The following is a 72,089-nucleotide window of genomic DNA, read 5'->3' on the forward strand; positions in this document are numbered from 1 at the left end:
GCTGGAGGCTGCAGAGATGCTGGAGGGTGCAGAGATGCTGGAGGCTGCAGAGACGATTGAGGCTGCAGAGATACTGAAGGGTGCAGAGACGATGGAGGCTGCAGGGACGATGGAGGGTGAAGAGATGATGAAGGCTGCAGAAATGCTGGAGGCTGCAGAGACGATGGATGGCTACAGAGACAATGGAGGCTGCAGAGACGATGGAGGCTGCAGAGTCTTTGGAGGCTGCAGAGACGATGGAGGCTGCAAAGACAATGGAGGCTGCAGAGATGATGGAGGCTACAGAGACACTGGAGGTTACAGAGACAATGGAGGGTGCAGAGATGTTCGAGGATGCAGAGATGCTGGATGGTGAAGAGACGATGGAGGCTGCCGAGACGATGGAGGCTGCAGAGATGCTGGAGGCTGCAGAGATGATGGACACTGCAGAGACGATGGAGGTTGCAGAGACGATAGAGGATGCAGAGATGCTAGAGGGTGAAGAGACAGTGGAGGCTGCAGAGATGATTGAGGCTGCAGAGACACTGGAGGCTGCAAAGACAATGGAGGCTGCAAAGATGATGGAGGCTACAGAGACTCTGGAGGCTGCAGAGGTGATGGAGGGTACAGAGACGATGGAGGCTGCAGAGACAATGGAGGCTGCAAAGATGATGGAGGCTACAGAAACACTGGAGGCTGCAGAGGCGATGGAGGGTACAGAGACCATGGAGGTTACTGAACCTCTGAAGGCTGAAGAGAAGCTGGAGGGTGCAGAGACGATGGACGCTGCATAGATGCTGGATGCTGCAGAGACGATGGCTACAGAGACGATGGAGAGTGTAGAGACAATGGAGGTGCAGAAATGCTGGAGGCTAAAGAGACAAGAGGGTGAGAGAGACTGGAGGCTTCAGAGACGATGCAGGGTGCAGAGACGATTGAGCATACAGAGACTATGGAGGGTGCAGAGATGATAGAGGCTGCAGAGACAACGGAGGTTACATAACCACTGAAGGCTGCGGAGACGATGGAGGCTGCAGAGACAATGGAGGCTGCAGAGAGGCTGGGGGGTGCAGAGACGGTGGAAAATACAGAGAGGCTGGGGGGTGCAGAGAGACTGGAGGGTACAGGGATGATGGTGGGTGCAGAGATGCTCGAGGCTTCAGAGACAATGGAGGGTGCAGAGACGATGGAGGCTGCAGAGATGATAGAGGTTGCAGAGATGCTGGAGTCTGGAAAGATGATGGAGGCTGCAGAGATGATGGAGGCTACAGAACCGCTGAATGCTGAAGAGACGCTGGAGGGTGCAGAGACGATGGAGGCTGCAGAGACGATGGAGGCTACTGAACCGCTGAGTGCTGAAGAGAAGCTGAAGGATGCAGAGACGATGGAGGCTGTAGAGATGATGGAGTCTATAGAGACGGTGGAGGGTGCAGAGAGGCTTGAGGTTGCAGAGACGGTGGTGGGTGCAGAGAATATAGGGTTAGGCTGAGGGTTAGGGATAATACAGAGATACAATGCCTAAAATTACTGGTGGACAATTTGTACATTTTACAAGATCTGCAACATATATTTGAACTGACAAATACCTCCATTTTTACCAGCTGACTTCTCATGTGTCTGCATATGTGTCACAACACATGCACACTCACCACTTTGCTGCTGAACTGGCATTTGTAGTTTAGGCCTTCGGAAATGGTTTTTTGTGAGATGCCTTCAGTACAAACTGTTGTATGAAGCTAGAAGCAAATAAATAAGTACGATTTTTATTTTTATACACATCAATATTTAATCAAAAACACTTTACAACACTTTCCCAAAAAAATCATGTCATGGACATACTTTTGGTTAGCTGATTAAGTTCTCTATTCAGGCTAAAGTGCACCTGTTAAGTGTGACACAACTAGCACTTTTATCATTCAGGGGACTATGCACTTCAGTCACCTCAGCAACGAAGAACAGACTGCACAACTTCAACCTAACTGATGAAACTAAATCCATGAAATCACCTGTGCTGATGGACAAGACCTCCAGAATACTGGTATGGCACCTTCATGTCAACATCCAACTGGTAATCACAAATAAGAATCTGGTATTTTTCAGAATGCAATGATATATCGGACTAGGCCAGGGATCGGGAGCTATGTGTCATGGAGAGTCTGCAGTTTTCATTCCAGCCAAAACTAAAGCAAAGCAGCTCTGTCCATCATATAAGTTGGAATATGTATATATTTTTATTTTCATTAAATTAATGGTTGAATAGGGTTAACATCTGAGACAGACACACACGTGCACCTGTTCCAATGATTAGTCCGTGTTTGATTAAACGAGAAATCCTTAGTTTCACCGTTTTTGCTGGCTACGTGACATTACGGCAACACCCAGCTTTATAAAATGCAACGTTATGTGCTTGGGAAAGTGCTTTTGAAAAACACCTGAAGGAAAGGTAAAATATGTGTTACTACTATATGAAAAATGATTTACACTTCAATTCAAAGCAGTTACCTCGGGAGATTTCCTTACCGTTGTCACCACACAATCTGCTATATGGCCAACGACATCTTGTTTTGACATCTTCTACACGTTATGCCCTTCCCTTGCAGTCCGCAGACCAACCCTTCTCGCTGCAGAGTGTAGGGAGCACTGAGGACACCTGGTGGCCAGGTAATGAACTGCAGAGTTTAGGGCGCACCTCCTGCAGTGGCGTAGGGCAGGTCCCCAAGTGCCATGGCACCAGCACCCAATGACGTCAATTCTGGCACGTGTTGCCTCTCGCTTGCGGCAAGCATAAACCAGGCTCACCAATATAGTAAATTAGTTCCTATTCGAAATAATCCGATATTTACAACACACACACAGCCTAAAGACATTTCAATCTCCCATGTGAATATACAATGTTTCTTTATAGTGTGTATGTGTGTTTGGTTTGTGGAGTGTGTAAGGTAGAATAAAAAAATACAAGAAACATCTGTGGAACACACACTGTCCACACACACACACACACACACACACACACACACACACACACACACACACACACACACACACACACACACACACACACACACATAGCCTAAAGACATTTCAATCTCCCATGTGAAAATACAGTGTTTCTTTATAGTGTGTATGTGTGTTTGGTTCGTGGAGTGTGTAAGATAGAATAAAAAAATACAAGAAACATCTGTGGAACACACATTGTGCACATACACAAACACACACTGTGCACATACACTGTGCACATAGGCACGCCATGCGCATACACCCATGCATTCCACTAACTGCACACACAAACACAAACACACACACACACACAAACACACACACACACACAAAGACACACACATGCAAACACACATACCATGCACACACACATGCACAGTGGACACTCTCAGCATGCTCTAATTATCACACAGAAAGAAGCTAAATATGGTTCATTAATAATTTACTCATTTACTGGAAACAGTCAGAGGTCACAGCAGGAAAGTGTGTGTGTGTGTGTGTGTGTGTGTGTGTGTGTGTGTGTGTGTGTGTGTGTGTGTGTGTGTGTGTCTGTGTTTCTAAAATGACTCAAACAACTCAGAGTAAAGACAGAACTCTGTAGCATTTAAAAATAAAGCGACGTGTGATACAATAGTGAGTTGTTGTCATGGCAACATTTTAACATTAGAAAGTGTATATACACCAAAATATATTTAAATAAATGTAAAAAAAAAAAGTTAAAAAAAACGAAAAAAAATCACCTTTTTTCTCCGTTTTTATCTGTTTTTTGATTCTGATGTGAAAGACATGAGCTCTCCCTGCTGGACAAGAGAGGAACTACCTGTTGGTCTCTGTCTCTTCTCCTCCACTCTCCCTCTCCTCCTGCTCCTGTATGTCTGTCCATCTATCTGTCTATCTATCTGTCTGTCTGTCTGTCTGTCTGTCCGTCCACATATTCATGATCGGAGTCTGAAGTTTGTTGTGTCGTTTGATGTAAATGGCAGAGCATCTGCAGGTGGACACGTTTCGGACGTGATCTTTAACAGTGGCCTTCATGTCAGGAGTAATCAGTGAAGATTATGTCAAAGCAGCTGGAACCAGCAGGAAGCTGTGGCATCACAGCTTCAGACGCTGCCATGCAAGTTGCAATTTTTCCATCCAAGTCGCCGCAGCAGTTCCTTTAATCAGGTGATCGGAAAAAACAATTCTTGTTGAGACTCGGTAACTTGAAGAGTGAAGCCGTGAAAAAAGGAAAAAAGAATGTGATATGGCAACAAATGTCATACTATACTGTAAAAACATGTCATACGATACTATGTTAAAAAATATCACACTATTCATTGTCATACTATACAATGTCAAAAAAGTCATACTCTGCTATCTCAAAATGTCGAACAATACCATGTCAAAAAATGTAAAGAGAAGTGATACTAGACTGTCATATAGTTTCTTACTTTACTATGTCAAAATTTTAAATAAAACTGATACTATATGTAAAAACGTATGATACTATACAATGTGACAAATAATCTCTTGAACTTGAACTTGAACTTGAACTTGAATGTCTAGAAGTGTCATACTATACTACTGTATGTCAAAAATGTCAACAAATGTCACACAATATATTTAAAAAAATTGTGAAAATATACTGCTTCAAACAATGTCCTACTTCACTATGTCAAAAATTTCAAAATGTGATGATATACCACGTCAGAAAATGTACTACTACACTATCTCAAAAAATGTCCCACCATAGCAAGTCAAATAGTGAAATGCTATACTATGTCAAAAAATTCCACTTATACTGTCAAACAGTGTTGTACTTTACTATGTCAAAATATTCAAAAAATGTGATACTACTGTCAAAAAGTTTGAAACTATACTAGGTCTAAAATGTCACATTATGCTATGTCTAAAATGTCATGATATACTAGGTCAAAAAAATCCTACTCTACTATGTCAAATAGAATCAAGCCAAACTATGTCAAAAATGTTAAACTATACAATGTCAAAAATATTTAAATAAAAGTGGTACTATACTTTCTTTAATAGTATCTTACTTTACTGTGTTAAAAATTGAAAAAAATATGATACTATATGAAAAAAATGTGATATAATACAATGTCTAGAAGTGACATACTATACGTCATGTCAAAAATGTCATACTACAGTCTATACTATGTAAAAGCAGTCATTATACCATGTCAACAATGTCAACTACACAATATCATACTATATTACGTCAAAGAATGTGAAACTATGTCGAAAAATGTCATACTATACAATGTACGTTTTTTTTATAAAGTCATAATATATTGTGTCAAATAGTGTTCTACTTTACTATGTCAAAAATAAAAAAAATGTGATACTATCCAATGTCAAGAAGTGTCATACTATACTGTCCAAAATGTCCGAAATGTCATACTATATATACTTTATACCATGTCAAAAATGTGATACTATACAATGAAATAAAATGCCACAAAAATTGTCATAATATACTATGTAAAAAGATTGTAGCAGGGATAGGATGTCACAAAATGTCATGTATCCTATGTTGGCAAATGTCATACTAAACATTCATAACATGTCCTACTATAGTATTTCAAAAAGTGTCAAACTATACTGTGTAAACAAATGTTGGATGTCATACAATGTCATACTATACTATCTGATATAGTGTCATATTACGGTGTCTAAATTGTAAAATGTTTCTAAAATCTCCAGGAGCCGCCAAATAAGTCAAAAAAGCTTTCTGGAAGGAAAATGCGATTTCTCCAGATTCATGTTCCTTTGTGATTTTTTTTTATCTAATCTTTAAACATATTTTCAAAACCGAATTAGATTTTTAAATAGTAGATAAATGTTTAAACGTTGAGTTAATTATTCTTGTTCGATTACATGGGGGAAACACAGTTCACTTACTGAGGCGCTGAACAGCGCGAATGCTGATTGATCGTTTCCTTTAAAGCAACCGTCCAGGTCAAGATCATCCCTTCATATTTCATGTGATGTGAAGTCACAATGTGAAACTGTTTTGATAGAGTTCCACCTTTACATCTTACTAGTTTTGCCGTACCTGGATACATTGTTGTGTCGGTGGCGTAAGCCGCTAGAAAGAAACAAACATGAACGAGAAGGCTACAGTTTCACTTGTCTGGGAAAACTTTCATCTCTGTGTTGTTATGGATTACAAGATGCAGGTGGCGGAAGCTCTAAATCATATTGCGTCCCTTAATCTGCCCAGTGCGATAGCTCGAAGTCAGTGTAAACAGCATGTACTGGACTTCATTTTCCGCGATGCTGAATCTGAAATAAGCATTATCCCGGACTTGGAGAACATTTCAAACAGCAGATTTCAACCTTAATTTGATGATAAAACAGAATATTTTTAAGAACCACTGGAGGAGACGATATACCCGTTGTTGTTACAACGGAAGAAGTTTATGACGTGATGAAGTCCGTTGAGGTTGGTGATGCAGATTATAAACAAGTAGAAATGGACAAGATTCTCAAGTTTACCTGCAAATGCAGCCAGGGGCGAAAAGAAAATAATTCAAGATTCAAGAGGTTTATTAAATGGCAGGCTTGACCAGGAATCATGTACAAAGAAACTGGATCCTGACTTTATCTACAGATCACGGTACAAAAAAAGGTCATACTATACTATACTATGACCTATGTCAATTAATGTCATACGATAATGTTAAATAGTGTTATACTATACAATGTCAAAAAGTCCAAAAATGTCATAATACACTGTCATACTATACTAGATCAGAAATATCATACTATACTATGTCAAAAAGTGTCAAATGATGTCAAACTACACTTTGTCATACTATACTAGATCAGCAATGTCATACTATAAAATGTCCAAAAATGTCATACTATATGCAAAAAAGTGTCAAACAATGTCATACTATGAAATTTTACGATAACATTTTGGAAAACTGTCATACTACACAATGTCAAAACATGTCATACTATACTGTCAACAATGTAAAAAAAAGTTATACTGTATATACTTAATCAAAGTATCAAACTAAACTATTTCAAAAACATGTCATACTATATGATGTCAAAAACTCCCAAAAATGTCAAACTATACTATGACAAACTCTACTAGGTCAAATGGCATACTACACTACGTAAAAGAGTGTCATACAATACTATGTCAAAAATGTCAAACGTATACTCTACTATGTCAAGAAGGTTCAAACAATGTCATATGTTATTATGTAGAAAATGGCACACTTTACTATTTCAATTAATGTCGTACAATACTATGTCAAATAGTGTTATACTATACTATGTCAAAAAGTCCAAAAATGTCATAATACACTGTAATTAGAGCTGGTGGTCTAGTAATGTAAAGGTTGCTGGTTGGATCCCAGGCTCCTCCTGCTAGCATGCTGTAGTGTCCTTGAGCAAGACACTTAACCCCTCATTGCTCCTGATGGCTGCGTCCGTCGGTCTTTGAACAATTGTAAGTCGCTTTGGATAAAAGCATCTACTAAATGTAATGAAATGTAAATGACATTCAATACAATGTGAGAAACTGTGGAGCTACAGATAGAGCAACAGGACACTAGACGCTTGTGGCAGGCACTGCGGACTATAACAAACTATACATATGTCAAAAATGTCAAACATATACTGTACTATGTCAACAAGGTTAACATAATGTCATACTATATTTTGTCAAAAATGTCATACTGTACTATGTCAACTAGTGTTAAACTATACTCTGCCAAGTCCAAAAATGTAATAATATACTGTCTTACGATAAAATGTCAAAAAGGTCATACAATACAATGTCAAAAAGTGTCAAATAACGTCATACTATACTATGTCAAAATTGTCGAAAACTGTGAGACTATACAATGTCATATAGTGTCATACTATACTGTCAATAAATGTCATACTCTACCATGTCAAAAATTAAAGACTGTACAATAAAAACAAGTGAAAACATATTTTACTGTCATAAAATGTTCAAGTAATATATACTATGTCAAAATGTCAAACTAAACTATGTAAAAATATGTCATACTATACAATGTCAAAAAGTCCAAACAATGTCAAACTATACTATGACTATACTACTAGGTCAAATATGGCATACTATACTGTAACATAGAGTTTCATACTATACTATGTCAAAAATGTCAAACATATACTCTACTATGTCAATAATATCCAAACAATGTCATGCTATATTGGTAAAATATGGCATACTATACTATGTCAAATAGTGTTATACTATACGATGTCAAAAGTCCAAAAATGTCATAATACACTGTCATACATAACTAGGACATAAATGCCATACTATATGATGTCCAAAACTAAAATAATGCCAGACTATGCTATGTTAAACATTTTTGAAAACTGTCATACTATACTACTGTATGTCATACAGTGTCATAATATACTGTCAATAAATGTCATACTATACCATGTCAAAAGTTGAATACTATACAATGTCAAGTGTTATACTTGTCATACATATATACACGTCAATGCAAAAAAGTCCAAAAATGTCTAACTATATTAATAACATACTGTTCTAGGTCAAATATGGCCTACTATACACTGTTAAAAAGTGTTCTAACAACAAATATTATACTATCTCACAAATGTTCAACTGAATGTACTCTATGTCAACAAGGTTCAAATAATGTGATACTATATTATGTCAAAAACTGTCATTCTATACGATGTTATACAATACTGTCAATAAATGTCATGCTATGCCATGTCAAAAACGTTAATACTATACAATGACAACAAGTTTCATAATACACAATGTCAAAAAATGTCATACTATACTATCATAAAATGTAGAAAAAAGCAATTTATACAAAATGTCAAACCAGGGTGGCTTTACCAGCCACACCTGATGCTTGTTATTCCAACCAAAGAGTGTTAGGTGTGGCTGCTCAAGCCATCCCATCCACCACAGTATGCATGTATGTATGTATGTATGTTTAATATGTCTGTGTGTATATGTGTATGTATATATGTATGTATGTATGTATGTTTAATATGTCTGTGTGTATATGTGTATGTATATATGTATGAATGTATGTATGTGTGTATGTATGTATGTATATATGGATGAATGTCTGTGTGTATATGTGTATTTATATATGTATGAATGTATGTGTGTGTGTATGTATGTATATATATATATGTCTATGTATTTATGTGAGTATGTGTGTAAATAACACAGATTATACATATTAAAGCGATGAAACAAAGGTTTGTTATGTGTTCAACAAAAGACAGAAAACAGTTATTGTTTTAATATTTAATAACTTTAATTAGTGAGTGATGCAGTCAGAGTTTGCAGTCAAAGTGATTGTACTACGTGTAATTTGACATTAAAATAACAAAAACATTTCAGATCAGCAGAGCATCATGGGTAAAATGTACTTCCTGAAAGTATTTGCTATTATACTACAGTACTACTCTTACTCTAGTCATACTACACAAATTATAGTAAGAGAAGTACTATAGTAGTACTATTGTACTGCTTTTAAAACCTTTTTTTACACTAAATAAATGGAGAAGTTGCAGCGATTAAAGAATCGACTGTGTGTGTGTGTGTGTGTGTGTGTGTGTGTGTGTGTGTGTGTGTGTGTGTGTGTGTGTGTGTTATTACATTTACATTTCGTCATTGATCAGACGCTTTTATCCAATGCGACTCACAATTATTCAAACACCGACGGACGCAGCCATCAGGAGCAATGAGGGGTTAAGTGTCTTGCTCAAGGACACTACAGCATGTTAGCAGGAGGAGCCTGGGATCCAACCAGCAACCTTTAGATGACTAGAAGACCAGCTCTACCTCCTGAGATACCATCCCCTTCGTCCCCTTATTGTATGTGTGTGTGTGTGTTTGTGTAAATGTATGTGTGTGTGTTTGCGTGTGTGTTAATGTGTGTGTGTGTGTGTGTATGTGTTTGTGTGTATATGTGTGTGTGTGTGTGTGTGTGTGTGTGTGTGTGTGCATGCATGTCATTCCATGCAGTGTCTGTAGAAGGTGAAGGTGTAGTCGGTGAAGAGTGCCCCCGCGTAGTGACGGTCAGTACTGCAGTCCGCTTGGCCCTGAAAAACACACACACACACACACAGGAACACACACACTCATACAATTACACACACACACACACACACACACACACACTCATACAATAACACACACACACACAAACACACTCATAGAATAACACACATACAAACACACACACACACTCATACAATAACACACACACACTCATACAATAACACACACACACACACACACACTCACACAATAACACACACACACACACAAACACACTCATAGAATAACACACACATACAAACACACACACACACACTCATACAATAACACACACACATTCATACAATAACACACACACACACAAACACACTCATAGAATAACACACACATACAAACACACACACACACTCATACAATAACACACACACACACACGCACGCGCGCACACACACACACACACACACACACACACATACAATAACACACACACACTCATACAATAACACACACACACACACGCACGCGCACACACACACACACACACACACACACACATACAATAACACACACACACTCATACAATAACACACACACACACACGCACGCGCACACACACACACACACACACACACACATACAATAACACACACACAAACACACGTGCACAAACATGAGCTTGTCAGTCCTGACATCTACTTCCTGTTTGATCTGGAAAAGTGTTTGTTAACAGATTCCTGTTTCTCTTTCTAATCTAATATTATAATGTCATCTACAGAAGCATAACTGACAGGATGTACAACAATTATCCTATTGACTAGTCACTTAGTCAGCGTTCCTGCCAGTCAATGGTTCTGTCAGTCTGTTTTCCTGCTGGTCAGTTGCCCTGCTGGTCAGTTGTCCTGCTGGTCAGTTGTCCTGCTGGTCAGTTGTCCTGCTGGTCAGTTGTCCTGCTGGTCAGTTGTCCTGCTGGTCAGTTGCCCTGCTGGTCAGTTGCCCTGCTGGTCAGTTGTCCTGCTGGTCAGTTGTCCTGCTGGTCAGTTGTCCTGCTGGTCAGTTGCCCTGCTGGTCAGTTGTGTAGTGCGTCCTTACAGCAACAGTGGAGCGGAAGTGATAGGAACTTTGCTGCAGACGGGCGACGTGGAGTGACCACTCATGCTCCCCCTGGAGGAAAATCATGAAATAATGAAACAGAAAATATTATCAATATACAAATACTAGAGTGTGAATATTTGATGACACAGAATCAAACTAATGATCATTTATTATGGGATTGTTGATCATATATTATAATAGAAAAGAGCATTTCTCACAGATGAATCCAGAGTGGGAGTCGCCCCAGAATACTGGGTTGAAAACAACAATGATAACAACAAAAAAATAATACAAGGAGCATTACTGTTAATGCTCAGATATGTTAAAACCACTTTAAGAAACCTGTCATAAATGTTTAATTTATATATTTTTATAAAAAAGAGGGATATCTAAAGACAATTGAGAAAAGGCAGAGATCAGCTCAAAAAAAGTATATTTTTTTAAGAATAGCAAAAAAAGGATTGAATGAATTATAGGCTTTAAAAGGATAGTTTAGGGTTAGAGTTGATCAGAGGGCTAGGGAAGGGGGACGTCTCTGAAGATAAGGCTTGGGGTGAAGATAACAGACAAAGGATAAATACCTTAAGATTTAAAGTGAGAAATATTGAATATACATTGTTTTAAAATTGCACATTCACATAAAGATCAAATCAAATTAACACATCAATTCCATGGTTCCAATTTCAAGGTTAGGAAGTAGAATTCATACAGCACTAGAATGTTAAAATGGAGAAACTCAACCACCACATCTATTGTCTCAATGGAGATCAATATAGATATATTAAAGTGATATAAATATACAGTATAAATGTTTCAAACAAAAAGCATAATGCTCTAAGGAAGGAAGATTCCCTTTGTAAAAAATCAAAGGATTCAAAATTTGTCAGGTAATCCTAAATGCTAAGAAATGATCTCATGTCACCCCATGGAGTTGCTAAGAGGCCATACAAATAATAATGATGAGTAAACACATGTTCTGCATGTATAAATATATATATATACATACACACACACATACATACACACCAATCAGCCATAACTTTAAAACCACTAATAACACCAATACTGTGTAGCTCCCCCTCGTATCCCCAAAACAGCTGTGAGGTGGAGGCAGTGACTCCACCAGACTCTGAAGGTGTCCTGTGGTATCTGGCACCAAGACGTTAGCAGCAGATCCTTTAAGTCCTGAAAATGGAGGTGGAGCCCCCATGCATCAGGTTTGTTGTTCCAGCACATCCCACAGATGCTCCATTGGATCGGACCCTAACCCCACCCATCCACATGATGTAGAAGAAAAGGTGATTCATCAGACCTCCACCTTCTTCCATTGCTCCATGGTCCAGTTGAAACGCTGACATGTCCATTGTAGGTGCTTTCAGGGGTGGACAGGGGTCAGCATGGACACTGTAAGCGCTCCCATACGCAGCAAGCTGCCATGCACTGTGTGTTCTACACCTTTCTATCATAGCAACACTCACTTTTCACCACTCTGTGCTGCAGTAGTTCTTCTGTGGGATCCAACCAGATGGACTAGACCTGGCTCCCCACACGCATCAATGAGCCTTGGGCCCCATGACCCTGTCGCCGGTTGAGCGATCTTCCTTCCTTGGACAGTTTTTGGTAGGTAGTAACCACTGCATAGCGGGAACAGCCCACAAGACCTGAGCTTGTGGAGATGCTCTGACCCAGTCATCCAGCATCACAATGTGCTCCTTGTCAAAGTGGCTCAGATCCAGAACAATTTTTATACTTCAACAACTGACTCTTCACCTGCTGCCTCATATATAAATGTAATATATAATACTTATATATAATCATTTAAAAAAATTATATATATATCCCACCCCTTCACAGGTGCCATTGGAACCAGATGATCAATGTTATTCACTTCACCCGTCACTGGTTTAATGTTGTGGCCGATCAGTGTATGTATATTGTGACAGTTTGACCACTCTCACTGTCTGTTTAACTGCCTATCAATAAGCGCGCATTGATGGGTAGTGTATGAACAGCAACTAACAATCAGTCAAGCACACATTCAAGCTCTTTATCCAAGAAACAAACAATCTCTCTCACCATGGCTCTGTACCGCAGACTAAAAGAGTCAGGGTGGGGGTGGACTCTTTAAGTAGTGTCAGGAACCTCACCAGCCACTGATTGGGCCAATTGGGCCAAACCATGTTTTCACCAAGGTTAGGGGTGTCATAGGAGGACACTATCATGGACAATCAAGGATCTACGAGCTCAGTTTCTAAATGGACATTGACTTTGAGAAACACTGATCCACAAGCTGATATGAACGTTTAACATGCATGTTGTATTTAGATGAGTTTATTTGTGTTTGGTTTGAAAAGATTCCACGGCATTCGGATCCCCCTGTTGGTTGGGCCTGTCTAGTGGGAGGAGCCATGAGTTATATAAGGTGCGAGTTGCGCTCTTTTTTGACAGTCTGCTGTCTGGTACCTGAAGTGTCTGTGCTGAGCCGGGGGCGCAGCTTGCCATGGGAGTGTTGAATATCTAATGAGGTGATTATTCTATTATGTTGTGAACCATGGTTAAATGCATTTGAGTTTTGTTTGATTTAATTTGACTTTATTTTAATGTATTTGATTATGTGATTATTGTTTATTTGAAGTTAGTTGACAAAGTATTTTGAATATATTTAGAATATGCTCTATTTCAGAATTGGGTTTGAATATGTTCATTTTCTATTTCCAGATATTTGGGTTGTTCTTCTCTGTAAGGTTGCTACACTTGGGGTAAATGTTAAAATGTACTTGAAACTGTGTGCCTTGGCATCCTTTGATCTTGAAAGTCCGGTTGCATTACCCTCACCCGAGATGGGGTGTGATATATATATATGTGTGTGTGTGTGTGTGTGTGTGTGTATATATATATATGGCCACATACATTTACAGGAATGTATACACACACACCATATAGATAGAAGAACCTCCTTATCAAAGTGCTGATGTCAGGAAGGACTGAAAAGAGAGCTCTTGACATGTAGTCACTTAGTTCAAGAACATGCAATCAATTCATTTTAAAACACATCTATAAAGATACATTTCAATATTCCACTCATTTATTTCAGTATTATGATACTGATCACTCATAATACTGGGAATGTGTTATGATACTGATCATGTATGTGTTATGATACTGATCATTTAAGATTGGTAATGTGTTATAAAAGCTTGTCTTGTGTTATAATCACGGATCACATTAGTAATGTGTTATAATATTGATCATGTATTCTATTGGTAATATGTTATGATACTTATCACGTATATATTGGTGATGTGTTGTGATACTCATGTATATTTTTGGTAATGTGTTATTTTATTGATCATGTATTATATTGATTATGTATAATGTGTTACTGATCATGTGGTATTTTGGTAATATTGATCATGGAATATAATGGAGGACCTGGGTGTTGGAGGGGTAGCGGGTCCCAGTCACCGTCTCCAGGTCAAGCAGAGCAGAGCAGGATGACGACTCATCCAGAGAACACAGATGGATGACCAGCAGCTCTGTGGAACTAAAGCAGACAGGTAGTCAGGAACACAGACAGACAGACAGTCGACAGATAGTGGGAGGATGGGAGTATGCTGTGCTCTCGCGAGAAGACGGAAGTGAGAACAGATCGAACATGGTGGCACCCGGCTGCATGGACTAAATCACCGACAATCTGCTCCACCTCGGACAAATAACCACGCGAATTGCCAAATATATATAAATTTTAAAAAAACACTGCGAGAAACCAACAGGGAGGACGTCAACGATTGTATTGATTTTTATTATAACGAGTACGTGATTGCAGACGACCAGGACCGTAACAATCCAGCTAACATAAAGACGGCAGGCTCGGCTTCAGACACACTGGATCTTATATCCAGTCCTGTAGAGGTTAGTGTCTTGGGTGATATTAACAAGACGCTGGATGCTTGGTCCGCTCCTCGAGGCCATCTCAGGTGATCAAAGCCAGGCATGAGTTTGTGCACTACTCGAATGCAGAAAGATCTCAAAAACCCTGCGAAGTGTCTCACAACAGAGATGGAGTTTAAAAAATAAAAAAATTAAAAAAAAAAATGAAACAATGAAAGACTACTCTGGATATCCAATGCAGAAGTATTTTCTGGGATCCCAGAGAACACCAAGTACCCAGAAAACATGATAGACTTCCTCCACACCACCCTGAAACTCCCCAGGGACACCTTGAAGATTACTCTTCACCAGGTTCACCAACTGTGATATCGCCTGGGGAACCGTCCCCGCTCCATCATTACTAAGTTTGAACAATTCAAGCACATTGATCTCGTTAAAAGCAAAGGACGAGAACTGAAAGGAACCACGCTGGGTATGAACAACCAATTCCTGCGGGAGATCAATTATAGGTGCTACATAGGTCCCTACATATTTCCTGCAATACTTAGTTAAAAGTAATATCAAGGAGGAAAACCCAGACTTATCTTGTGGCACGGTGGCGCAGTGCATTGCACTGCTGCCTCACATCAAGAAGGTCCTGGGTTCGATTCCTGCCTGGGGCGCTGTTGGCACCGTGCTCCGGCGGGTTATCTCTCAAATAGGAGCCTTTCTGTGTGGAGTTAGCATGTTCTTCCCGTGCTCACATGGGGTTTCCTCCCCCTCACGTCAGTAAGGACCCCCACCAAAAACATGCACACATCATCGTCTGACCAGCGATGGACACACACACACACCTGGACACTTATCACCCAGGCGCGTCCACGTATGCTGCCCACTGAAGGACAAGCCAGGATGGGTCAAATGCAGAGGATCCATTTCACCGGCCACCATCAAAGCATGTGTGTGTGCAAGCATTTGTTGTTGCGTGACGAATAAAGACTGTTTCTTCTTCTATGGAAAAACATGGGCACAGTAGTATAGCTATTGTGTTGGATGCATTGTGCCATTACCCCCTAACGAACCTCAATGACACCCATCAGGTTTCTTTGTGAGAGGCTTGGGCTCACCAGCTAACGTAACAAAATCCATCTCACCAGGATGAACTCCAGCTTCTGTCTACTGCAAGAAACTCATCTCACTGCATCCGAGCACCTCAAACCTCAAAAACAGCTAAATAGGTTAAAAAAATGTTTTCTACATCCTACAACTAAAAAAACTACCGTCCGGCATTGTCACTTGGGCTCTCGTTCCCGTGTACATTGTCCCTATGGCACGGAGTAGGTTAGGAGGAACATCGTAGGCCTTGAGTATTCTCAACATCATTCCTCTGTGGATGGTGTCGAAGGCCTTCTTGAAGTCGATGAAACACATCACCACAGCCAGGTTGTTCCTCTTTACCTCTTCAATGATCCTCCTTAATGCAAGGATCTGGGCTAAGGTGGTTCTACCCTCTCGGAACCCGTTTTGGTTTTCCCTGAGGTGATGGTCGATAGCACTCCGTATCCTGTTTAGAATCATGCGGTTAAACATTTTTGCAATGATACAGGTCAGGCTGATACCACAGTAATTGTCAGGTCTTGAGAGATCTCCAATTTTGGCACCGGGATGATGTGTGAGAGTGACCATATTTCCGGCATGACATTTTCCATGGTTGCAGACCTCCAAGGTGATGTCATCGAGATTGCAGTTCTTGATAACCCCTGGGGGGATGCCGTCAGGTCCAGTTGCTTTCCCGTGCCTCAGGGAGGCATTGACCTTGGCTAATTAACCATAGCTAATTGAGATGGTTTGGACACGTGTAGGAGAGGTGAGGGTTACATTGGGAGAAGGATGCTGAGGATGGAGCTGGCTGGCAAGAGGAAAAGTGGAAGGCCAAAGAGAAGATTTATGGATGTGGTGAGGGAGGACATGCAGGCGGTTGGTGTAAGGGAGGAAGATGCACAGAACAAAAGGTATTGGAGGCAGATGATCCGCTATGGTGACCCCTAACGGGAGCAGCCAAAAGAAAAAGGAGAAGAAGCATTTCTCAAAGGAACAACTTAAATACTGTTATATCCTCTTTAGTTTCCGAAAAAGCATTTGACAGAGTTAGATGCCAAAAAGCATTTGACAGAGTTGATTGGACCTATCTCTTTTCAACACTCAACAAATTTGGCTTTGGAGAGTCATTCAAGTCATTCAATGGATCAGAATCCTGTACAACTCTCCATCTTTCTGTCATTTCTGTCATCACCAATGGTTATACTTCACGGCGTGTCATTCTACAATGCGGCACAAGACGAGGATGTCCACTTTCCCCTTTATCATTCACCATCTTTACTGAACCCCTCACGGCAGCCATCCATCAAAACACTAATATCGTTGGCATACAAATAGAAAGCTCTGTTCACAAAATCAGTTTGTATGCAGATGATATTTTGTTGTACTTACAGAACCCAATATCATCCCTACCGTAAGTGTTCAATCTTATATTGAAAGTCTACGCTATCTCAGACTATTCAACAAATTGGACTAAAACCATGGTCTTACCACTCAGTGTGGGGGACTGTCATGCTGTAACCCAGAGACTTCCCTTCACCATCACAACGGGCAATATTAGATACCTTGGTATTGATATCTCCACCAATCTGTCAGATTTGTTTACCCTTAGCTTTACTCCATTGCTCAAATCCATTGAATAATACATAATTTGATGGAACAACCTACCCATCTCACTAATTGGTAGGATAGCAGCAGAAAAAAGGAATACTACCAAATATACCACAATAATACAACCAAAATTTTCATTGACCCCAGTGCAACCAACAGTACATTGGTTTAATACTCTAGACTCAATAATCAATACATTTTATTGGAAATACAAGAAACCAAGAACTAAACTGGCAACACTACAGAAAAAAACAAAGACTGTGGAGGCCTAGCAGCCCAAACTTCAGATATTACTATCTAGCAAACTATCTTCAATTTATAATTAAATGGTTACAACCAGAGCAACAATTGGGTCATGGATGGCGAGACATTGAACAAACAGAATGTCAGGAGTTATCAATATCTGATCTCCCATTCCTTACTGAATCAATAAGGAAACATAATTGCTTTAAAAACCCATTCATCGCAACAACTCTGTCAGCCTGGTGGAGATTTGACTCCTGTCGTCACACCGGGCTGACGGGATACCTGTCCTGTGGTGCTCTCGGGGCGGGCTGGGGATGGGGGGGCCGTCTACGCCCTATGTTCTGTAAGTTGGGCTCCTCCAGGTACAGGAGGTGGGCGTGCTAACGTGGGGTCGGGTCCGGAGGGGGGTCTGTGTGGCCGCTCCCTGGCCTGTTGTGCCCCTGCGTTGATCTGGTTGTGCTTTACCTATCTCTCCCAGTGGCAAAACTCACTCAGTTCATACACCGCTGTGTGAGCGGGGTTGTGGCGGGCAGCTGCGATCTTACCCGTTTCCATCCTGCCCCAGCATGCTTCGCGTCCATCCCGGAATTTTAGCTTAGAACACATACACTCACAAATCCTACTCCGAAGTGGGGTCCTGGGTCTCCTAGTACTCTCTGGGACTGGGTTATGCTCCTCAGGGGAAGGCGTGGGGGTGCTCTGGCTTTTCTGGGGACCTGGGGTTCTTCTGTGGCTGGGTGCACAGGGCTTTCCTGCAGCGGCAGGGTTGGGGGGGGTTGTGGCTCTTTCTGTTGCTTGGAGGCGCCACAGGATAATACCGACCTTATACACCAGAACCAATTGGGATAAGTCCTGTACACTCAACGGTGGACACCTTATATACACACACACACACATTACATTTAGCAGACGCTTTTATCCAAAGCTATTTACAATTATTCAAACACCGACAGACGCAGCCATCAGGAGCAATTAGGGGTTACGTGTCTTGCTCAAGGACACTACAGCATGCTAGCAGGAGGAGCCTGGGATCCAACCAGCAACCTTTACATGACTAGACCACCAGCTCTACCTCCTGAGATACCATCCCCTTGCACGCACGCACGCACGCACGCACGCACCACCAACACCTGCTTTAAATGCACACCAACACCCTCCTGGTGGCATCCCTCTCCTTTCCTCCCTCATTTACTGTCATAACTATGGCAGGAAGAGGCCAAGGGACCACTAGTACTTCTAGTTTTCCTGGACCTAATTAATTGTTTTTCAGTACATGTTGTCGTCCAATGTTTATGTGTAAATGTGTTTTTGTGTAAATGTTGTTTGGTTCTATGTTTATTTGTCTCCCCTGTGGTGATCTTGGAGTAGTGATGAGTTATTTAGAGATAAAAACAGGTTTAGATGGTTCTCCAAAGAGGGCTTGGTGGTGGTTCTGTGCTCTGCTCGTCCCACAGGACAGAGTTATTGCAGCAGTTGTTGATTAAAGAATGAATAAAGAGTTTCATTGCAGGTTGACAAGTTCAACTCCACTTGCAACTAACTCTTGTCCTAGATGCAAAGGAAAAAATACTCTGTGTTCTATGTCCAGCACGCTGACAGCAAAAGTTTAAAAAAACAAAAAAACAAAAGAAAAAAAGTCAGACAGATAGGTAGGTAGACAGACTGACAGATAGATGGACAGAAAGGTAGTAAGACAGACTGGAAGTCAGACAGACAAGCAGTCAGACAGACTGACAGGCAGGCAAGCAGTCAGTCAGACAGACAGGTAGTCAGATATGTAGTCAGACAGCCAAAAAGAGAGACAGAAAGGCACTGAGACAGGCAGGCAGTCAGACAGGCAGTCAAACAGACAGATAGTCAGACAGGTGGTCAGACAGACAGACAGACAGGAAGACAGACAGGCAGGCAGGCACTCAGGCAGACAGGCAGGCAGGCAGTCAGACAGACAGACAGGCATTCAGTCAGACAGGCAGTCAGACGGGCAGGCAGGCACTTAGTCAGGTAGACAGACATACAGGGAGACAGACAGGCAAACAGGCAAACAGACAGGTACTTCATTATCAGTGTGATCCTCATATTGACTGGAACGTGTCGACCGATTGGAATCACGAAACTCAGCCTTCCTGATCTGAAACACAAACACAAACTCATTTAACCTGATAAATCCACTGTATGTTGCTGCAAGGCCAAATTAAATGTATACATACATGTGTATACACACACACATATATATACATATATATATATATATATATATATATACTTAATTAATATCACACGATCATCACAATTATTAATTTTAATCGTTAAACAGACAAAGAACAAAGTCTCTGAGGAAAAACTATGTTTACATTATGATTTATTAAATAGTACCACATTATTAATATCATTATCATATATATGATAGTATTAAATACAGTGTATAGTTTTATACCTATAATATTATATATACAGTATATATACTACACATGTGTTTAGAACAACACATTGTTTTGCTTATTAAAATAGTGGACGGAGCCTAGATTTTCTTGCTCAATGCCACTCCCAAGAGATAAGTCAGTCCGGTAGACAGTACTATTTAATTACATTTCATTTAGCAGACGCTTTTATCCAAAGCGACTTACAATTGTTCAATCACCGACGGACGCAGCCATCAGGAGCGATTAGGGGTTAAGTGTCTTGCTCAAGGACACTACAGCATGCTAGCAGGAGGAGCCTGGGATCCAACCAGCAACCTTTAGATCACTAGACCACCAGCTCTACCGCCTGAGCTACCATCCCCATAATTAGATGAATAGTTGGAATATTCAGCCAAGGGCACACTCCATGATTACATACGATAAAAGGGTTTGTGTCTGTGCATTTAGACAGTCTTGTCCTCTGCACAGACGAACTCAGATATTTTTATAATAAATGATCTTAAATTAAAGGACCTCTTCTCCAAGGTGATTTATTTTCAACCAAAACATGCACATTCACACACACATATATATATATATATATATATATATATATATATATATATATATATATATATATATATATATATATATATATATATATATATATATATATATATATATATATGAGAGAGAGTGTGTGTACCCGCTGTTCTGTCGATCCAAGTATCTGCCGTCAATTTTCTGCTGATTCTCCTTTATCACAAACATCTGGATCGTGGTGTTGGTCCCTTGGCGAGAGAGAGAGAGAGAGAGATTACTTTAAACATTGTCATTATTACATTTCTGTTGAATATGAAATGAAGCCACTCACAGTCTTTGGCATTCCTCAGCTCATCAAACAGCCGCGCCCTGTTTTGATCTGGAGAAGAATAAAATACTGTGATTCATGATTTAATCCTGTGAATCATGATTTAATGCTGTTGTTGATGATTTAATACTGTGATTCATGATTTAATGCTGTGATTCATGATTTAATACTGTGATTCATGATTTAATTCTGTGATTCATGATTTAATTCTGTGATTCATGATTTAATGCTGTGATTTATCATTTAATACTGTGATTCATGCTTTAATACTTTGATTCATGATTTAATACTGTGATTCATTATTTAATACTGTGATTCATTATTTAATACTGTGATTCATCATTTAATACTGTGATTCATGCTTTAATACTTTGATTCATGATTTAATACTGTGATTCATGCTTTAATACTGTGATTCATTATTTAATAGTGTGATTAATAATTTAATGCTGTGATTCATGATTTAATGCTGTGATTCATGATTTAACAAATGGGATTTATGATTTAATGCTGTGATTCATGATTTAATGCTGTGATTCATGATTTAATACTGTGATTTATGATTGAATGCTGTGATTTATGATTGAATGCTGTGATTCATGATTTAATATTGTGATTCATGCTTTAATACTGTGATTCATGATTTAATATTTTATTTTAAACTGGAATTAAAGACGACTCTGTGATTTGATATTTGATCTTTATTTAAATGTATTTAACACAATTCTAAGAGGGACTACTAGGGTTCCGCGGACCCCAGTTTGGTGCCCGACGACAATCCCTGACTACTGCATTAACAACATGGAGCTTCCTGTTTTCTTCTCACATTGACCTCCAAGCGCACTGTGGGCACTGTAGCGCCGCCTACAGGCCTGAAGGGTCATCGCAAACTGACACTAATAACATGGATTTTTTTTTTCTAAATATTCAAGGATTAATTTCCTCTGTTTACTGGAGTGTTTGTGCTGATGGACCCCTCACCAGATAGGATTGGCCCCTGGGGGCCTCCTCCCGGAGCGTGAGTGGTAGCGTTGCTGTTTGGCTCGGTGCTGGCCCCTGGTGAGGACGGGCAGCAGTACACCTCCTCACAGTACAGCAGCTCGCAGAAGTCCACGTCTGGGGGGGGGGGCAGGGGGCCAGGTTCGGTGGGTGGGGGCCCTGAGGGAGAACATGAACACATGAGTCACTGTGTCACAGATTATGATTATGCATTAAAGAATATGGATTCTAATACCGCTGGGAAATGGTGGAAAAAAGTCAATAACTTGTGATTTAGATTTTGGATTGTAAATGGGACATGAAATGATGGAATGATACACCGATTCCTTCCGATTCCTGTGAATTAATGTGCCAGCGTCCAGAACTTCAACGCACATGGAAGCAGTAAATGGTGGGACAAGGGTGTAAATATAAATGAAAGATTATGGATTCAAAATGTAGGATTATGAAGTGTTTTCACTGTGCAACAACAGACACATTCATCTGGGATTATAGTATTCATAAAATGATGCAGGTATTAGGAATATGACAGGGATGGATGGTAGATGGATGGATGGTGGTGGGCTGAAGGATGGATGATGGATGGTTGGATGGTGGATTGATAGATGATGGATGGGTGTTGGATGGTGGATGGGTGGATGCATGATGGATGGATGAATGGACGATGGTTGGATGGTGGTTGGATGTATAATGGATGGATGATGGTTGGCTGCATGATGGATGGATAGATGATGGCTGGATGGTGGATTGAAAGATGATGGATTGGTGTTGGATGGTCGATGGGTGGATGCATGATAGATTGATGGATGGATGGATGGATGGATGATGGTTGGATGATAATAAATGGATGATGGGTGGTTGCATGATGGATGATGGTCTGATGATGGATGGATAGATAATGGATGGGTGTTGGATGGTGGATGGGTGGATGCATGATGGATGGATGGATGGATGGACGATGGCTGGATGGATAATAGATGGATGATGGGTGGTTGCATGATGGATGATGGTCTGATGATGGATCGATAGATAATGGATGAGTGTTGGATGGTGGATGGATGGATGGATGAATGGATGGATAATGGCTGGATGACTGATGGATGATGGATGTTGGGGGAATGGATGGTTGCTGGACGGTGGATGTTGGATGACCTGTAGTGGGTGGTGGTGTTGTCGTCAGCAGAGGGAAAACGTTGCTGTCGCTGAAACACATTAGTACAAATCACACACATTAGTAGAATTTTTTTTTTTCAATTGCAAATTTTGAAATAATAAAAAAAAAACACATTTATAACAATGAATTGATCAATGGCTGAACTAAGAATGAACCAGAAAAAATACAAATAAACAATGAACGATAAACGTTTGGCAAAATACGATATACCAACAAATGATTCAAGACGAACAAACAATAATAAAAATGAACAATGAAGAAATTCATCTAAAACATTTTATATTCAACACATTTTCTGATGATCTGATTTCACTTGACATTTTAATAAAATGTCAATTAAATGCAATTTTCTTTGGTTAAACCAAGATGGCGGAAGATTATGACAGTTTAAAATTTTGAAATCCAGATTATAGATTATAGATCTAGAATCTTGATCTATAATCCTTAATCTGGATCTATCGATTATAGACAGTTCTGGATATGGTATCTAGTCATATAGTGACAGTTCTGTATATGTTATACACCAATCAGCCATAACATTAAAACCACAAATAACCACAAACACAGTGTAGCTTCCCCTCGTATTCTCAAAACAGCTGTGACATGGAGGCATGGACTCCACCAGACTCTGAAGGTGTCCTGTGGTATCTGGCACCAAGACGTTAGCAGCAGATCCTTTAAGTTCTGAAAGTTGGGGGGGGTGGGCCCATGGATCGGGCTTGTTGCTCCAGCACATCCCACAGATGCTCCATGGGATCGGACCCTAACCCCACCCATCCACATGATGTAGAAGAAAAGGTGATTCATCAGACCTCCACCTTCCTCCATTGCTCCATGGTCCAGTTGTGATGCTCCCGTGTCCATTGTAGGTGCTTTCAGGGGTGGACAGGGGTCAGCATGGACACTGTGAGCTCCCATACGCAGCAAGCTGCCATGCACTGTGTGTTCTACACCTTTCTATCATAGCACCATCCACTGTTTCACCACTTTGTGCTGCAGTAGTTCTTCTGTGGCATCAAACCAGATGGACTAGACTTCACTCCCCACGTGCATCAATGAGCCTTGGGCCTCAGGACCCTGTCGCCGGTTCACCGGTCGTCCTTCCTTGGACACTTTTGGGAGGTAGTATCCACTGCATAGTGGGAACAAACCTGTGGTTTTGGAGATGCTCCTTGATCCTCCTTGAAGATGATCCTTACGCTGCTTCAACTCATCAACTTCAACAACTGACTGTTCACTTGCTGCATCATATAATAATAATAATCATATATAACACTATATATAATAATAATCATTATAATAATAATATATATATAATTCATATAACAGTATACATACAGTATATATATATATATATATAATATATATATAACAGTATATATTATAATAATAATAATAATAAATAACAGTATATATATATAATTATATATAACAGTATTTATACAACAATAATATATAAGAGTATATACAGTATATAATAATAATATATCCCACCCCTTGACAGCTATCATTGATTATGAACAATGAAATTCACTTCACCTGTCAGTGTTAAGAATGTTGTGTCTGATTGGTGTGTGGAATCTAGTTATATAGTGATGTAGTCAGGTATATGTTATCTAGTTATATAGTGGCTATGTTATTTACAGGTACTCCTCACTTAACGACCGAGTTCCGTTCATAGCACCAGGTCATGAAGCGAATTAGTCGATTAGCGAGTACCTGTGTAATTTCACGGTAGGGGGACGTGGCTTGTATATATAGTGTATATAGTCTATATAGTGTATATAGTATATATACACTATATATATATAGTGTGTATATAGTGTATATAATGTTATTTCACGGAAAGGGGGCGTGGCGATTGAGAATGCTAGTGTAGTGAATACTGCGGGAATGAGACTGAGAACGGTGATGAGATGTACAGTGTATATAGTATATAGTATGTATAGTGTATATAGTGTGTATATATATATATATAGTGTTTATAGTATAAATGTATAGTATAAATGTGCAATATACGATATACAGTGTATATCGTATATTTATTGTATAGAGTATAGTATATATAGTATTCATACAGTGTATATAGCATATACAGTGTATATAGTGTATATAGTATATATAGTGTACATAGTACCATGTATAAAGTCTATATAGTGAATATAGTGTTTATAGTGTGTATAGTATGTATCGTACATATAGTGTATATAGCGAAAATAGAATATATAGTATATATATATATATATATATATATATATATATATATATAGTGTATATAGTGAAAAGAGAATATAGTGAATAGTGTATATATATAGTGTATATAGTGAATAAAGTATATATACAGTGTATATAGTATATATATAAATATATATTTAGTGTATTTAGTATATATACAGTGTTTATAGTATATATAGTGTATATAGTGTATATCGTATATACTGTATACAGTGTACATAGTATAGTGTATATAGTGTACATTGTATTTACTGTATACAGTGTACATAGTACACTGTATACAGTATAGTATATATAGTGTATACAGTATAGTGTATATAGTGAAAATAGTGTATATAGTGTATATAGTATGTATCGTATATATAGAGTATATAGTATATATAGTATATGTATAGTATATATAGTGAATATAGTGCATATATAGTATATATAGTGGTTAGGGTTATACTATAGTTATTATAGTTATACTATATATACTATATATACCATTTACACTATATATAGTGTAAATGGTATATATAGTATATATAGTATATATAGTGTATATAGTATATAGTGTATATAGTGTATGTAGTGTTTATAGTGTATATAGAATATATAGTATATATAGTGTATATAGTGTTTAAAGAGTGATGAGATGAGATGCTTGGTATTGTACACAGTGTACAATACAGACTGGTCAGAGAGCTGGTCCTAAATCTGATCGGTCGTTAAATAGGTAGGTCGTTAAGTGAGGAGTACCTGTAATTATATAATGATACAAAGCTATGTTAATATTCATAGTTTGAATTGTGTTTTCTTCAAGTATGTTTTCCTTGCACTGCATTCTCTGTCTGGTTGTAAGATTAAATAATGTAATGCTATTTAAAATTACTTTTAGGAGGATTTAAATGTATATTTAATACAACACAGTCAATTAATTCTATTATATAATTATAGGACCCAGAATCGCGATTGTGGCGCCTCCCCTTGCGGCTGCCTGCGCGAGCACCTTGTGTCGATTACGCACATTTTGGTATTTTTTAGTATTTATAGAGCTTATTGTGCGTAATCACCGGGTGTCTTGACATTTCACTGCATATATGTATGAACGTATGTATATGTATGTGACAAATAATCTCTTGAACTTGAACTTGAACTTGATGTAGTTCTGTGTATGTCATATAGTTATAAAGTAAGAACTATAGACCCAGATTATGGTTTACACATCCAGATTTAGGATAAGAGATCCAAATCAAGGATTGTAGATCCAGATTAGGGATTATAGAACCATATGAAGGACTATAGATCCAGATGAAGGATTATAGATCCAGGTGATGGTTTTTCGATCCAGATTGGGGATTATAGATCCAGATTAAGGACTATTGATCCAGATTAAAGATTATAGATCCAGATGATGGATGGTGTGGCCACCTGCTTCCTGTGTCGAAGCCGCCATCTTCCTGTCGCAGCGTCAGCAGGTAGAGTGCCGTGATGGAGATCACACTGTGCACGAACACACACACACACACACACATACACACACACACAGAAACACACACACAACGGTGAGGCCTCGTACATCCCACTTAATGTCTGCTGTGTAAACAGGAAGTGATGTTGGTGTCTCACCAGAGAGCCATGGTGGCCAGCAGGGTGAACACACTGGCCTGAAACACCTTGTGCTGCAGGACCTGGACCGGCCTGGAGCCCCAGCACCCCTTGTTGCGCCGACCAGGGAGCTGCAGGGGCGGGGCCTTAACGGAGGGCGGCGTAGGCTTCCTGTTCAGATGTTTTATTCACACAAAACTAAAACTTTAGTTAGATATGATACATAACGATAGTTATGTAGTTCTGTATATAGTATGTCGTTTTATAGTGGTTATGTTATATATTCATAAAGTGATGTTTTTCTGTCTATGGTATCTAGTTACATAGTGTCTGTTATATCTAGTTATATAGTGGCTATGGAATGTAGTGGTCTATGTTATATAGTTATATAGTGATGTAGTTTTGTATATGTTAGACTGTATAGTTATATGGTGATGTAGCTAGTTATATAGTATATGGTATGTCATTATATAGTGATGTAGTTCTGTATATGGTATCTAGTCATACAGTGATGTAGTTCAGTATATTGTATCTAGTTACATAGGATGTAGCTCTAGATATGGTATCTACTAATATAGAAACAGATAAAGAAGAAACAGTCTTTATTCTTTATGGTGGCCGGTGAAATGGATCCTCTGCATTTGACCCATCCTGGCTTATCCTTCCTCCAGCCAGGAGCAGTGGGCAGCGTACGTGGACACGCCCGGGGACCAGGTGATAAGTGTCCATCGCTGGTCAGACCATGATGGGTGCATGTTTTTGAGGGGGGTCCTTACTGACATGAGGGAAACCCCATGTGAGCACAGGGAGAACATGCAAACTCCACACAGAAAGGCTCCTATTTGAGAGATAACCCGCCGGAGCACGGTGCCAACAGCGCCCCAGGCAGGAATCGAACCTAGGACCTTCTTGATGTGAGGCAGCAGTGCAATGCACTGCGCCACCGTGCCACAAGATAAGTCTGGGTTTTCCTCCTTGACATTACTTTTAACTAAGTATTGCAGGAAATATGTAGGGACCTATGTAGCACCTATAATTGATCTCCCGCAGGAATTGGTTGTTCATACCCAGCGTGGTTCCTTTCAGTTCTTGTCCTTTGCTTTTAACGAGATCAATGTGCTTGAATTGTTCAAACTTAGTAATGATGGAGCGGGGACGGTTCCCCAGGCGATATCACAGTTGGTGAACCTGGTGAAGAGTAATCTTCAAGGTGTCCCTGGGGAGTTTCAGGGTGGTGTGGAGGAAGTCTTTCATCATGTTTTCTGGGTACTTGGTGTTCTCTGGGATCCCAGAAAATACTTCTGCATTGGATATCCAGAATAGTCTTTCATTGTTTCATTTTTTTTTTTAAACTCCATCTCTGTTGTGAGACACTACGCAGGGTTTTTGAGATCTTTCTGCATTCGAGCAGTGCACAAACTCATGCCTGGCTTTGATCACCTGAGATGGCCTCGAGGAGCGGACCAAGCATCCAGCGTCTTGTTAATATCACCCAGGACCTTCTTGCTGTGAGGCAGCAGTGCAATGCACTGCGCCACCGTGCAGTGATGTAGTTACGAGTGTGAGTTACGAGCGCAACATACGAGTTTTCCGAGTTACGAGTTGTCATTCCGTCGATTTCTTGTATTGATTTGCGAGAAAAAATTTGAGTTAGGAGGAGCAAGCTTCAGGTGTCGCCGCTGGTCGGCTTGGCGAGCGAATGCGGCCAGCATCCCGCATCTCACTCCTTCACTTCACGTGGTTACCTGAGCGTGGAAGCATCTCTTTTGTGTTTTGTGCTCACATTTTGTGCTTTTTGTGCAGTTATTTGCCATTATTTTTTTCGAACCATGGGTCCGAAATAAGTAAGTGCTGAAAAGAAGAAGTGGATGATGCCATTGACTTAAAGCGCAAAATAATAGAAAAACATGAGCAAGGTGTGCGTGTGATATAATTGGAGAGGCAGTACGAGTGTAGTACTTCTACGATATGTACCATACTGAAGCAGAAGGAGACGATAAAGGCTACTACGCCAGCGAAGAGCGTTAAAATAATGTCTAAGCTGCGGACCGCTGTCCATGAAAAGATGGAGAATATGCTGTTGATGTGGTTGACGGAGAAGCAGCTCACAGGAGATAACGTGACAGAGGGTATCATCTGCGAGAAGGCAAAAATTATCTACACGTTGTCTTTTATTGTGTTTTATTATGTTTTTATACCATATTTGTTATTTATAAATACATTTTTCTTATTTAAAAACACGTAACAAAAAAAATTATGGTGTTTTTTTGGGGCTGGAACGGATTAATGGCATTTCAATTAATTTCAATGGGGAAATTTTATTTGCTCTACGAGCAGATTGAATTACGAGCTCTGTCACGGAACTAATTAAACTCGTAAGTCAAAGTACCATTGTACATACTTCCATACATATATGCAGTGAAATGTCAATGCAACACACCCGTTGATTACGCACAATATGTTCTAGACTAAACACAGTAGCTACCAAATTGTTACTGGACTAACTAACTGATTACTAAAATGTAATGGTATAAGTAAATTGAATAATATGGAAAAAATGGCGTCCTCAGTTATAATCCTCTCCTAAAGACCACAATCAGCTCCTTAGATTTGCTGACGTTCAGGAGGAGGCTGTTGTCCAGGCACAAGAGTGACAGGTCAGTGACCTCCTCGCGGTAGGCCTTCTCATCATCGTCAATGATCAGGCCCATCACGAAGGTGTTGTCAGCAAACTTGATGATGGTGTTGGAGCTGGACCTGGTCACACAGTCATGTGTGTACAGGGAGCACAGTAGGGGGCTGAGGACACAGCCCTGGGGGGATCCTGTGTTCAGGGTGAAGGAGCTGGACATGTGCCTCCCCACTCTAACCACCTGGGGCCTGACTGTGAGGAAGTCCAGTATTCGTAGTAGTCTGCAGCCCGTGCCACAAGCATCTGGTGTCCCGTTGCTCCATCTGTAGCTCCACTATGTCTCTGTATGTCCATTTGGCGTACTTTACCGCCCTCCCCAGATTGTACGACGCTGCTTTGTAATTGTCCATGTTTCCAGATACAAGACCTTCGTTGTAAGAAGCCGTGCGAGTATTCAGAGCGCAGCAGATGGATTTATCGACCCACGGTTTCTGGTTCGGAAAAATCCAGACCTTCACCCTGGGAACGATGCTGTCTGCCCACGTAGTTATGAAGCTCACAGTTACTTCCGTAAACTTGCTGACGTCACTGCAGCTTGATTGGAACATGTCCCAATCTACGTCAGTAGGAGCGTCCTGAAGCGTGGCCTCTGACTGGTCCGACCACCGCTTTATGTTGCTCGTCACCACCGATTCACGCTCGATTCACGGCTTGTAAACAGGAGCCAGTGATGATTTCCCAAAAGCAGGGAGCGAGACAGTCTTGTATCCATTCTTGTGCGGTGTGTAACAGTGGTCCAAAGTTCTATCTTCCTAGTGGCACACGTGATGTGTTGGTAGAAATTAGGCAGAACTTTTTTAAGGTTCACCTTGTTAAACTCCCCAGTCACCACCACAGCCACGTTGGGATGTTCAATGTGAAGTCAGCACAACACATCATATAGGTTTGATATTGCTGTGTCCGTGTCCGCTTGCAGTGAAAAAGAAACGGCTGTGATGATGACCATGCTGAATTCCGGGGGGGAGGTAGAATTGACGGCATGAGATGGTCAGCTGTTCTGGGTTTGGCGAGCAGAAGCAGGAGAAAGTCTTGATGTTATTGAGGTTACACCAGCAGCTGTATATCAGGCAGACGCCTCCACCCTTGGATTTTCCCGACTCCTCCAACCTGTCGGCGCGAAACACGGAGAAGGACTCGGCTGCATGTATGGCGTGGTCCGGCACCAGCGGGTTCAGTCATGTCTCCGTCAGGCAGAGGACGCAACAGTTTCTCGTATCCCGTTGTAATTTTATCCTCACTGGAAACTCATCCATCTTGTTCTCCAGAGACTGAACTTTGGCAAGAAGGATGCTTGGCAGAGGTGAACCGTAAGGTTGCCTCCACATTCTGACCCGAATGCCGCTTCGTTTACCACGATGCTTCCTCCGTGGGCCTTCGTGGAAGAGCAGCTCCATTGCTGTTGTTGTTGTTGCTGTTGTTGTTGTGAGCGTTAGCGCGTATAAAAAGTTAAAAAAAATGTTTTATCAGGCAAAACTTTAAATCCACAACTGGATTGTGGCTGTAGGAGAGCACTGCCAATGATTTTTTGGCGGACTTAGTGATAAGCAAAGGAAAAAAATTCTATGTGTGTAGTCAACACAGAGCACCCGCAGGCAGCCGCAGGGGGCAGCAGATCGCAATAAAGTTAGGAAGTTAAAAGTTATAAGTTCTGTATATTGTACCTAGTTATATAGTGACGTAGTTCTGTATATGGTATCTAGTTATATAGTGATGTAGTTCTGTATATGTTATATAGTAATTTAGTGATGTAGTTCTGTATATGTTATGTAGTTATATAATGATGTAGTTCTGTGTATGTCATAAAGCTATATAGTGATGTACTTCTGTGTATGTTATCTAGTTATATAGTGATGTTTTTAGGCCCATGGCCTCCCAGCACCACTAGAGGCCACTCTTGACCCATCCACGGCTCCTCCCTTAGACCAATTTCACACACCTGGGATCAATTACCTTCATCACCCACACAGTATTTATTCTCCAGATTCCCCAGTCACTCATTGCCAGACCGTCAACGGACTTACGTAAGTTGTACTGCTACTGGCCAGTTCCTAGTTCCTAGTTCCTAGCTCCTAGTTCCTAGTCCTAGTGCTTCTTCCAAGTTCCTAGTTCATGTCTCCTTGTTTCGTCTTCCCCTAACCTGCTTGTCTCCTCTCGTCGACCAAGTCTTTCCGTCCCTCCCATCCAGCCCGGTTCCCTGTCTCTCCACCCGGATCATAGACACCTCCTTCTCGGTCGTCATCATCCCTGCCCTGCCCTGCTCCATCTCTACCTGACCGAGTCCCTCCGGTCATCTCCACCGTGTGGTCTAATAAACATCCTTCATCTGCCTCCCATCTCTCTGTGTCGTGCATTTGGGTCCCTCCTAGCTCCGTTCTTAACAGACATAGCTCTGGATATGATATATAGTTATATAGTGATCTAGTTCTGTATATGGTATTTAGTTATATGGTGACATGGCTCTGTATATGGTATCGAGTAATATAGTGATGTAATTCTGTATATGGTATCTAGTTATATATTGACGAAGTTCTGTATGTTATAAAGTTTATGATTACTTGGTTCTGTACATGTTATATAATTCTCTTGTGACGTAGCTCTGTATATGGTATCTAGTTATACAGTATAGTGACAAAGCTCTGTATATTGTATCTAGTTATATAGTTACATAGTTCTGTATCTGTTACATAGTTATATAGTGATGTCATTCTGTATATGGTATCTAGTTATCTAGTTATATAGTGATGTAGTTCTGTGTATGTTATATAGTAATATTGTGATTGTGAGTGGCGATAGTGCCGGCGCTCTGGTCGACTTTTGCACATTTTAGCATTTTTTTCCGTTTTAATCATAATGTCTGCCAAAGAAACATCGGCAGTTACCTCTTACGGTCGCGATGCACTCATGGATATCAAAACTTCCCTAAACGAACAACTTTGGGAGTTTTTATCGGTGGAAGCAGAGTGGCCGGCTGAAATTCTACGCGGGAAGAGACTCAACCACAACAACAAAAATGGAGCCGCTGTTCCACGAGCGGGCCCACAGAGGAAGCACCGTGGTAAACGAGGCAGCATTCAGGTCAGAATGAGGATGCAAGCTTACCGTCCACCTCTGCCAAGCATCCTTCTGCCAACGTTCAGTCTCTGGAGAACAAAATGGATGAACTTCGAGCGAGGATTAAATTCCAATGAGACACAAAGTACTGGTGACCAGACCGGACTTTAACAGGGCCAACCTGAAAAAAGTTCTGCCTAATTTCCACCAACACATCACGTGTGCCACTAGGGGGGATCGAACTTTGGACCATTGCTACACACCGTACAAGAACGGATACAAGACTGTCTCGCTCCCTGCTTTCGGGAAATCTGACTACGCCACGATCTCGCTGGTTCCCGTTAACAGGCCTTTGATCGCGCGAGAACTGGTGGTGACGAGGGAAGTGAAGAGGTGGACGGACCAATCAGAGGCTGCGCTTCAGGACGCACTCGCTGACGTAGACTGGAACATGTTCCAATCAAGTTCAAGTGACATCAGCGGGTTTACGGATGTAGCGGTGAGTTATGTGGCTACGATAGCAGACAGCGTCGTTCCCGCGGTAAAAGTTTGGATATTTCCAAACCAGAAACCATGGGTTGATAAATCCATCTGCTGCGCTCTGAATGCTCGCACGGCCGCTTACAACGACGGTCTTGTATCCGGAAATATGGACAATTACAAAGCGGCGTTGTACAGTCTGCAGAGGGCGGTGAAGGACGCCAAATGGATGTACCGAGAGACTGTGGAGCTACAGATGGAGCGGGGGGACACAAGACGCTTGTGGCAGGGGCTGCGGACAATAACAAACTACAAGAGCAGCTCCTCCACAGCCACAAGGTTGGACGCCTCCCTAGCCAACAGACTGAACTCCTTTTATGCATGGTTTGAGTCTGGCAACAGCACCACTAGCTCGCCAGCTAATTGGAGTTACACCGCTGAGGATGAGCGCGCACTTTCAGTGTCCGTGCACAAGGTCAGGAACGCTCTTATGCGGGTGAATACCAGGAAAGCTGCTGGCCCAGATGGCATATCTGTGCGAGTACTGAAAAGCTATGCTAACCAGCTAGCTCTGGTGTTCACTACAATATTCCCTGGCTGGATCAGTGGTCCCATCCTGCTTCAAGAGGTCCACCGTCGTTCCTGTCCCGAAGATCGCCTCTCCTGCCTGCCTGAATGACTACCGTCCGGTGGCCCTCACCTCGGTGGTCATGAAGTGTTTAGAGAGGCTGATTAAGGATTATATCTGCGCCTCCCTCCTCCGCACTTTGGACCCGTTGCAGTTTGCGTACCGGCAGAACAGATCCACGGATGACGCGGTCTCCCAGGTACTGCACACCACACTCACGCACCTGGATGGCCAGAAGGGGGCCTATGTGAGATTGCTGTTCATCGATTATAGTTCAGCTTTCAACACCATAGTTCCCACCAAACTGGCTGTCAAGCTGCAGGAGCTTGGACTGAATACTCCGCTGTGTGCCTGGATCCTGGACTTCCTCACAGCCCGGCCCCAAGTGGTTAGAATGGGGAAGCACATGTCCAGCTCTCTCACTCTGAATACAGGATCCCCCCAGGGTTGCGTCCTCAGCCCCCTACTGTACTGCCTGTACACACATGACTGTGTGGCCAGGTCCAGCTCCAACACCATCATCAAGTTTGCTGACGACACCTTTGTCGTGGGCCTGATCACCGACTGCGATGAGAAGGCCTACCGTGAGGAGGTGGCTGACCTGTCACTCTGGTGCCAGGACAACAGCCTCCACCTGAACGTCAGCAAAACTAAGAAGCTGATTGTGGACTTTAGGCGAGGATTACAATCGAGGACGCACACGCCCTTGGTGATTAATGGGACTTCTGTCGACAGGGTGAGCAGCTTCAAGTACCTGGGAGTCCACATCACAGAGGACTTAACGTGGACTTTACAACGAGACACTCTGGTGAGAAAGGCGAGGCAGGGTCTTTACCATCTCAGGCAACTGAGGAAATTCCGGGTCTCGGTGAACATCGTAGTAGTAGTAGCAGAGCCTGCAGGATCATGAAGGATCCTCATCACCCCAACAACTGCGGTGGAGCAAGAGCCTCCACAGCCACACAGAGACTGAGATGGAGTTTTTTCCCGCAAGCCTTTAGAACTGTCAATGCTGACCTCACCAGGGGTCCTCACTGAGCCACACACAAAGGCTCCACTATCTTCTCTACTGTATGTAGCATACTGTACCGCAAACTGTGTCACTTTTCTGGGTTGTTCGGTGATACCATATTGCTGCACCGTACTGTTGTATACTGTGCTGTATTATCCCACAAACAGGACCTCACATGATCACATGCCACTTTAATGCACATATCTGTATATACATAATTGCCTATCTCATTTACATAAGTCTATCCCATATACGTAAGCCTATTCCCTTTATTGATTCCATTTTATTTTATTTTATTTTATTTTATTTTATTTGATATATTTTTATTTTATTCTATAAGTATTCGACTTACTGTATTATGTTTTAGGAATCAGTTTGTTGGTCTAGTAGAAAGAAATTTTCCTAGGACATATTGTGTGTAATCACCGGGTGCGTTGCATTAAATTTCACTGCATATATGTATGAAAGTATGTATATGTATGTGACGAATAAACCTCTTGAATCTTGAATCTTGAATATTGATGTAGTTATGTGTATGGTATCTAGTTATATTGTAAAGTTGCTCTGTATATGGTATCTAGTTAAATCGTGATGTAATTGTTAATGATATATAGTTATAGTGATGTAGCTCTGTATATGGTATCATGTGATAAAGAGACGGAGCTCTATATATGGTACATGTTATATAGTGACGTAGTTCTGTGCATGTAAATAGTTATATACTGATGTACTTCTGTAAGCAGTATCTAGTTATGAAGCGACGTAGCTCTGTATATTGTATCAAGTTTTTTATAGTGACGTAATTGTGAATGTTATCTAGTTATACAGTGACGTAATTCTGTATACAAAATCTAGTTATAAAGTGACGTAGCTCTGTATATGGTATCTAGTTATATAGTGATGTAGTTCTGTACATGTATATAGTTATAGAGTGATGTAATTCTGTATACAGTATCTAGTTATGAAGTGACGTAGCTCTGTATATGGTAACGAGTTATATAGAGACGTAGCTCTGTATATGCTATCTAGTTATATAGTGACGTAGTTCTGTGCATGTATATAGTTATAGAGTGATGTAAGTCTGTATGGTATCTAGTTATATGGTGACATAGTTCTGTATATGTTATATAGTTAAATAGTGACATAGTTCTGTGTATGTAATATAGTTATATAGTGAGGTAGTTTTCTATATGGTTTCTAGTGATAAAGTGACATAGTTCTGTATATGTTATATAGTTCTATTGTGGTGTAGTTCTGTATATCGTAGATCCTATTTACAGAGCTACGTCACTATCTAACTGTATAGTGACGTATCTCTGTATATGGTATCTAGGTATATAGTGACTTAGCTCTGTATATGTTATCTCCCTATTTAGTGACATAGTTCTCTGCATGTTATATAGTTATATAGTGATGTACTTTATATGGTATCTAGTTACTCTAAAGTGAGGTAGTTCTGTATATAGTATCTGGTTATATATTGATGTAGTTGTTAATATGTTAGATGGTTATATGGTGACGTAGTTCTGTTTTCTGTTATATAGCAATATAGTGACGTAGTTTTGGTTATATAGTGACGTCGCTCTGTATATAGTATCTTCCATATACAGAGCTACACCACTATATAACTATTTAACATGTACAGAACTACATCACTATATAACTATATAACGTACACAGAACCACGTCACCAAAATATTAGATACTATATTCAGAGCTACGTCACTATATACTACTATATAACTATCTAGTGACCTAGTACAGTAAATGGTATCTAGTTATATAAAGACGTAGTTCTGTATATGGTATCTAGTTATATAGCTCTCTATATTGTATCTAGTTATAGAGTGATGTAGTTCTGTATATGTTATATAGAGACGTAGTTCTTGATATGGTATGTCGTTATTAACATTACATTAAGTCATTGATCAGACGCTTTTATCCAAAGCCACTTACAATTGTTCAAACAGCGACGGACGCAGCCGTCAGGAGCAATTAGGGGTTAAGTGTCTTGCTCAAGGACACTACAGCATGCTAGCAGGAGGAGCCTGGGATTGAACCAGCAACCTTTAGATCACTAGACCACCAGCTCTACCGCCTGAGCTACCATCCCCAAGTGATGTATGATTAAGTGATGTAGCTCTGTACATGGTATCCAGTTATAAAGTGACGTAGTTCTGTGCATGTACGTATATAGTAACATAGTGATGTACTTCTGTATATGGTATTTGGTTATAAAGTGACATAGCTCTGTGTATGGTTTCTAGTTATAAAGTGATGTAGCTCTGTATATTGTATGTAATTATATAGTGATGTAGTTCTGTACATGTTATGTACAGATGTACTTCTGGATACAGTATCTAGTTATGAAGTGACGTAGCTCTGTATATGGTATCTATTTATATAGTGATGTAACTCTGTATAATGTATATAGTTACTGTATATAGTGATGTTGTTGTGAATATGTTTTTGTTTAATAGTTATATTGTGACATAGTTATGATATGTTATCTTGTTATATAGTGACATAGCTCTGTATATGGTATCTCCTTATATAGAGACATAGTTCTGTTTATGGTATATAGTTATATAGTGATGTAGCTCTATATATGCTAGCTACAGTAGTTATATAGTGACATAGTTCTGTGTATGGTATCTAATTATATAGTGACGTAGTTCTGTGCATGTTATATAGTTATATAATGATGTACTTCTGTATATGGTCTCTAGTTATAAAGTGATCTAGCTCTGTATAGTGTATATATAGTAGTTATATAGTGATGTAGTTGTGAATGCTAAATAGTAATAGTATAGTAGATGTAATTTTGAATATGTTATATAGTTATATAATGACGTAGTTCTACTTATATAGTCACATAGAACTGTATATAGTATCTACCATATACAGATCTACACCACTATATAACTATATAACATATACAGAACTACATCACTATATAACTATATAACATACACAGAACTATGTCACTATATAACTTGATACCATATACAGAACTACCTCACTATATAAATACTATATACCTATATAGTGACGTAGCTCTGTATATGGTATCTGGCTATATAGTGACGTAGTCCTGTATATGGTATCTAGTTATATAATGACAGTAGTTGTGTAGTTGTGGTGCTCACCCCTTGGACAGGCTCTTCAGTCTTCCTAGTCTGCTGTTCCAAACCTCCAGGCCCTGGATTCTGGTCTCCAGGTTGTCGGTCAGTTTGCAAAGCTGCTTCACGGCCCCCACGTTCTCCATGAAGATCTGCTCCTGGGGGGAGTTAGAGGGGTCTTCTAACCCTTCTTTCACATGTACTTCTACACCTTCTTCTACAGCTCCTTCTACTTCTTATTTTCCAACTCCTTGTACGGCTTCCTTTTTCTACACCTTTTTCAACTCCTTGTCCAACACTTTCTACATCTTCTACAGCTCCTTCTACACCTTCTTCTACAACTCCTTCTACACCTTCTTCAACAGCGCCTTCTACAGCTCATTCTACACCTTCTTCTATAGCTCCTTCTACACCTTCTTCCATAGCTCCCTCTACACCTTCTTCTGCAGCTTATTCTACACCCTCTTCGACACCTTCTCCACCTTGTTCTTCATCTTGCTCTCGATCACCACGTTCTACCCTCCTGTTCTCCACTGCATCGAGCACCGTGAATGAATGTTGCTGACACAAAGTGACCAATGAGAAACAGGAAGTCACCAGTCAGAAACAGGAAATGACCAGTCAGAAAAAGGAAGTACCTTGTCCACCATTAGGAAGTTGTTGATTTTCTCTCCGTCGGAGCAGGTGACATCGCCCACTTCCTTCACCGCAGCCGGAAGTAGCTCCAGCACTTCCTGTGCAATGATACCTGCAGCAGAAAGTACTTGTTACAGTCCTACAGTTCATTCTACTGTAGTAGCATTGTAGTAGTACTGTAGTAGTATTGTAGTACTATAGTAGTCATACTCTAGTAGTATTGTAGTACTCTAGTTGTAGTACTGTATTAGTAGTACTCCAGTAGAAGTACTGTAGTAATATTGTAGTACTCTAGTAGTGGTATTGTAGTAGCATTGCAGCACTCCAGTAGTTGTACTGTATTAGTATTGTAGTACTCCATTAGTATTACTGTCATAGTATTGTGTACTCAAATAGTAGTACTGTAGTAGTATAGTCGTACTCTTGTAGAAGTGCTGTAGTACTCCAGTAGAAATGCTGTAGTAGTACCTGTCTGGGGGGCGGGGTCTATCCCCATGGTGGTTGCAAACTCTGGTTTGAAGTCGTAGCGAACAATCCTCATCTGAGAGATTCTCCTCAATTGCTGCTCCGAGTCCACCTGGAGAGAGAGAGAGACAGCAGTCTGACTCTACATCTCACCTCCCGGGTGTTGTCTTTGGCATGGTGTTCCAACAGATGCATGACCACAGCAATCACCTGTCTACCACGCTACCGGTCTGTTGCTCTACATGTCTGTCAATCTGTCTTCCTGTCAATCTGTCTCACCTCTTGAATGTTGTCCTTTGCACGGCGGTCCGATGGGTGCATGACCACGCCCATCACCTTGGCATTCCCACAGACGACCAGCGCCTCATCGGGGGCTTCGGTGTTGATGCCTACCCGGGCCTGGACCACTACCTGGTCCTGCAGCACCCCCCGCTGCCACAGGGGGGCAGCCTCCGCCTCAAACTGCCCCGGGTTCGAGGCCTGCGTGAAATTATACAAATAAATAATACATAATAATAATGATGATGATCCACACAGAATGTAAGATTAGTATTAATACTCTAATCTGATTCAAATTTATATCATGTAATATATAGTATGCTCATAAGTGTAATATAATATAATGTAATCTCGTCTGAACTAATCTAATTAGATCAAATCCAATTGAATGTAAAGTGATGTCATGTAATGTAATGTAATGTATTGTAATGTAATGTAACGTAATGTAGTAGCTTCAATTGGACGAAGACACAACATCAAAGGGAGATGCTGACCAGAAACTCCACACTATGTGCACCCTCATAATGTGCATAGGGGCAGAACGGTTTGGCGTCATGGAAAGGCGAGGCACAAGTACTCCAGGGAGGCCAAACCGGCGAGAGATTAAGATTAGCCAGCTGAGACAAGAACTGAACTCCCTTAAGTGTCAGTTGAAGGTGGCAAAGGAGGAGGAGAAAACTGCCTTCTCTGAACTCAGAGAGATCGTAAGGAAGCGACTAATCACACTCAGGCACGCTGAGTGGCACCGAAGGAAGGGCAAGGAAAGGGCCTGAAAGCGCAGGGCATTCATTTCCAACTCCTCTGGCATCCCCAAGAAACTACTGAAGCAGAAGAAAAGCGGCAACCTCATGTGCTCTGTAAAGGAGGTCAACCACCACCTCAACATCACCTGCAGGAACACAGCAAGGGAGCAAGACGTGCCAGAGGCGATCCGAAAACTCATTCTGGACTATTACAACAACTTCAGATTGAGAGTCTCGTCAGGATCATCAACATCTGACTGGCAACAGCTGAAGAAGGGCATAATCACCGGCTGTACAATCTCAGTGCCACTCTTCTCACTGGCCATGAACATGATTGTCAAATCAGCGGAGGTGAAATGCAGAGGCCCCATGTCTAGATCTGGTACTCGGCAGCCCCCGATAAGAGCATTCATGGACAACCTTACGGTGACAGCAATATCTGTTCCTGGGTGCAGATGGCTCCTTCAGGGGCTTGAACAAATCATCTCCCGAGTGACAAGGATGAGTTTCATGCTAGTTCCAAGTCCAGGTCTCTGGTCCTGAAAAAAGGTAAAGTGGCTGACCGGTTTGCTTTACCGTGGGAGGGACACAGATTCCATCAGTGACAGAGAGACCAGTAAAGAGCCTCGGGAAGATATTTTATAGCTCCCTGAGGGATACAGCCGCACTCTAACAAACCAGGAGCGACCTGGCAAACTGCCTCACTGCAATCAACAAGTCGGCGCTCCCAGGGAAATACAAAGCCTGGATGTACCAACATGGAGTCCTGCCGAGGTTACTCTGGCCCCTTCTTCTTTATGAGGTGCCTATGGCAACTGTGGAGGCTCTGGAGAAGACCATCAGCCAGTTTCTGCGGAGGTGGTTGGGGCTCCCTCGGTCCCTATGCAGCCTCACCCTGTATGGGAATTCCACCAGGCTGCAGCTTCCCTTCAGCGGTTTGACAGAGGAATTCAAGGTCACATGCGCCAGGGAGGTGATGATGTACAGAGACTCTGATGTTAAAGTTGCCACAGCAGGAATCTGTGTGAAGACCGGTAGGAAGTGGCAGGCACGGGAAGCAGTCGACAGAGCAGTCGACAGAGCAGAGGCATGGCTGCGTCACAGCACTTTGGTTGGCAATATGGCAGTGGGGCGGGCAGGACTGGGCAGTTTTCCCAAGCCACGCTATGACAAAGCCAGAGGGAGGGAGAAGCGTCGACAGGTTCAGGACGAGATACGAGCAGAGGTGGAGGAAGACTGCCAAACCAAGATGATCAGCATGTACCAACAAGGCGCCTGGACTAGGTGGGAACATGCAGAACAGTTTATGATCACCTGGTCAGAGCACTGGAGGGCCGAACTAATGCACATAAAGTTCCTCATCGAATCAGTGTATGATGTTCTCCCAAGCCGAGCCAATCTGCATCGCAGGGGCTTGGCTGACATGCCAGCATGCCAACTGTGCCAAAAAAGCGGCACCCTGGAGCATATCCTGAGCTGCTGTTAGAAGGCATTGGGGAATGGGCGGCTTTGGCGGACACAATCATCGCACGGTTCAGAACAGCAAGAATCAGCACACCCCCAACTGTCCATCATCTTCGTCAGAGCTAGGGAGAAGGTTCATCATCAGAATTGCTCCTCAGGTGGGTTTCTGGCCACTGCAAGGGACTGGCACCTCCAAGTCGATCTGGGAAAGCAGCTCAAGTTCCAAGAACACATTTCAACCACTTCACTCCGCCCAGACATGACATGTTAACATCAGAGTCTACAAAGCAAGTGGTCATAGTGGAACTTATGGTCCTCTAGGAAGACCAAATTATAGAGGCCAACGAGCGCAAAAGGCTGAAGTACGCAGAGCTGATATCTGAGTGCAGGATCAATGGCTGGAAAGCCCGTGGCTAACCAGTCAAAGTTGGATGCCGGGGATTCGCTGGCCAGTCATTGCACTGAACCCTCAAACTTCTTGGAGTTAAAGGACAGCTGTGCAAAAGAGCCATCAAAAACAACTTAGAGGCTGCTGAAAAAGCCTCACGAGCCCCACACAGTGTATTTACGAACAATGTAATGTAAAGTAATGTAATGTCATGCCATGTCATATAATGTAATATTGTCTCATATTCTTACACAAACCAGTCCTGTCCAGTGTAATGTGACATAGTATAAAGTAATGTAATGTAATGTACTGTAATACTGTAATGTCATCAAACAAAATGTAATATAAGATGATGTAATATTAAGTGATGTAATGTAATGTCAACTAATGTAAACAATTGTAAACTTATGTAATGGTATGTAATATAATGCAATGTAATGTAATTTGATGTCATGTAATCTAATATTGTCTGTACACTGTCCAGTGTAATGTGACATAGTCGATGTAATGCGAAGTCATTACATCAGAGTCAGAGTAATGTAAAGTATTGTAATGTAATGTAAAGTGATGTCATGTAATGTAATCAAATTAAATGTAATGTAAAGTGATGCAATGTAATGTAATCAAATGTGATGGAATGGAATGGAATGTAATGCTATATAATATTGTTTCACATTCTTACAATATTTCTCAGTGTCTATGTGACATAATCTAAAGTGATAATGTAATAGTAATATAGTAATAGTAATGTCATGTAATGTAATGAAATGTAATGTATTCAAATGTAATGTAATATAATGTAATGTAAAGTGATGAAATGTAAATTTATGTAATCAAATATATTGTAATGTAATATAATGAAATGTACAGTGATTAAATGTAATGTAATCTAATGTAATGTAATCCCATGTAATGCAATGTAATGTTATGTAATTACATTTAATTAAATCTCATGATATTTAATGTAATCAAATCTACTGTGACGTAATGTAATCAAATCCAATGTGATGTAATGTAATCAAATCTATATTGTGATGTAATGTAATCAAATCTAATGTGATGTAATGTAATGTAATCTTATGTAATCGAATGTATGTAAATCTAATCTAATCCAATCTAATCAAATGTAATATAATCTGATGTAATCTGAATGAATGAAATCCGATCCAATGTAATGTAGTCGCCACAGCGGATCATCTGCCTTAAATACCTTCTGTTCTATGCATCTTCCTCCCGAACACCAACCTTCTGCATGTCGTCCTTCACCACATCCATCAAGCTTCTCTTTAGCCTCCTCTTTTCCTCTTGCCTGGCAGCTCCACCCTTAGCCTCCTTCTCCCAATGTAACTCTCATCTCTCCTCCACACGTGTCCAAACCATCTCAATCTGGCCTCTCTCACTTTTCCACCAAACTGTCCAACCTGAGCTGTCCCTCTAATGTACTCATTCTTAATCCTGTCCATCCTTGTCCCTCCCAATGAAAATCTCAACATCCTCAACTCTGCCACCTTCAGTTCAGCCACCTGCCTTTTTGTCAGTGCCACAGCTTCTAAACCGTACAACATGGCTGCTCTCACTATCATCCTGTACACCTTCCCCTTCACTCTTGCTGGAACCCTTCTGTCAAAGATCACTCTGATATTCTTCTCCACCCACTCCACCCTGCCTGTACTCTCTTCTTCACCTCTCTCCCGCACTCTGCGCTGCTTTGGATGGTCGACCCCAAATACTTGAACTCATCCGCCTTCTCCACCTCCACTCTTTGCATTCTCAGCTTTTCTCTGCCCTCCCTCCCATTCAGGCACATGTATTCTGTCTTACTCCTGCTGACTTTCATTCCTCTTCTCTCTAATGCATGCCTCCAGCTCTCCAGGCTCTCCTCAACCTGCGCCCTACTCTCGCTACAGATCAAAATGTCATCCACGAACATTATAGTCCACAGAGACTCCTGCCTGATATCATCTGTTAACCTGTCCATCCCCATTGCAAACAAGAAAGGGCTCAGAGCTGATCCTTGATGCAATCCCACCTCCACTTTGATTGCCTTTGTCACCTTTCCCATAGCTTCATGCTGTAGCTGATTAACTTTATTCCCCTGTAGTTACTACAGCTCTGTACGTCTCCCTTATTCTTGAAGATGGGTACAAGTACACTTCTTCTCCACTCCTCCGGCATCCTCTCTCTTTCCAGGATTATGTTAAACAGTCCCGTTAGGAACACCACTGCCATCTCACCTAAACATTTCCATGCTTCCTCAGGTATGTCATCTGTGCCAACTGCCTTTCCACTCTTCCTCTTCTTTAATGCTGTTCTCACCTCATCCTTGCTAATTTGCTGCACTTCTTAATCCACTATCCCCACATCATCCACTCTTCTCTCCCACTCATTTTCTTCATTCATCAACTCCTCAAAGTACTCCTTCCACCTTCTCAACACACTCTTCTCACTACTCAGCACATTCCCATCATTATCCTTCATCACCCTAACCGGCTGTACATCCTTCCCAGCTTGGTCCCTTTGTCTTGCCAATCGGTATAAGTCCTTTTCTCCTTCCTTACTGTTCAACCTCTCCTCTCGCCTTTTCCTTTGCCTTTGCCACTTCTTGTACATCAGCTTGTACTCCTGTCTACTTTCTTCATCTTTCTGACTATCCCATTTCTTCTTCGCCAACCTCTTCTGCTCTATGCTCTCCTGTACTTCCTCATTCCATCACCAAGAGTCCTTGTCTTCCTTCCTCTTCCCGCGTGATACACCGAGTACATTCTTGGCATCTCCACCTCCCTTATAACCGTTCATTCCCACCTATAATCTGCCTTATCTCTTCCCTAAATTGCATGCAAAACTCCTCCTTTTTCAACTTCCACCATTTTATCTTTGGCTCTTCTTTCACTCTCTTCCTCTTGTTGGCCTCCAGAGTCATCCTACAGACCACCATCCGATGCTGCCTAGCAACACACTCCCCTACCACCACTTTTCAGTAACTAATCTCTTTCAGATTGCACCGCCTGCATAAGATGTAGTCCACCTGTTTGCACCTTCCTCCACTCTTGTATGTCACCCTGTGTTCCTCCCTCTTCTTGAAATACGTATTTACAACAGCCAATTCCATCCTTTTGGTGACCACCATCTGTTATTCTACATTCCTCTACTTAGCCATCACCTTCTCTTCACCTATGTCTCTGATCCCTTCGCCAACATGCCCATTTAGATCTGCCCCAATGACCACTCTTTCTCCCTTGGGGACACGCTCCACCATTATATCCAACTCACTAAAGAATTTTTCTTTCTCTTCCATCTCACGCCCAACTTGGGGAGCATATGCACTGAGCACATTCATTATTATTAGCTTCATGCTCTTCACTCTGTCCGACATGGGTAAATCTCAAATCTCAAATCTCAAATCTCAAATCTCAAATCTCAAAAACACTGGCATGTTCTTCTTCAAGACTATCCCTACCCCATTTCTCCAACCATCCACTCCAACAGTTTTCACCTGGTCTCTTGTACACATAGTACATTGACCCTCCTTCTCTCCATCAAATGTAATTGAATGTAATGTCATATAATGTAATGTACACGTAATGTTATCAAATCTAATGTGATGTAATCTAATGTAATCGAGTGTCATGTAGTGTAATGTAATGTGTTGTAAAGTAATGTAATCAAGTCTAATGTATTGTAATATGATGTATTGTAATGTGCTTTAATGTAATGTCATGTAATGTCATGTAATATAATATTGCCTCATATTCTTCCACAGTCCACTCCTGTCAAGTGTAATGTGATATTACAGTCTAAAGTGTACAGTCATGGGATGTAATGTAATTTAATGTAATGAAATGGAATTTAATGTTATGTAATGTTATCTAATGTCATGTAATGTGATGTGTCGAATGAAATGTGATGTAATGTAATGTAATCAAATGATATAAAATGTGATGTAATATCAAGTTCAAGTTCATACATTTAATGTAATGAAATCGAATGTGATGTAATGTAGTGTAATTTAATTTTATGTAATGTCATGTAATCTAATTTAATGTGATGTAATGTAATCTCATGTAATGTCATGTAATTTAATCTCACCCTGACGATGATCTTCTCAGAAGCTAGTGCCGTCAGCATGAAACTCTGTGTTCCAACTGCAGCATAAACAGCAACCACCATCTGGAAGTACCTGAAAGTATAAATACATCAAAAATATAAACAAATATAGACACATGTATAAATACATATATCCACCAGCATCTGAAAATATTTATGTATATTTACACTCCATACAAATAGAAAGCAGGACATCATCCCTGATGTCCAATTGCAAAAACACAGGTGGTAATGTGGTAATGTGGTAATGTGGTAATTTAGTAATACCTGTAATGTGGTAAGGTGGTAATCTGCTAATGTAGTGATGTGGTCATCTGGCAATCCCGCAATCAAGTAATCTGATAATCTGGTAATGTGGCTGCCTGGCAAATTGGTCTTTTGGTCATCTGGCAACGTAGTTATCTGGTGAATTGGTAATCTAACAGTCTGGCAATATGGTAACACTAGCTATCTGGTAAATTGGCATGAAGTTATATGGTAATCTGGTAATGTAGTTATTTGGTAATCGTGGATTTACTTATCTGGTAATCTGGTAATGTAATTATTTGTTGATATGGTAATCTGATTATGAAGTTATCTGGTGAATTGCTAATCTATTTATCTGTTTATCTGGTAATGTAGTTATTTGGTAATCTGGTAATGTAATTTTTTGGGTGAATTTGTAATCTAGTTATCTGTTGATCTGGTTATGTAGTTATCTCGTAAATTTGTCATCTAGTTATCTAGTTATCTGGTAACCTGATGTGGTGTGGGGATGGTGTGGTTTGAGCAGCCACACCTGTCCTGGGTCTAGATAATTGGGGCCTAGGATCAGTGTGGCTGCATACCTGTTTCTTGTTGGTTGTTCTAATGAGCAACAGGTAAAACCCCCATCCCCACACACAACACAGGATAGGAGCCCCTGTCATGACATGTGTCCATCTGCTCCATCTGCTGCTTGTCCCACCTAGCCCACTCTCTACAATAAACTGTGTGTCTGAATCTCCGTCGTCTGTGCCTCTGTGCCGGAGGGCTCTGAAAACACCACTTGGTTTGTGGTAAGCGAAACTGCCACACCTTGTAATCTAATCGTTATCTGGTAACATGGTAATCTGGTAATCTAGTTATCTGGCAACATGTTATTCTGGTAATGTAGTTAACTGGTAAATTGGTCATGTAGTTATATGGTAAATTGGTAATATAGTGATCTAGTTATCTTGTGATCTGGTAACATGGCAATCTGGCAATCTGGTACATGGTAATGTGGTTATCTGGTATTTTGGTAATTTTGTAATGTAGTTATCTCATAATATAGTAACAATGTAATCGGGTAATGTGGTTATCTGGTCATCTGGTCATATGGTCATCTGGTAACATGGTAATGTAGTCTATAAATATGGTAATAAGGTTACATGGTAATCAGGTAATCTAGTTATATGGTAATATGATATCATGGTAATCTGGTAATAATTTGGTAATAACCTAGTAACAGGTAAAACCCCCAATCCCCACACACACTCAGGAGAGGAGCCCTTGTCATGACATGCTGTCCATCTGCTCCTGGGCTTGTTCCACCTAGCGCACTCTCTACAATAAACTGGCACAACAACTCCATTTTATGTGTCTCTGTGCCGGAGGACCATGAATACCCAACTTTCCTGGCGCATGGCAGGCGATAACTGCCACAGTAGTTATCTGGTAATCCAATAACATGGTAATCTGGTAACATCGTAATCTGGTAATGTTGTTATCTGAAAATCTGGTAACCTGGTAATCTGGTATTCTGGTAATGCAGTTATCTGGTAATCTGGTCATGTAGTTATGTGGTAATATTGTAACCTGGTAATCTAGTAATCGGGTAACCTGGTAACATGGTAACCTGGTAATCTGGTAACACAGTAATTGGGTATTGTAGTTATCTGGTAATCTTGTATCCTGGTAATCTGGTAATTTAGTTTTCTGGTAATCTGGTAATCTAGTAACATGGTAACATGGTAACCTGGTAATCTGGTAACATGGTAATGTTACCAGATTACTATGTATTAATGTATTAATCTAGTAATGTAATCTGGAAAATCTGGTAACATGGTAACCTGGTAATCAGGTATTGTAGTTATCTGGTTGTATATTCTTCCCCTCTCTCCTTCGCCCTCACTCTCTTCCTCTCCTCTCTCTCTCTACCTCTGTTCGGGGTTGGGTCTTCCCTTCTTTCTCATGTTGTTGGCCGTCGTCTCGCTGAAGTGCAGGCGGCAGAGCGTTACTTTGGTAACCTTGTTGCTGGGCAGACTGACCCTGGATTGAGATGAAAGAAAAGCGTCTAATCATTTCATGAAAATTTTGTGTTTAATTTCTTAAAATATTCTGAAAACCACAAACTGCAACAGAGTATCTCAAAATGTGATTGGTTACCCACATGTTGCCATGGTTACTGACCCCTTAATTTGGTTCAACACCTGCTGTAGGGGTTACCATCATGTTGCCGTGGTTACTGACTCGTTACCTTGGTTAATTACCTGTTGTCATGGTTACCCACCTGTTTCTTTAGTAACCGCCCCATTACCATGGTCACCCATCTGTTGTTGCGATTACCGACATGTTTCCATGGTTACTTCCCCGTTACTTTGGTTACCAGTCTATAATCATGGATACATACCTGTTATCAAGGAAACCTTCCAGTTGTCGTGGTGACCCACATGTTGCCGTGGTTACTGACTGGTTACTTTGGTTAACTACTAGTTGATGTGGTTACCCACATGTTTCTGTGGTAACTGACCTATTACCTTGGTAACCCACCTGTTGTCGTGGTTGCCTACCCGTTGTCATGGTGACCCACATGTTGTCGTGGTTACTGACCCGTTACCTTGGTTACCAACCTGTTGTCGTGGTTACCTACCTATTACCGTGGTTACCCACATGTATCCGTGGTTACTGACCCATTACCTTGGTTCCACACCTGTTGTCGTGTTGATATGGGGATGGTGTGGTTTGAGCAGCCCACCTGACCTGGATGTAGGTAATTGATGGATCCAGGGTCAGATTGGCTGCATACCTGTTGCTCGTTTGTTGGTCTAACGAGCAGCAGGTAAAACCCCCATCTCCACACTCTCTCAGGAGAGGAGTCCTTGTCATGACACATGTCCATCTGCTCCTGGGCTTATTCCATCTAGCCCACTCTCTACAATAAACTTGTGTTTACAACTCTGTTGCCATTGTTACCCACCTGATGGGGTGGAAGGGCATCTTGCTGCGGTTGGCCTGGGACTGTTCAATGGTCACCTGCTGGTTGCTCGCCTCCATCTGAGGACACAGAGAAATACACTGAAAACAGCTAGCCATGCCCCTCTGGCAGCACAAATAATTAGCCAGGCCCCTTTGGAAAACACAGCTTAATAGCCCCACCTATTTGGAAACACAGCTAAATAGCCCCACCCTTCTGGAAACACAGCTAAATAGCCCCACCCGTCTGGAAACACAGCGCAATAGCCACATCCATCTGGAAAAACCGCTAAATAGCCCCCCCCCCCGGAATCACAGCTAAATTCCCCCACCCCTTTGGAAACACAGCTCAATCTCCCCACCCTTCTGGAAACATAGCTGGTGAAGGAGGAAGGAGAGCTAGAGTGGAGGTCATCTGTAGAATAGAGAGGAAGTCATGAGATCACAGAGGGAGGGAGTGAGGGATGGACAGACAGACAGACAGACAGACAGATGGACAGGCAGACCAGCAGACAGACTGACAAATGGACAGACAGACAGAAGAACAGACAAATGGACAGACATACAGACGAATGGACAGACAGACAGGCAGACAGGCAGACAGACGAATGGACAGACAGACAGATGAATGGACAAACAGACAGACAAATGGACAGATAGCCAGACAGACGGATAGACAGACAGACAGACAGACACTCAGACAGATGGATGGATGGAGACCAGACATCCTCACCTTGACCCCAAACACGTGGATCAGGAAGTGATCTATGAGCATCGGCCCAGTGGGTGTGGCCACGTGGCCTGGCTCCCCCACAACCCCAACGTGGACCGTGACCTGGAAATGGTTCTTCTTCTGGCACACAAAGGCCTCGTCCGCCGTCGAGAACAGGAAGCCCTTATCTGTCTCCACGTGGAACGCCAGGGCGGGGCTAAAGTAAGATAAGATAAAGTAAGGTAAAGTAACTTATCCAATGCTTATCCAAGTCAAGTTCAGTTAAGATAAGAAAAGATACGATAAGATATAATAACATATTGTAGGTTAATTTACGTTAAAGTTAAATTCAATTAAAGTTTTAGTGTAAAGAATTTAGTGAACAGATTTAAATGGCGTAAATGGAATATAATATTGCTCAGTATATTCTAATTTGTGTATAATCCCATGAAAATAAGCATCGTTGTGATGGAATTTCTTGAGAATGAGACGTTTATATCTACATAGGGAGCATGTACACTTCACGGAGGCCGCCATGTTGCACCGCCATCTTTCTACAGTTGCCCAGAATGGACAAACCAAGCACTGGCTCTAGAGAGGGACTTTCACGCTTTTTGCGTCTTTTCCACAGAGGTCATCATGTTGCACCGCCATATTTCACCCCATGGGAGGGTGAGGAGGCGATAATCTGGTAGCATGGTAAAAGGTGCCAAACTCACCTCGAGATGCCACTAAATTTTACACACTGCACCTTTAAGGTAAGTTCAGGTAAGTTCATATAAGTCAAGTCAAGTCAAGTCAAGTTAAGTTAAAATAAGTTTAGTTAAGGTAAGATAAGATAAATTTAGATAAGCTAAGTGAAGGTAAATTAAGTTAAGATAGATTAAGTTACGTTAAGGTAAGGTAAGATATGTTCAGTTTAATTAGGTTAAGCTAAGTTAAATTAAGTTAAGCTAAGTTAATTCAAGTTACGATAGGTTAAGATAAGTTAAGTTAAGTTGATTTCAGTTCAGAAAAGTTCAGATATAGTTAAGTTGATTCAGGTTAAGATAAGTTCAGATATAATTAAGTTCAGTTGATTCAGGTTTAGATAAGTTCAGATATAGTTAAGTTCAGTTGATTAAAGTTAAGGTAAGTTCAGATATAGTTAAGTTAACTTGGTTTGAGTTAAGATATGTCCAGAATTTACTCTGTGTGATGAAATAAAAGTGGGTGACTGGAAGCTACATGAAGTTGTGTTCTTCATTATGTGTGTGCATATAAACTACTCACAAAAAGTTAGGGATATTTGGCATTGGGGTGAAATTGATGGAAAATGTAAAAAGTTCACGCTACAGTGATATTATATCATGAAAGTAGGGCATTTACGTAAGTAGAAGCATGCATTAGTGATTTCCTCATCTCAAACAATTTATTGAAACAAAAGCCAACAGCAGTGGTGGGTTTACCACAACAAAAAATGTAAATGTCTCAATCACTTGTCATGTGCCCTTGAGCATCAATTACAGATTGACAACGACGTCTCATGCTGTTCACAAGTCGACTTATTGTCTGCTGAGGCCTGGCCCCCCACTCTTCTTGAAGGGGGCCCTCAGGTCATTGAGGTTTTGGGGTACAGAGTTACGAGCCTCTACACGGCCACTCAGCTGATCCCATAGGTTTTCAATGGGATTCAGGTCTGGAGAAAGTGCAGGCCACTCCATTTGAGGTGCCCCAGTCTCCAGCAGCCGTTCCCTAATGATGCCACCTCCATGAGCTGGAGCGTTGTCGCCCATGAAGATGAAATGGGGCCTGTGTTGTTCATGCAGGGGCACAATGACTGGATGAATGATGTCATTCAGGTAGTATGGGCTTGTCACTGTACCATTCACAAAGTGAAGGGCTGCTCTGTATTGACTAGACACACCTGCCCACACTGTAACACCACCACCACCAAAGGCTCGTCTGGTGACAACAGTGGCTGATGCGTAGCGCTCTCCTTGGCATGTTCAACATCATTGGCGTCGCCATCATTTCTGCTCAACGTGAATCGACTTTCATCAGAGAACAGCACTGAGGCCCACTGGTCCCTCATCCAGTATAAATGCTCCCTGGCCCATGCAAGATGATGATGCCTGTGCCTGGTGGTGCGGTCAGGAACCGATGCAGGTCGTCTAGCACGCAGACCACGCTGATGTAAACGGTTTTGAATGGTCTGCCGTGACACTTGGGTGCCTCTCTCCTCCCTTAAATGTGCCTGTAGTTGAGTGGCATTCATCATGCCGTTCTGCAGGCCACTGTTCACAATGAAGCACTCATCAGTGTGGGATGTGGCCAAAGGACGTCCATTTCTATGCCTTTCTGTGACTCTTCCAGTCTCTCTGTATTTCTGTTGCAAGCTGCTGATGACACTCTGTGACACTCTAAGCTCAGTGGCCACTTCCCTCTGAGAACATCCTGTTTGAAGCCCCGCAATAGCGAGCTAATGTTGATCAGTTGTAATGTGTCGTCTTGATCTCATGATGTCAAAATGTGAACAGCATGATGAAGAGGACTGTCTAAATACCAATTCTAATTGAACCAGGAAATGTATTGGTGGATTCATGGATCAAACACCTGTTGTGAATTTTGCTGTTCAGCTCCTTGTGAGAGAACGGCAAGTTGTGCAAAAAGTACTGAAAGATTCAACAGTTGGACATGTGCGTTCAAAAGTTTAGAGAAGGTCAAATTAAGTTCACCTGTAAAGGTTATAGTGCATTTTATCTTCATCCTGAAATTTCACCCGAAAGCCGAATATCCCTAACTTTTTGTGAGTAGTGTATGTTTATGTGATCACATGGATTGAGATATATTGTAAGATATAGTTAAGTTACATTGGTTTGAGTTAAGATAAGTTCAGATCTAGTTAAGTTAAGTTGGTTCGACTTAAGATACGTTCAGATATAGTTAAGTTTAGTTGATTCGATTTAAGATACGTTCAGACATAGTTAAGTGAAGTTGATTTGAGTTAAGATAAGTTCAGATATAGTTAAATTAAGTTGATTTAGGTTAAGATAGGTGAGGAGCATGTTAAGTAAAGTTAAAATATATGTTCAGATGTAATTAAGTGAAGTTGATTTGAGTTAAGATAAATTCAGATAAAATTAAGTTAAACTGATTTGAGTTAAGATAAGTTTAGATATAATTAAGTAAATTTGATTCGAATTAAGTTATGTTCAGATATAGTCAAGTTAAGTTGATTCGGGTTAGGATAATTCGAGATAATGTTAGTTAAGTTGGTTTGAGTTAAGATAAGTTAAGATATAATTAAGTGAAGTTTATTTGAGTTAAGATAAGCTGAGATATAGTTAAATTGATTCGAGTTAAGATAAGTTGAGAAAGAGTTAAATTGATTCGAGTTAAGATAAGCTCAGATTTAGTTAAGTTAAGTAGATTCGAGTTAAGATAAGTTCAGATATAGTTAAGTTAAGTTGATTCGAGTTAAGATAAGTTAAGATATAATTAAGTTAAGTGATGCGAGTTAAGATAAGTTCAGATATGGTTAAGTTGATTCAAGTTAAGATAAGTTCAGATATAGTTAAGTTAAGTTGATTCGAGTTCAGATACAGTAAGTTCAGATATCTGGTAGCATGGTAAAAGGTGCCAAACTCACCTCGAGATGCCACTAAATTTTACACACTGCACCTTTAAGGTAAGTTCAGGTAAGTTCATATAAGTCAAGTCAAGTCAAGTCAAGTTAAGTTAAAATAAGTTTAGTTAAGGTAAGATAAGATAAATTTAGATAAGCTAAGTGAAGGTAAATTAAGTTAAGATAGATTAAGTTACGTTAAGGTAAGGTAAGATATGTTCAGTTTAATTAGGTTAAGCTAAGTTAAATTAAGTTAAGCTAAGTTAATTCAAGTTACGATAGGTTAAGATAAGTTAAGTTAAGTTGATTTCAGTTCAGAAAAGTTCAGATATAGTTAAGTTGATTCAGGTTAAGATAAGTTCAGATATAATTAAGTTCAGTTGATTCAGGTTTAGATAAGTTCAGATATAGTTAAGTTCAGTTGATTAAAGTTAAGGTAAGTTCAGATATAGTTAAGTTAACTTGGTTTGAGTTAAGATATGTCCAGAATTTACTCTGTGTGATGAAATAAAAGTGGGTGACTGGAAGCTACATGAAGTTGTGTTCTTCATTATGTGTGTGCATATAAACTACTCACAAAAAGTTAGGGATATTTGGCATTGGGGTGAAATTGATGGAAAATGTAAAAAGTTCACGCTACAGTGATATTATATCATGAAAGTAGGGCATTTACGTAAGTAGAAGCATGCATTAGTGATTTCCTCATCTCAAACAATTTATTGAAACAAAAGCCAACAGCAGTGGTGGGTTTACCACAACAAAAAATGTAAATGTCTCAATCACTTGTCATGTGCCCTTGAGCATCAATTACAGATTGACAACGACGTCTCATGCTGTTCACAAGTCGACTTATTGTCTGCTGAGGCCTGGCCCCCCACTCTTCTTGAAGGGGGCCCTCAGGTCATTGAGGTTTTGGGGTACAGAGTTACGAGCCTCTACACGGCCACTCAGCTGATCCCATAGGTTTTCAATGGGATTCAGGTCTGGAGAAAGTGCAGGCCACTCCATTTGAGGTGCCCCAGTCTCCAGCAGCCGTTCCCTAATGATGCCACCTCCATGAGCTGGAGCGTTGTCGCCCATGAAGATGAAATGGGGCCTGTGTTGTTCATGCAGGGGCACAATGACTGGATGAATGATGTCATTCAGGTAGTATGGGCTTGTCACTGTACCATTCACAAAGTGAAGGGCTGCTCTGTATTGACTAGACACACCTGCCCACACTGTAACACCACCACCACCAAAGGCTCGTCTGGTGACAACAGTGGCTGATGCGTAGCGCTCTCCTTGGCATGTTCAACATCATTGGCGTCGCCATCATTTCTGCTCAACGTGAATCGACTTTCATCAGAGAACAGCACTGAGGCCCACTGGTCCCTCATCCAGTATAAATGCTCCCTGGCCCATGCAAGATGATGATGCCTGTGCCTGGTGGTGCGGTCAGGAACCGATGCAGGTCGTCTAGCACGCAGACCACGCTGATGTAAACGGTTTTGAATGGTCTGCCGTGACACTTGGGTGCCTCTCTCCTCCCTTAAATGTGCCTGTAGTTGAGTGGCATTCATCATGCCGTTCTGCAGGCCACTGTTCACAATGAAGCACTCATCAGTGTGGGATGTGGCCAAAGGACGTCCATTTCTATGCCTTTCTGTGACTCTTCCAGTCTCTCTGTATTTCTGTTGCAAGCTGCTGATGACACTCTGTGACACTCTAAGCTCAGTGGCCACTTCCCTCTGAGAACATCCTGTTTGAAGCCCCGCAATAGCGAGCTAATGTTGATCAGTTGTAATGTGTCGTCTTGATCTCATGATGTCAAAATGTGAACAGCATGATGAAGAGGACTGTCTAAATACCAATTCTAATTGAACCAGGAAATGTATTGGTGGATTCATGGATCAAACACCTGTTGTGAATTTTGCTGTTCAGCTCCTTGTGAGAGAACGGCAAGTTGTGCAAAAAGTACTGAAAGATTCAACAGTTGGACATGTGCGTTCAAAAGTTTAGAGAAGGTCAAATTAAGTTCACCTGTAAAGGTTATAGTGCATTTTATCTTCATCCTGAAATTTCACCCGAAAGCCGAATATCCCTAACTTTTTGTGAGTAGTGTATGTTTATGTGATCACATGGATTGAGATATATTGTAAGATATAGTTAAGTTACATTGGTTTGAGTTAAGATAAGTTCAGATCTAGTTAAGTTAAGTTGGTTCGACTTAAGATACGTTCAGATATAGTTAAGTTTAGTTGATTCGATTTAAGATACGTTCAGACATAGTTAAGTGAAGTTGATTTGAGTTAAGATAAGTTCAGATATAGTTAAATTAAGTTGATTTAGGTTAAGATAGGTGAGGAGCATGTTAAGTAAAGTTAAAATATATGTTCAGATGTAATTAAGTGAAGTTGATTTGAGTTAAGATAAATTCAGATAAAATTAAGTTAAACTGATTTGAGTTAAGATAAGTTTAGATATAATTAAGTAAATTTGATTCGAATTAAGTTATGTTCAGATATAGTCAAGTTAAGTTGATTCGGGTTAGGATAATTCGAGATAATGTTAGTTAAGTTGGTTTGAGTTAAGATAAGTTAAGATATAATTAAGTGAAGTTTATTTGAGTTAAGATAAGCTGAGATATAGTTAAATTGATTCGAGTTAAGATAAGTTGAGAAAGAGTTAAATTGATTCGAGTTAAGATAAGCTCAGATTTAGTTAAGTTAAGTAGATTCGAGTTAAGATAAGTTCAGATATAGTTAAGTTAAGTTGATTCGAGTTAAGATAAGTTAAGATATAATTAAGTTAAGTGATGCGAGTTAAGATAAGTTCAGATATGGTTAAGTTGATTCAAGTTAAGATAAGTTCAGATATAGTTAAGTTAAGTTGATTCGAGTTCAGATACAGTAAGTTCAGATATAGTTAAGTTAAGTTGATTCGAGTTCAGATAAGTTCAGATATAGTTAAGTTAAGTTCATTTGAGTTCAGATAAGTTCAGATACAGTTAAGTTAAGTTGATTCGAGTTCAGATAAGTTCAGATATAGATAAGTTAAGTTGATTTGAGTTAAAATATATTCAAATATAGTTAAGTTAAGTTGATTTGAGTTGAGATAAGTTCAGATATAGTTAAGTTAAGTTCATTTGAGTTCAGATAAGTTCAGATACAGTTAAGTTAAGTTGATTCGAGTTCAGATAAGTTCAGATATAGATAAGTTAAGTTGATTTGAGTTAAAATATATTCAAATATAGTTAAGTTAAGTTGATTTGAGTTGAGATAAGTTCAGATATAGTTAAGTTAAGTTCATTTGAGTTCAGATAAGTTCAGATACAGTTAAGTTAAGTTGATTCGAGTTCAGATAAGTTCAGATATAGATAAGTTAAGTTGATTTGAGTTAAAATATATTCAAATATAGTTAAGTTAAGTTGATTTGAGTTGAGATAAGTTCAGATATAGTTAAGTTAACTTGATTCGAGTTAAAATATGTTCAAATATAGTTAAGTTAAGTTGATTTGAGTTTAGATATGTTCAGATATAGTTCAATTAAGTTGATTCGAGGGAAGATAAGTTCATATATAGTTAAATTAAGTTGATTCCTGTTAAGATATGTTCAGATATAGTTAATTTAACTTTATCTGAGTAAAGATTAGTTCAGATATAGTTAAGATAAGTTGATTCAAGTTAAGATAAGATCAGATGTAGTTAAGTTAACTTAAGTTGATTTGAGTTCAGATAAGTTTACGTACGTTAAGGTAATTTAAGATCAGGTAAAGCTCACAGTGTGTGGTTGCTGATGCTGTAGATCTGGCTCCACTGCTCTTCTTTGAACTGGTTCCAGCTCAACAGGTGGAGCAGACCCTCTTCACCTTCAGCAGACCTACGCCTCTTACTGAGAGAGGAAGGGGCAAGGACGGAGAAGATGGAGATAGGAGAGTTGAGGTGAAGCAGGTGGGGGTGAGACAGGTGGAAAAGAGACAGACAGAAATGTGGGAGACAGAGAGGTGGAGGAGAGACACGTGGAGGACAGGCAGGTAGAGGAGAGACAGATGGAAGACAGGTATGTGGTTGGTACTATGAAGTATTATGTTTATTAAAACTTTCACGCAATATTTAGCAGCGAATTTGATTAAAACTTTGCGTTTTTCAGCCAAAGCCGATCGGGTCGATTGATTCATTGATTCATCCTTCTTATGGTGCAAGGAGAGAAATTTTATTTTGCAAATTATTCTGAACAAAGAAAAAACGGCTGTTTTTTAAAACCTGATAAAACGTGAAGATATGAAAACATAACTCATACTATATACACACATATAACACATAACTCTAAATCAGATCCAGCGGCCAGGCAACCGGGGGCCGCAACGGGGCCATGGATCCGAGGTTTCCCCTCCACCGACTCACCCGCCATGCTGAGAAGCGATGCATGCTGGGGGAGTGGGGGCGGGACATTCAGAGGCAGAGGGCGGGGCAGCATGGAGGGGGGAGGCAAAGAAAGGTGCCGGCTGATGGGGGAGGGAAGTGTGGGCGTGGCCATGTGAATTCAGGAGTGGGGCAGCATCAAGGGGGTGGGGGGAGGCCAGAAGAGGAGGTGGCCGATGGGGGAGGTGTGTGTGGGCGTTGTCCTCTGAGTCCAGCGGCAGAGTCCTGGTCAGGCCCACGCTGTGCAGCTGTGCGTGGGTCAGTGGCTCTGGCTGTTGGGGCACAGAGCCTCGCTGAGGGGCGGAGCAGGACCAGGACCCGGGACAGCCCCCCATTGGCTGGACAGGGACCTGGCCTTGCTGGACCGGGTCCGGGTCCTGGTCCAACCGGTCCTGATCTGACCAATGAGACGGCTCATAGCGGAGGTCTGGGAAGGGTGAGTTAAATATTATAATACAGGAAGTGAGGTAGTGATGATATCATGTGATGACATCGAAAAAGGAAGGGGCGGGAAGCGATTCTACCTGGGATCTGAGGAGGAGAGCAGGGCTCGGAGGCGGAGTCTGGAGGAGAATCAGGAAGCATGCTGGGAAAACAGTTACATCACCCCAGTCACATGATACAGAGAGTTTCCATAGCAACATGAGAAACTAAGAGAGTTTCCATAGCAACATGAGACACAAACAGTTTCCATAGCAACATGAGACACTACCAGAGTTTCCATAGCAACATGAGACACTACCGGAGTTTCCATAGCAACATTACACACTAACAGTTTCAATAGCCACATGAGAGACTAACAGAGTTTCCATAGCAACATGAGACACTAAAAGTGTTTCCAAGGCAACATGAGAGACTAACAGAGTTTCCATAGCAACATGAGAGACTAACAGAGTTTCCATAGCAACATGAGTGTGTGTGTGTGTCTTACAAGCTGCTAGTCTCCATGTCGTTGCTCAGGTAACGCTCCAAGATGCTGGTGTCCACGGCAACGGAACTTTCCAGCACACCATGCACATCTTGGCCTGCGTGCATGCGTGTACTCTCACACACACACACACACACACACACACACACACACACACACACACACACACACACACACATTGTGATCTACTTCCTGTGTAATTGGGGGTCAGGTGTGAGTTGTGGTTCAGGACTGGGATCCTTTCTGGATCTTACCATTGAAGAACTGTCTCAGAGCTTCGTCCTCCCCCAGGACCTGGAGCAGGCCTCCAGCGGCCGGGTCCATCCGGCCGGAACGGTCAAGGTCCAGCAGGGTCCAAGTCAACTAGGGTCCAGGTCCAAATGGGACCAGGTCCAGCACGGTCCAGGTCAAGCACTGTCCAGGTCCAAATGGGACCAGGCCCAGCAGTGTCCAGGTCGGGCGGGGTTCAGGTCCAGAAGGGACCAGGTCCAGCAGGGTCAAGGTATAGCAGAATTCTGGGAGAAGGAAGGTTTTCATGTTAGATTTGAGGTTCACTGTTTGCAGACGACGCCATTTTGTCCCTCCTGGGACCAGGACCAGAACCAGGACCAGGACCACGCCCAGGAGCTGGACAATAACAAAGTCTGAAACAAGGATGATGATCAGGACCATGTTGAGGACCAGGACTGTTACTACTACACAACTACTGTAACTGCTATGTAACCAGGTTACTAGAATTGTTACTACTATGTTGCTACTACGTAACTAGTGTTACTACTACGTTAGTATCGTTACTACAAAGAAAATACTGTTACGGATATGTTACAAGTACTATTACTACTACGTAGCTAGTGTTACAGCTACTTAACTACTGTTACTACTATGTAACTACTGTTGTTACTAGGTTACTAGTACTGTTACTACTACATAACTACTACGCAACTAGTGTTAGCACTAAGTAACGACTGTTCAAGATTCAAGATTCAAGAGGTTTATTTGTCACATACATATACATACGTTTATACATAAATGCAGTGAAATGTCTTCACAACAAGCTGGAGATTATGCACAATAGTTATCAAACCAAACATAATAGCTAACCTTATTCCTACCTAGCCAACTGACTGAAAGTAACTGATTCCTAAAACGTAATGCAGTTAGTGAATAGAATAATAAAAAAAAAGAAATTACACTCAAAAAGGTAATACAGAGTAGGGGTACAAAATAGAAGTAAAGGGAATAGAGTATGTATGTGTGATTTGATATTTGTATACACAGATATGTGCAGTAAAGTGGCAGGTGAATAAAGTGAGGTAGTGTGGAGATTTACAGTACAGTATACAACAGTACGACACGGAATTACAGTAACACAGAACAGAACAGCAATACAGTACAATATGTATTAACCCAGAACTGTGATACAGTATGCAGTACAGTATGTACCGTATAGTACAGTAAGGCAGTGGGGCCTATGTGAGTGTCTCAGTGAGGACCCCTGGTGAGTGCAGCGTTGACAGTCCTTATGGCTTGATGAAGAAACTCCGTCTCAGTCTCTGTTCTCGCTGTGTGACTCTGGAGGTTCTTGCTCCACCGCAGCAGCTGGAACAGTCCGTTGTTTGGGTGGTGAGGATCCTTCATGATCCTGCAGCTCTGCTACAACACTTCCTGGTGTATAAGTCCTGCAGGGAGGGGAGGGTAGTTCCAGTGGTACGTTCAGCTGAAGGCAGCACCCTCTGCAGGGCCCGCCTGTCCTGAGCAGTACAGTTCCCAAAGCAGGCAGTGATGTTGCCTGTCAGGATGCTCTCCACCGCTCCACAGTAGAAGGACTTGAGGATCCTCACTGAGACCCTGAATTTCCTCAGCTGCCTGAGGTGATAAAGACGCTGCCTCGCTTTTCTCACTAGAGTATCTGTGTGTGTAGTCCATGTTAAGTCCTCTATGATGTGGACTCCCAGGTACTTGAAGCTGCTCACCCTGTCGATAGAAGTCCCATTAATCACTAACGGCACGTGCGTCCTTGGTTGTAATCCCCTCCTGAAGTCCACAATCAGCTCCTTAGTTTTGTTGACTTTCAGGTGTAGGCTGTTGTCCTGGCATCAGAGTGACAGGTCAGCCATCTCCTCACGGTAGGCCTTCTCATCGTCGTTGTTGATCAGGTCCACCACGACAGTGTCAAGATTCAAGATTTCAAGAGGTTAATTTGTCACATACATATAGATACTTTCATATATATATGCAGTGAAATGCCTTTACAATGCACCCGGAGATTATGCACAATTGTTACTAAACCGAACATAATAGCTAACCTAATTTCTTGCTAATTTCTATTTCCTAATTTCTTACTAATTAATAACCGAGCTAACTAACTGAAACAAACTGATTCCTAAAACGAAATGCATTTAGTGAATAGAATGATAGAAATAAAACAAATTTACAATTAAATAAGACTCAAAATGAAAATATAAAGCAGGGTTACAAAATAGAAGGGAATAGAGTTATGTAATTGGGATATTTGTAGCATCTTTCGATCTTTCTTTCTTTCTATTTCCGTCGTCAGCAAACTTGATGATGGTGTTGGAGCTGGACCTGGCCACACAGCCATGTGTGTACAGTACAGCCAGGGAGTACAGTAGGGGGCTGAGGTCACAGCCCTGTGTTCAGGGTGCGGGAGCTGAAAATTTGCCTCCCCACCCTAACCACCTGGGGCCGGGCTGTGAGGAAGTCCAGGATCCAGGCACACAGTAAGTGCTCAGTTCTAGCACCCGTCGCTTGACAGCCAGTCTGGTGGGCAATATGGTGTTGAAAGCTGAACTGTAGTCGTTGAACAGCTTTCTCACATAGGCTCCCTTCCGGCCATCCAGGTGCATGAGCGTTGTGTGAAGTACCTGGGAGACCGCGTCGTCCATGGATCTCTTTGGCCGGTACACAAACTGGTCCCCAAGGTGCAGGGAGGGAGGCGCAGATGTAATCCTTAATCAGCCTCTCGAAGTACTTCATGACCACTGAGGTGAGGGCCACCGAACAATAGTCATTCAAGAAGGCAGGAGAGGCAATCTTCGGGACAGGGATGACTGTGGACATCTTGAAGCAGGATTGGACCACCAACTTGACCAGGAGGCATTGAATGTCCTAGTGAACCCCAGGGCTAGCTGTCTAGCACAGGTCTTCAGTACTCACCCAGATATGCCATCTTGACCTGCAGCTTTCCTGGTGTTCATACGCATTAGAGCCCTCCTGAGGTCATGCTGTGACACTGAGAGTGCAAGCTCATCCCCAGCGGTGTAACTCCAATTGACCGGCGAGCTAGGGGTGTTGTTGCCAGACTCAAACCGCACAAAAAAGGAGTTCAGTTTGTTGGCTAGGGAGGCGTCCACACTCGTGGCGTCCACACAAGCCTCTGGTGTCAGTTACTAGTACTGTTACTACTACATAACTAATGTTGCTACTACATAACTACTACACTACGGTGTGTGCTGTTGGTAATTGCAGTTAAAATTGCGGGGTTGGGGGTACAAGTCCTTCAGGCAAGGCGAACCCGTATCACTCGCACCCCTCTTGCCCCGCAGACTCTGGTGCGATGGAGTTTTGTTTGGAGTAGGATTGGTGTGCGAATGTATGTGCTCTAAACTAATGTGAGTGGGATTACAATTTTGGGATGGATGGGAAGCACGCTTGGGCAGGAGCGTGACAGGCAAGATGGCAGTGACAGGCAACATGGATGATGTGACTGTAACTAGTGTTACCACTACGTTACTAGTGCTACATATTCAGGGTTACTACTACAAAACTACTACATAACTACTGTTACTAGTAAGTAACTGGTGTTACTAGTAGTTACTAGTTCTGTTACTACTTCTGCTACTACTACTACTACTGTTACTACCGACCCCGGACACTTTCAAGACAACCCTCAAGACCCACCTTTTCACCCTGGCCTTTCCCCATTAGTTAGTTGTAGTTAGTACTACAATGTTACTACTACATAACTAGTGTTACTACTATGTAACTACTGTAATTACTAAGTAACTACTGTAAATACTACGTTACTAGTATTGTTACTACTACGTAACTAGTGTTACTACTACATAACTAGTGTTTCTACTATGTAACTACTGTAACTACTAGGTTACTAGAACTGTAACTACTATGTTACTACAGTGGTACCTCGACTTACGTATGTAATTTGTTCTATAAGAACGGTCATATGTTTAAACAGTCGTATGTCGAAGCAATTTTTCCCATATACATTATGAAATCATGAAGGGTGAAAATAAACAAAATACACAGCAGAAACACAGTAAATATGAAAAAAATATCGATAAGCCACGAACTATGTGCACATACGATGTAGGTCGCCCGCTGACTGACTGCTGATTGACTGCTGACTGACTGCTGACTGACTGCTGACTGGCTGCTGACGCGCCAACTGCAAATTTCCACGGTCATATCTTGGAGCAGTCGGTTGCAAGTCGATACAAATTTTCGCGACTATCGCTACTCGGATCTTGGATTAGTGGTAAGCAGATGCGGTCGTAAGTCGAGGTACCACTGTACTACGTAACTAGTGTTACTACTATGTAACTACTGTTACTACTAAGTAACTACTGTTACTACTAGGTTACTGCTACCTAGCGACTGTTGTTTCTTATGTACATTTCGTCATTTAGGAGACGCTTTTATCCAAAGCGACTTACAATTATTCAAACACCGACGGACGCAGCCATCAGGAGAAATGAGGGGTTAAGTGTCTTGCTCAAGGACACTACAGCATGCTAGCAGGAGGAGCCTGGGATCCAACCAGCAACCTTTAGATTACTGGACGACCAGCTCTACCTCCTGAGCTACCGTCCCCATTATGTAATGACTGTTACTGCTAAGTTACTACTATATTACCACTATGTAATTACTGTAACTACGATGTAACTACTTTTTGACTATGTACTAGTACTGTTACTACTACGTTACTACTACGTCACTAGTGTGACTACGATGTAACTACTGTAAATACTAAGTAACTGGTACTGTTACTACTATGTCACTAGTGTTACTATTGCATTACTACTGTCTAAGTAACTGCTATTTGTCTTCTAAGTTACTACTATGTTACTACTAGGTAACTAATTTAACTACTATGTAACATCTGTGATTACTACGTTACTAGTACTGTTACTACCATGTAACTACTGTAACCATATAACGACTGTAATTTCTATGTTACTAGTACTGTTACTACTATGTTAATACAAATACGTACTACTGTTACTACTACATAATGACTGTTACTACTAAGTTACTACTGTATAACTAGAACTGTTACTATGTTACTACTGCATAACTAGTGTTACTACTATGTAACTAATGTAACTACTATGTAACTGCTGTTATTACTATGTTATTTGTACTGTTTCTACCAAGTCACTACCATTACTAATAAACGACTGTTATTACTACATTCCTAGTACTGTGACTACTCCGTTACTACTACTACGTAACTACTGTTACTACGATGTAATGACTGTAACTACTGTGTAACTACTGTTATTACTACGTTACTAGTACTGTTATTACCATATTACTACTACATAACTACTGTTACTAGTACATAACAACTGTTACTATTAAGTTACTACTATGTTACTATTATGTCACTACTGTAACTGCTATGTAACTACTGTTATTACTACGTTACTAGTACTGTTACTACTACATTGCTACTACGTAACTAGATTCAAGATTCAAGAGGTTTATTCGTCACATACATATTGTGACGTTTAGCGGGGTAGCTTGACAGACGAGGCGTGGAGACAAGATCCACGTTGCTAACTCAACACTGAGCCCAGATTTATTTTCCTGTCAGTCACGTACTGACGTACAGCTAACCCGAGGTTGAGGGCACTGGATTAAAACAAATAACAGGGTGGCTAGCTCAAGGTAAATGATAGATGCGGGCAGTGTCTCTCAGCTACTTCGTTGCCCGCGCGCACCACCAACAAAACACAACCACCACCTTTGCTTCCCTCCTTTTTCTCCCTCCCGGAACAGAGCTTGCAGCCAATCCCCAACCAGTGACACCTCCCTCAATTAAAGCAACAGAACACACATCTACACAGTACCCCAGCGTTACACTGCCCCCCCCTTTCTAAATTCGTCGTCCTCGAGGAACTAACTTCAATCCAAGTAGCGCTGGGGGACTCTCCTGGGTCGCCTGGGTCGCTGCATCCCCCATTCCCCGCTTCCTCTCTCCCCGAAATCCTGTGTTGGAACAACTGCTCCCAGTGGCGTGACCTGAATCTCCATCTGCTGCCGCCCCGATGTACTCTGTGGCCCCCCTGGGGAGTGCGGTGAGGATGTGGCTCCTTCAGCACGTGTAGATGAACGCTGTGAGCCCACAGGAGACTGCGGCGGGGAGAAGGCTCTGTCTTCAGGTTGTGTCTGCACAGCTGGAGGGGTGCGACGAGCCTGACTATAGTTTGGTTGACTCGTGCCCCTGTAGGGCGCCAAACGGTCATGGTGCAGCACCACCACTCTTCCCCGAACAGCCAGCTTCACCCTGTAGACCACCTCCCCCACCCGTTCCAAAACACGGCAGGGCCCGATCCATTTACTCTGCAGCTTAGGCGACTTCCCCTTGATGCTTTTTCGGTGCATGGACCCACACCAAGTCCTCTGCGTCGAAGTGATTCCCTTTTGTGTGCTGATCATACGCTCGCTTCTGTCGCGCCCCCGCAGTCTCAGCCTGTGCCCTTGCAAACTCATGTGCCATCCCCACCCTCTCTCTGAGCAGGATAGCATACTCCGTACCAGCCGGTACCTGGTAAGTGTCGGGGGGCAGGCCATATGCCAGAGCGGTCGGGGTCCGGAGCTCCCTACCGAACATAAGTAGGGCCGGTGTGCACCCAGTTGTCTCCTGTGTCGCTGAACGGTAAGCCATCAGGATCAACGGCAAATGCAGATCCCAGTCCTTCTGGTCCTTGTCAACCACAAGGGCCAGCTGTACTCCCAGCGTGTGGTTAAAGTTCTCCACTAGACCATCACTCTGCGGGTGAAGGGGCGTCGTCCGAGTCTTGCGGATTCCGAGTTGTTCGCACACCTCCCCGAACAGCTTGGACTCAAAATTGGTCCCCTGGTCAGAATGTAGCGCCGCAGGGACGCCAAACCGACTGAACATCGCATCAACTAACGCCCCACACACGGTCGCTGACTCTTGATCAGGAACGGCCACAGCCTCCGGCCATTTCGTGAAGTAATCCATCGCCACCATCACGTAGTGGTTGCCCCGCCGTGAGCGGGGGAAGGGTCCTAGCATGTCCACAGCGACCCTGTCCATGGGCGCTCCAACCCGGTACTGGCACTCTACTCTGGCCTGAGGGTCCTTTGCGGGCTACACAGGGATCACACTTACGGCAAAAGGCTTCCACATCACGCCTCATGGTGCTCCAATAGAACCCCTCCCGCACCCTATTCAGCGTCTTGTTAATGCCAAAGTGCCCCACCCCAGGCTGCCCATGATGGAAGCTCAGCACCTCTTCCTGACGGCTTTTCGGCACAACTACTTGCCACTTCTCTCTTCCCGATGCCGGCTCCTTCCAACGTCTACAGAGCACACCATCACGAAGCGCAAGGCCATCCCCTTGCGACCACAGTCCTCTCAGAGACGGGCCAGCTGCCGCAATCTCCGACCAATCCGGTTTTCGGTTAGCAGCCAGCCAGCCTAAGACCTCACACAACTCAGGGTCCCCTTGCTGCTCGCCTGCCCAGTCCATCGTCACATCCAACCTCAGGGCCATACATCTCTCAGCCTGCTCTCTCCTGCCCGCTGCATCATTCGCTTCGGCACGGCTGCATTGTGCACACTCCTTCTCACATGGCCGCCTGGAGAGCCCGTCAGCATTCGTATGAGAACTTCCTCGCCTGTGCACCACTGAGAAGTTGTAATCTTGCAGCTTTTTCAACCACCTCGCCACTTGTCCCTCTGGTTCTTTGAAAGACATCAGCCATCTGAGAGAGGCATGATCTGTTCGAATGAGGAATTTCACCCCACATAGGTAGCGCCTGAAGTGGTGCACAGACTCCACCACTGCCAGCAGTTCTCTTCGTGTCACACAATAATTGCGTTCTGCTTTAGTGAAGGTTTCGCTGTAATAAGCCTGCTCGCCTTTTTCGGTGATCTGGGCCAGGACCGCTCCCATAGCATCATTGCTCGCATCCGTGTCCAACACATATTGCCCGTCCGGATCTGGGGCAGACAAAACCGGGGACCGACACAGGGCTGCTTTCAGCGCATCAAATGCTTGTTGCTCGTCAGGACCCCATCCAAACTTCACATTGTTACATGTCAGACAGTGCAAAGGTGCAGCCCCCGTTGAGAACATTGCGATGAACCGTCGATAATATGACGCCAGGCCTAGGAAGGAGCGGACCTCAGAAGCATTCTTGGGCACCGGCCAGTCCCGAACTGCCGCAATCTTCTTCTCCTCTGTGTCTATCCCCTGACCGCTCACTTTGTGGCCCAGGAAAATGAGTTCCCTCTGCATCATCTTGCACTTCTCTGGGTTCAGCTTCAGCCCCGCCGCCTGGAACTTGGAGAGCGCCAACCGAAGGGCCTGTAAGGCAGTGGTGAAGTCTGGACCATGGACCAGCACGTCATCCAGATAGACCCGCTTGTTCTGTGGTGGGACATCGGCAAGGACTCTCTCCATGAGCCTTTCGAATGTGGCTGGGGCGTTACACAATCCGAAAGGCATGACCGTGAACTGCCACAATCCAGAGCCTGTTGTGAAGGCCGCCTTAGGCCGGTCTTTTGGTGACAGCGGGACCTGCCAATACCCGCTCCTCAAATCAAGCGAGGAGAACCAGGCTGGACCTCTGACCCTATCCAGCGCATCATTAACTCGGGGCAGGGGATACCGGTCCTTCACAGTTATGTCATTCAGTGGTCTGAAATCGACACAAAACCGCCACCCTGAATCACCTTTCTTCGGCACCATTACCACGGGTGACACCCACGCGCTGCTTGAGGGTTCAATCACCCCAGCTTCCAACATCTCCTCCACACATCGTTCAGCAGCGAATGGGGTGCCCCGTGCCTGTGTCGATTTCATGCTGCACCAAATCGTCCTCCCCAGGTCAGTGGGCGACGTGGCAAAGACTGACCGGAACTATACAGAACATCCCATAAATGTTGCTGTTGTTCTTCTGACATCCCCTCTCTATTTTTATCCAGAACCATCTTGATAACTTGCTCCTGGGAAGGTGGTTCTTGCGGGAGACCATGGGTCTCGCCCCCACTCACTGCTGTATTGTTGATCGCAGGCTCCGTGGACAGGCACGCCAGACGCTCTGGGCCTGATTCTTGTGGCAGGTGTCCTTGTGAATGCATGGTCTCTGCGGGGACAGTTGAAGCCTCTGATTGCCCTTCCTCTCGGGCAACCTCCCCACATGTCTCTGCCCTGTCCAATACGCTGGGCGTCTGGACCGCCCCACTTCCTTCATCCCCACATATCAGGGGTAGTGGGGGACCACCCATGAACGTCACCCTCTTTCGACTCACATCCAACACGGCATTAGCGTCTCGCAAGAAGTCAAACCCCAGCAGGCACTCTTCATGGATATCAGCCACCCACACAGTGTAAGGGAAAGTCTGTTCCCCCAACTGGATGTCAATTTCACAATGACCCAGCATTGCTGCTCTATCTCCGGTCACAGTGATGAGAGGCCGCACTGTAGAGCACCCCTGGAAATTCTCTGGAAACATGTCTGGGCGTACAATTGTCACAAAAGAACCTGAATCAACAAGTGCACATATAGGCTTCCCATTAATCAGGGACAGCACTCGGGACACCTTGAGCCCTGACTGTGGTTGTACAGAACCCGCCACCCCGACGCAGTTATTCATAGCTGGCGAATACATGGAAGGTGAACGGCCAGGAGCGGAGTAACCTTACTCACCTCTGCTCCCCACCCCGTTTCTCTGCGGCTGGCGTTGGGCAGGCATAGGATTAGAGAGTTCTGGGCAGTTATACTGAATGTGGCCCATTTGGCCACACCTCCAACAGACCTGAGACAGCTGGTCTGGTGCCCCCATAGAATACTGAGGCCTAGGTGGGGGCCTAGCTGTGTCCCGCCGATGAAGGGAATCAACGTTGCGTGTCCGTTGCAAGGATAACCCTCTGTTCTTCACTGAACTCTGGAAACGCCTTACGGGCCAGGCGGCATAATTCAGCTGCATACACGCCCAGCTTCTCTCCTTCTCTGCGTGTTCTCTCATTAAACATTTGCCTGGCTGTTGACTTATTGATTGGATCACCAAACTGTCTTTCTATGGCCTCTGCTATAGCCTGTGGGTAAGCCATTTCATTGTCTGAAAGGTCCAACAAAACCCTTCTAGCCGCCCCCAATTGAACCCAATATGTCTCCCAATCAGTAGAGCCATCATATCGCCCATCCTTAACTTGGTCTCTTCTCTGAGTGGCTGCCGGCGCTGCTGCGGTATTCGGGGACGAGGGGGCACGAGCTATAGCTGCATTGAAGGCTTGAGTGAGAGCAGTAGTCAGCATTACAGTAGGGTCAGGAAGGGGCCGCTGACCGGAGTGCTGGGAGCTGTCAGGGGGCCTGTTATCACGGTTCATCAAGGGGGTGTAGTAAGCATGCTGAGTCACATTTTCCTCCCCTTCGCTCCTGTAATCGCCCTCAAGGCGTCTTACTGGTTCAACATTATGATTTTGTTTCCTTGATCCCTCAGGCTGGGCGAACACACGGTTAATAAAAGTAGCCTGTTTATCTTCACCCATAAGGCTATCCTGCTCATCTTCCAAAGTCAGAACCCTCAGCTTTGGAATAGCACCCTCCCAACTAGCTCCAGATTCACGTCTCTGTGCAGCAGCAGCAGCTGAACTGCCGGGTTGCTGTTCCATCGCAGCCGCATAGCGTGTCTTCAGCCACTCTCTGAACAGTCTCTTTTCCATTTCGGGTGTGTATGCTGAACTATGATGTTGATAATCAATCGATTCGTCTCCTACTTTCCTCCGTCGTATCTCTGTTCCACCTGAACGTGCCTCCATCTCCGCCGGAGTTATATCCAAGCGCGCTTGACTCACTTTTGCTTCCACAGAAGGAGGGGGGGTTAGCACTCCACTCAGCATTCTTTTCTCCTCCATCGTCGTCGTTTTAGCTACCGTAGATTAGTGGGAAATCCAACACTTCTGACACCAATGTTACGTTTAGCGGGGTAGCTTGACAGACGAGGCGTGGAGACAAGATCCAAGTTGCTAACTCAACACTGAGCCCAGATTTATTTTCCTGTCAGTCACGTACTGACTTACAGCTAACCTGAGGTTGAGGGCACTGGATTAAAACAAATAACAGGGTGGCTAGCCCAAGGTAAATGATAGATGCGTCAGTGTCTCTCAGCTACTTCGTTCCCCGCGCACCACCAACAAAACACAACCACCACCTTTGCTTCCCTCCTTTTTCTCCCTCCTGGAACAGAGCATGCAGCCAATCCCCAACCAGTGACACCTCCCTCAATTAAAGCAACAGAACACACATCTACTAAGTACCCCAGCGTTACAATATACATACTTTCATACATATATGCAGTGAAATGTAACGCAACGCACCCGGTGATAACACACAATATGTCCTAGGAAAAGATTTCTTTCTAAAAGACCAACTAACTGACTCCTAAGACGTAATACAGTAAGTTGAATACTTATAGAATAAAAATAAAAATATATAGAATAAAATAAAATACAATAAAATAAAATGAAATTAAATGGAATAGATGGAGGGAATATGCTTCTGTATATGGAATAGGCAATTATGTATATACAGATATGTGCATTTAAGTGGCATGTGAATTGAAGTGGCATGTGAATAAAGTGAGGTAGTGTTTGGGATAATACAGCACAGTATACAACAGTACGGCGCAGCAATACGGCATCACGAACAACCCTGAACAGTGACACAGTATGCGGTACAGTATGCTACATAATAGTACAGTAAGGTAGTGGAGGCTATTTGTGTGGCTCGGTGAGGACCCCTGGTGAGGTCAGCGTTGACAGTTCTAATGGCTTGCGGGAAAAAACTCAGTCTCAGTCTCTCTGTTCTCGCTGTGTGACTGCGGAGGCGCTTGCCTGACCGCAGCAGCTGGAACAGTCCGTTGTTGGGGTGATGAGGATCCTTCATGATCCTGCGGGCTCTGCTACTACACCTCCTGGTGTATAACTCCTGCAAGGGGGGGAGGGTAGTTCCAGTGGTACGTTCAGCTGAAAGCACCACCCTCTGCAGGGCCCGCCTGTCCTGAGCAGTACAGCTCCCAAACCAGGCAGTAATGTTGCCTGTCAGGATGCTCTCCACTGCTCCAGAGTAGAACGATTTGAGGATCCTCACCGAGACCCGGAATTTCCTCAGCTGCCTGAGGTGGTAAAGACGCTGCCTTGCCTTTCTCAACAGAGTGTCTGTATGTACACTCCATGTTAAGTCCTCTGTGATGTGGACTCCCAGGTATTTGAAGCTGCTCACCCTGTCGACAGAAGTCCCATTAATCACCAAGGGCTCGTGCATCCTCGACTGTGATCCTCGCCTAAATTCCACAATCAGCTCCTTAGTTTTGCTGACATTCAGGTGGAGGCTGTTGTCCTGGCACCAGAGTGACAGGTCAGCCACCTCCTCGCGGTAGGCCTTCTCGTCGCAGTCGGTGATCAGGCCCACGACAACGGCGTCCTCAGCAAACTTTATGATGGTGTTGGAGCTGGACCTGGCCACACAGTCATGTGTGTACAGGGAGTACAGTAGGGGGCTGAGGACGCAACCCTGGGGGGATCCTGTGTTCAGGGTGAGGGAGCTTGACATGAGCTTCCCCACCCTGAACACCTGGGTCGGGCTGTGAGGAAGTCCAGGATCCAGGCACACAGCGGAGCATTCAGTCCGAGCTCCTTCAGCTTGACAGCCAGTCTGGTGGGGAC

General features: G+C 42.3%; 1 protein-coding gene across 1 annotated transcript; it reads right to left on the reverse strand.

Moving 5' to 3' along the window:
* Positions 1-9,981: 9,981 nt before the first annotated feature.
* myrfl (myelin regulatory factor like) lies at positions 9,982-59,448 on the reverse strand (the record flags this gene model as incomplete). The annotated part of the gene is given in 21 exon segments (XM_080022284.1): positions 9,982-10,071; positions 11,120-11,191; positions 14,555-14,666; positions 20,001-20,075; positions 22,170-22,279; positions 22,281-22,375; positions 27,043-27,110; positions 27,237-27,386; positions 38,228-38,358; positions 38,839-38,948; positions 39,305-39,413; positions 39,581-39,781; positions 46,262-46,352; positions 48,440-48,550; positions 49,479-49,555; positions 50,208-50,403; positions 57,556-57,666; positions 58,179-58,593; positions 58,721-58,782; positions 59,128-59,221; positions 59,379-59,448. Coding segments are annotated over 21 exon segments (2,550 nt in total).
* Positions 59,449-72,089: the final 12,641 nt, after the last annotated feature.

Source organism: Zeus faber (assembly GCF_960531495.2).
Source record: "Zeus faber genome assembly, chromosome: 21".
Taxonomy (NCBI): domain Eukaryota; kingdom Metazoa; phylum Chordata; class Actinopteri; order Zeiformes; family Zeidae; genus Zeus; species Zeus faber.